At 42.1% G+C, this 72,089-nt stretch overlaps 2 protein-coding genes across 4 annotated transcripts; one reads left to right on the plus strand and one right to left on the minus strand.

Annotated features, from left to right (window-relative positions):
- The first annotated feature begins 2,152 nt into the window (after positions 1-2,152).
- On the plus strand, positions 2,153-29,932 carry LOC135495087 (monocarboxylate transporter 13-like). 3 transcript variants are annotated; one of them, XR_010448509.1, is made up of 5 exons: positions 2,153-2,434; positions 6,339-6,482; positions 28,581-28,768; positions 29,117-29,232; positions 29,497-29,932. XR_010448509.1 is itself a non-coding variant. In XM_064783503.1 (3 exons), the coding sequence occupies exons 1-3, from the start codon at positions 2,227-2,229 to the stop codon at positions 20,806-20,808; spliced, it is 1,842 nt and encodes a 613-aa protein (XP_064639573.1). In that variant the 5' UTR covers positions 2,153-2,226; the 3' UTR covers positions 20,809-23,067. The 3 variants fall into 3 exon arrangements, 1 of the variants encoding a protein (XP_064639573.1); XR_010448510.1 differs by having other exon boundaries at positions 28,581-28,723; XM_064783503.1 differs by lacking the exons at positions 28,581-28,768; positions 29,117-29,232; positions 29,497-29,932 and adding an exon at positions 19,319-23,067.
- Positions 29,933-62,495: 32,563 nt separating this feature from the next.
- On the minus strand, positions 62,496-65,601 carry LOC135494349 (uncharacterized). The gene is made up of 2 exons (XM_064782266.1): positions 65,217-65,601; positions 62,496-64,312 (listed from the first exon to the last, which is right to left on the minus strand). The coding sequence occupies exons 1-2, from the start codon at positions 65,599-65,601 to the stop codon at positions 62,496-62,498; spliced, it is 2,202 nt and encodes a 733-aa protein (XP_064638336.1).
- Between the last annotated feature and the right edge of the window lie 6,488 nt (positions 65,602-72,089).

Below are 72,089 nucleotides of genomic sequence, written 5' to 3' on the forward strand. Positions count from 1 at the left end.
AATTCACCCGGTTTTGTGCACATGATTCCTGGGAGGTGTAACTCGATTGTACAACCTCTAGACCTGACGATAATACGATCTTCAAAAGTAACATGCGCAGGCTGTGGAAGGCATGGAAAATTGCAAACAATGATGAACATGGCCAGTCTCCTGCCATATTAAGGTTTGCGGTCATGCGCACCATTGGCGAGTCGTGGGGTAAGATAACCGCTCAAGCGATCCACACCGCGTGGAGAGCCTCTAGACTATTACAGAATGAAGAGCCTGTACCGGAGAATGTAGACCATGATGTTATAGATTTTGGTGGGTCAGACGATGAAGGTAGTGAAGATTGTGTGAACCTTGAGGATGTGTGTGACGATATTGAGTGATTTCAGGTGTTTGTACCCCTTGCATTAGACCCGTGCAATTTGATTTGTAGTTTGTACCCCTTGCATTAGACCCGTGCAATTTGATTTGTAGTTGGCCCAAGAGGCATTACAATTGTTTTTGTTGAAATCGTGAGCTTTTTCAATTGAAAGGCCTGTGTACACTAGCAAAATATTAGCAACATTTTTACAACATTTGCGGTTGCAACAAATGTTGCAAAAATGTTGCATAGTGTGTACAGAGCAAAACGCGTCTTACAACATGTTGTAAAATTGTTGTAAAAATGTTGCAAATTAAATGCAATGCAATTCTTTGTTGCATGTTGTAAAAATGTTGCGAACTCTTCAGCCAATCAGAAATAGGATTTGGGTCATGTGATCTACCTGAGGTCATGTGACTTTAACAAGCGGCTGGTATGGCAACTCTCAAGTGAGTGTCTTGCTTCGTAATGGGTGGTGAAACCTTTTCAAGAAGTTCTTCGAATGCAGTTTTATCCATTCGCAGGAAGTTTTTGTATGATGGCTTGTCATGCAGTCAGCCGTAACTCCTTTAACAGGTAGTGATATGCCCCATGATCCACCCTCATTTTGATCCAGGGCCTGGTCTCTTTGGTTTATTTCGCCGCCTCTTCCGCATCTCAACAATGACAGCTAAAATTGCTGCAGAAGCACTCAAAACACATCTTCTCTCCTTGGAATCATCCATTTTCCCTCCAAAATACCTATTTTCCCTTTGTTCCCGCTAAAAAGTTTGCAACAATTTACCAACGTGTTGTAAAAATGTTGCAAATTTGTTGCAATTTTGTTGCTAGTGTACACAGGGCCTTGAAGGGCTTGTTGCAAAATTGTTGTAAAAATGTTGGTAAAATGTTGCTAATATTTTACTAGTGTACACCCTGCTACTGACATCACCACGGGATAACCATTACAATCTACGCCTAGGACGATTTCCATGAGCATGTAACCCCAATCAGGCCTTTCATAACTTGGCCTGGAATGTGTATGTTCAATAATTTGCTTGTTAGACAAGTTGGTTGTGGTGGCCGGATAAGTCATACTATACAGTATGTCCAGGCCTCATTCCCCGCATAGTGAATGACAATGTCGGAGTTGTGCGGTAGACGCCAATGGAAAATGAACTTCACAGCCCATGAGGTGGACCGTTTACACTGCACTTTTTTGGGGTATCGGGATAACGGTAGACCTAGACAGCTGACTTGGACAAAAGCCATGGTATACCATGGAGGTCAGCAAGAAGGACAGATGAACGTGCAGCATACGAGTGGCGTTAATGTAGTGATGAAATATTCCGAATGCTATCACTCTTTCCCTTGTTCAAACGCCTGATAACGGCCACAATATCTTGAACATCAAAATGATGTCGTTTCACACATTCACCTCTACCACATTATTGTAAATATCATTTCTACACTGTAAGATCTTCATCCTGGCCGCAAAAGGAAGACGTGTGCCGTTCCATGGCCATTACGCGAAGGATTTACACATCCACACATCCTCACGAAAACTCTATTGCTCTTCTAACATCATCAGGGCGTTCATGCGTTCTAATTTGGTGGCTGGGGTTTTAATGCACGTCAGCTTTAATCTATACCACAGGCGATTCCTTTACACTCATAGTCAGTCAGCCGTCAGCAGATCTGTACATGCTATAATGTTTCCAAGCCCTCGTTATTTCAACAATGCATGTCTCGGGCCGTGTCACATAGGTCTTGACATTGACGCCAGTGATAATTGAAAATGGTAGATAATTCGACAAAGAAGACCCGTAAATATTATAAATAGTGACCGAGTTACAGTAAACATGAAACCAGCCAAATGAAGACATCTTTTATCAACAATGCATGGCGATTGTGGAAGAAAGCTGGACCAGCCAAAGTACTGGGGCTGGATTGTAGTCTTGGCAGATTTTTTCTGTTTATTCCTGATAGCTGGAACCGTACGTTCAACGGGGATCTTCTATGACGAGTGGATGGAATATTTTGACGATGCAAGCTCGGTCACTTCAACCATTGGGGCTATGACAGGGGCAGTGGCCTGCCTCGCTGGTAAGTAGACAAAGTGCGATTATTATACTAGGTGTTAATGGAAAAAGGCATTGATCCTTCGGTGTATTTGTTATTGTCCTGTTCCATCTTTTATGGAAATTTAAACGATTTCCAAATATGGAAATTAGATGCAAAACCCTCCAATTGCCATGTTGACCATTTTGAGTGAATCATTTTTCACTTAGATTTTAGAAGGTTTAGACTGAAAAGGTTTGTCTCACCACTAGCGTTGCATATGGAGTGTTTTTCACATAAAGGCACTTTTCATCGTGTATCATGATTACAATCCAAACGCACTGACATTGGCTGATATGAATAAAGTCTAGTAAATGCTTTTACTTCAATTTTGTACAGAAAGGCCTAGTGTAATTGTACATGGAGTTTTAGATAAAAGCATTTGCTAGTCTTTATTCATATCACCCATTGACTCACCTAGGCCCGAGAGCTTAGATTGACTATGCGTGTAGAGCGCATATAGATTACGCCACAAGGTAATGTTACGTTTGGTAATGTCACGCGCGCAGGGGGCCTTTGTAGGGGACAGACTAGTTTGGGGCGGTGTAGACTGGAACACCGAATAAGCAAGTCCTATAAAATGCAACGTGGCTGCATCGAGACCGAGCCCTCTCGAGTTGGTCCGAGTACTGACGAATAAGTTGCTGATTCAACGAGTGCTGTAAGCTGGTCCGAGTACGAGGAAGCTGCTCCGTAATGGTTGCTGAGGTTGTGCGTTCCATGATGAATGAACCATTCGTGATCAGTGTCACATGATGTCTGGCATGTAACATAGGTAACTCCTTGTTCCGAACTTGCGAAACCCAACTATTAAAAGGTGTTTCAATCGCGAGATACTCAATAATGTCGACACGCCCCAATACCCTTTCCGCAGCTTCATTAGTTTTGTGTATATCTTTTATGTACAAAAATTCACATTTACACCACCAAACCGAACTTGCCTGAGATCGTATTGAGACTAAAACTTGGAAATGGTATTTGAAGTCAGTGACCACCAGCTATGAAGTTACCTTAGCTCATTTTAATTGTTCCATAATGGCATGAGGAGCGTATGCAATCTCTTCAAATAAAGCTAATTTTAAGGCCAACTTGGATTTCCAGATGGCCGCCACCAAAAGAATCGCTTGATGTGAGGCCCTTACGTTAGCAAACAGTAAATATAATCGATATCATTTGATATAAATAATATAAACATATTTTAAGCACTTTGTATTTTCTGATTCGGCTCGGTTGGCTATCAAAATGAACGCTTATTTACTGCATTCTTAGTTTTCAACCTGGCCACCTTATGGGAGTCGGCGCAATTAGTTCCTTTTTCCTAAAAATGAATTCTATAACACGTACAGTGTTCCGAACATTTAACCTAAATCCGTGTTTATATATCTGTCTGGTCGTTTAAAATGACGACTTATACATGTTATACCTAGTTGCTGTGTGAAAGCTAAGTCTTGATAGACAAAACATGCAGTGTGACCTATTCATATTTCTTTCTGAATGAATTAATACGCTGCTGGTGCAGAATGTTGTTTTAGTATCCTGGATCATATTAGTGTATCGAATCATGTAGGAATAACCTTTTAGATTTCAGTGAACATCCTTATTTTGTTAGTACTAAAGGTTAAAAACAGGCTTCACCCAAAGTATTTCTAATGATGACGTCATTTCAGGCAGCCTATCATATGTAAGCACGGCTTTACTTGCAGCAATTGTTCAGTTCTGATAAATACCTGGACCCGGTTGTTCAAAGCACGTTTTGTCAGAACTGCTGGCGTTAACTGAACTTGGCGCCAAGTCAAATGGCGTTAACTGAAAGAGATATAACGCTAAATTCTTTAGCGCAAGCATTTGATTGGCGACAAAACATTCTTTGAACAGCTTAGGCCCTGGGGCCTTATTCACAAAAGTCTCGCTAAGTATTTGCGAAGCGAAGCGTTTGCGAAACCCATGCGCAATCGCTAACTTAGCGAAGCGAGCGTTTCACAAAGGCCTTCGCAATATTTCGCTATGTCTTCGCTGTCCCTCTCTGCTAGCGAATTCGCTAAAGTTCCGCAGGCGCGATTACTGATTACGTGATCCATTAACAATGTCCGAATGACTCATACCGATGCGTGTATGCATTGACCGGGAAGCCTTAACACACCTTTCTGGGGAAAGGGTTAGAACCCCGCCTGGAAAAACTGAAAGGCTCATTACTAGTACATTATATTGTTCTCGTGCAAAGTATGTTTTAGGAGGTCTTAGTCTGGGGGAATCCCATGGAACTATTATATACCGGTACTTCAAAGTTTCAACAAAAGAATTGCTTTCAGTCATGGTAGGGACTTAATGAATACGAGTCCAGCCTCCTGACGGCCACATTCGATGATTAAGTCGACCATTTGAATAATGTGTCAGCTTACCATATTTGTGGAGGCAAAGCCATCTCATTTTCCATCGTCCGAATGCGTTCTCGATCTTCTGCCGAATTCTTCTGTGGTGGGCATTGAATTCGTCCTCCGCCGCATCTCGTGGGTGACGTAGGGAGTGATCAACCAAGGAAGCAATGGGTAGGCACTATCACCCAATAAAAAGCCATTTGGGAGCCCATCGTTCTGAAATTTACGATTTAATCTACAGTTGTTCCAGATAAAGGCATCATGAGTACTACCTGGCCATTTTGCCACCAAATTGGTAAACTTCAAGGTATGGTCACATATGCCTTGCACGTTGATTGCGTGGGAATGTTTTCGGCTGACGTAGGCTTCTTCTTGGACCGAGGGAGCCTTTATTCCAACCAAGCTTCCATCTACACAGCCAAGTACATTTGGTATGCGGCGGCGCTCTTGATTATAGAAACCCTCTTTTACTTCTTGTTGGAGATGGTGATCTCGTGGAAATGTTATAACTTGCGACGCCTTCCTTTCCAGTGCTGTGGAAACTCTATAAACAATTCGTGACACAGATGCTTGACTAATGCCATTGAGGTCCCCACTTACAAACTGCAGATCTCCCGTTGCATAATAACGGAGGGCGCACATCACCTGTAAACTTGCCGGTAAAGCATGAGATCGTTGTGTTGGATGTTCTACATCTTCTTTGATCAAATCCACAACTTCCAGAATAACGTGACGTGGCATACGAAACCTCTTCATCAAGTCTACGTCATCGTAAATGTCCAGCGGATTTACCCGGTCTCTAAATATCCTATTTCGGCGAAAATGTCGTTGATTTTCCTCTTCTATTGCAAAAAGGAGCGCCATGTTTTCTTCGTGTGAATGCTTTGCGAGAGCCCAAAAGCTCTCGCTAAAATTATGGAGTTAACGGGGGTTGAGCGACCACACTGCGATTGCGAAGCGTGAGCGATGTCTTCATGAAATCACCCGCAATGCGTGCGAGGAGTTTGTGAAGACACTGTGAATTCGCTAAATTACCGACGACCTGGCGAAGCGATTGCGTAGCGAGGCTTTTGTGATTAGAAAATTTTGCTAGGCGAGGTGTTTGCGATTGCGAAGCGTTTGCGAGGCTTTTGTGAATAAGGCCCCTGATATCTATATCAATCGTTATTGGATTTATGTAAGGGCCTTCTCCCGTTTTCAGGGGCTTCAATTGGCCAGTGGTGGCTCGTTTTGTAACTACTGGAGCAATTTGCTAGATGCTTGCTAGTATATCTCCTTAACTAATAATATAAGGGCTTCATCATTGGTAAATACCTAACTGTGAGGGCACAATGGCCCTGGCCATTTAATTTTTTACCATTTAAAAGTAGGGACGCTCGACTCATGACACGATATGCACCAGTCCTATAGATAATGTCTATACCTATACATGCTGCGGAAGTATGACTTGATACATTTAGAAAGTCTTAAGATATTGCTTTGTGAGTTCGAACGTTTTAATTAATTTTTTTCAGGTCCGATAGCCAATACTTTGGCCACACGCTTTGGGACGAGGCCTGTTGTCATCTCCGGTGGTGTCATATCTTCCGTAGGTTTCTTCTCAACCGCTTTTGTTCCTAATATCAACGTGTTGTTTGTGACGTATGGATTCATGATCGGTAGGTACTAAAATAACTCGATCTGTATTAAGAAGCACCTTGATTTCGATGTAGTGTGACCAAGATTATCGAAGGCGAATTTCTTTGTCAAGCGGGGTGTTCAGTTATTCAAACAACCTGAATTTCTTTATTGAATCCTAGTTTAATGGCTGATGAACTAAGTTCATTTGTAAAACATTGTCGTATGTTTTAACCCAACCTATACCTTTTCCACGTAAAGAAAGCCTGTTTTAATAAAACCTTCCTTAATAAACTAAATATCATATTCATTAATAAAGTGAAGTCTCGTAAACAAACCAGGTTTAGTGCCCTAACATGCCTGAAATACATGTAGTTGCTGTAGAGAAAAAAATTCTTAGCAATAACTTGACTAATGAAGTGAATCCTATATTTTTGGGTAAAAAAATTAGCTTTTGAAATAAAGCTGTTTTTATGCTGTCGTTAAACCTAGTTTTCTTGTAAAAAAGTTATTGTCGTCTTTTGAAAACTGGAATGACTGACTGCATAAACCTGTTTTTTTCCCGAAAAACATTAAAGGTAGTGTCATAAAGACCCTAGGATTCAGATTAAAAATATTCATTTTGCCCGCTGTGTTTTGACACATCAAAATTCGGAGTACAAAATGGAATAGACAGGTGCCTAAACGCCCTTTGTCTGTGAATAGAGGGGCACTGTACACTGTAAGCCTACATAAACAGAAATTTGAAATAATTTCAAGAAAACGACCGAGGAATAATAAGCTATTATTATTATTTTATTATCATCAAAACCATTTTTATAGCCCATAATGTTATAATAAACTTATAAGCACTTTATAATACAAATTATATTGAAACATGTGTTAGGGATTTCAGTATAGTATTGTTTACAAATGCAGTATGTTGGCTTAACAATAGGTGGCGAATATCTGATTCAAAAACTTCACTTCTGGAGCCTTGCTTCTGGAGTGAGGTTTATGCAGATTAACCGGCATGTTGGACTGAATTTATTTATTACTATCTCTTACATGTATAATATAACAGATCAAGGCCCCTTCATACCTGATTGGTTAAGGGCCTCAGCCTGTCATTTTGAACCCTTCCTGTGACCATCAGAAAAGTAAGACAACTTGGTGACGCCCCCCTATTGGCTATCTCGAATAAACAATGCTGAATGGCATCGAACGACAAAAGGCATTACTGTATAGTATGACTTATCCGGCCACCACCACGACCAACTTGCCTGACACGAAAATTATTGAATATACACAATCCAGGTTTTGTTATGAATACCTGGTTAGGATTATATGCTCAAGGAAATCGTCCTCGGCGTACATAGTAGTACGTCCACTACATGGAAAACCCCGGCGTTTTTAAACCCCGGGGATACTCCGAAACAGAAAAAGCCCGGAGAAGACACAGCGAGGAATTTCCATTACATGGAGGCAGTTACTGAACACGGCGACAGATGGCGTGGTCTATATGAAATTCCTGTAGAACTCTCCGATTTTTTGTTAGTAGAGACCTTTCGCTACGCCGTTCCGAGAACCGCTACACCGAGAACGTTTCTCGTTCCCGATCCCGTTCCCGGAAACACTGAAACGCGTTCCGCATGGCCGTCACCGAGAAACAGTTTGGTTTCTATGGAGATCGTCAAAATGGCGGCAAACTTGAGACGCCTTGCAAATTTCGCAATTGAAGATGATGAATTTATGGCATTTTATATCGAAAATGAAGTCTTAGGAGGCAAGGAAAGTACGTTTGCGCCAGCCTGTGCATCCAATGCATGCTGCTATAAATGACTGATTTACGACTGCTTAACATGCTTAATAAGGCGATTCGGGGCAGTATGAACTTGTTTTCCCCTTCTAAAACACAGTCTCTCCACTTAACATACTACTTCAGGTGCCTTACCGCAATAGAATCCCACAAATTCGTCATTTTTCTTCTTGAACCACTGTGAACAGACGCCGAGAAAAACAGGCCTCATTCACGGAATCCAGAACGGGAACGGGCAAAGCTACTCATCAATCGATGACGTCATACGCAAAACGCGATCGTTCTCGATCGATTTCTCGGCGGAACGGCGTAGCGAAAGGTCCCTATTGTTGGAGTCGCGATTGACCGACACAAAATGGCAGCGCATGCGCAGTGGTAACCACGCCGCCTGTCGCCGTGTGTAGAAACTAACTAACCCCGGCGTTTTTGTGATTACACTACATAAAACGCCGTGCTTAAATTAGCCCCCATTTAGCCCTGAATCCATCGCCGTGACAAGAAAACACAGGCGTTTTCTAGCACCGGCGTTTTCGAGGGGTGTAACAGGTGTAAGCGCAAAAACTCCGGACCAACACCGGCGTTTTATGTAGTGGACACGACTCTAGTATGGTATCCCGTAGTGATGTCAGTTTATTGAAATGACAGAATCAATATCAACAATAGCCATGGCTGGTTGGGATTGACTTTATTTACCCACGCCTGCGACTAACAGACTTAAAGGGAAAAAGCTAATTATTTATTAAAAAAACACTTTTCATGCCTCTTGTGCCAAACTACAAATCAAAATGCCCGGATATTGTGCAAGGGGCACAAAAACCTGTGTGCATGACAAGCACAACAGATATGATTGAAAGGAAGAATGTATTGTAATTCGTGTATTGAGAAAAGTTGGTGCGAATGTATAATACACAAGGGCAAAGCATTGCACACAAAATGGATTGGGCGAGGCAAGCAACCATGTTGAAATAAACCACTTTAATTTGTACTTTGTTGGTAAGTGACCGGTTGGATGTTGAAAGAATATATACTTTACTTACAGCTTATTGGTAATTTATGGTTTGAAAGTTGTTTTACAGTGGAAAAATTTGTTGTAGAAGTTGGAAAATGAGGTTTTGAAAATGGGGAGACCGAATTGGAACTGACTGAGCATGCCCAGAACAGGTTTAAAATCCTATAGCCAGGTGGCAGGACAGGACAGTACAAAATAGAGAAGTTCAGACCTTCTGAATGGGTTACCAACAACCTGAAGTCACTAAATATCATCATTCACAGCCTCAAAGATCAGACCGTCTTTACTACCGTCATCGTCTGACCCACCAAAATCGATCACATCATGGTCTACATTCTCCGGTACAAGCTCTTTATTCTGTAGTAGCCTAGAGGCTCTCCACGCGGTGTGGATCGCTTCAGCGGTTATCTGACCCAAGGACTTGCCAATGATGCACATGACCGCAAACCTTGCAATGGCAGGAGATTGGCCATGTTCATCATTTCTTGCAATTTGCCATGCCTTCCACAGCCTGCGCATGTGACATTTGAAAGATCGTTTGTATTATCGTCCGGTCATGTACACAAAACGGGGTGAATCTTCGATTGTCTGTTGGAGGTGGGCTTTACTGTGGGATAGGAACATCTCCGGAATTAAAAGTTCAACATGCCTGAGTTGTCCTTACCAGTACGATTTGGAAATGGTGTCAATTTCAGCTAGGTTTACTTGGATAAAACTTGAAAATAAACTCACAAATGAAAGGCCTTTCAAAACTAGGCCCGGATTGTGTATATTCAATAATTTGCGTGTTTGGCAAGTTAGTCGTGGTGGCCGGATAAAGTCATACTATACAGGAAGGTAAAATGGGGTAATTGTAGCCCCTTTTTAGCTCAGCTGACAAAGTCAGCGAAGCTAGCAATATTACTAAGGGAATGGTGTCCGTCCTTCCTTCCATCCGTGTCGCTTTTGGGCATTTTGTAACCGTAAGACCTAGGCACTTTGTTGACGCTGCTAAATTAAGAGTAGCCCAAGGGGAACTCAGAAACCAAAAATCAGCGCGATCCGACCTACATTCGGCGAATGAGGTCATCGGGAAGTTTAAACTTCTTTCCTTTATACCTCAGTCCACAGAGGAAATCTTGTTTTCAAATCTGGCCGAATATTTTTTAGTAATTTTTCATTTTGACTTGTAATGGAATTAGTTTTCACCGCCAGTTGGCGCTACAGGCACATTTGACTGATTTTTTGACGATTCAAAGCCCAGGTTATGACGTATAGTTGCGCAGTTGTATTCTGCGCATGGAATTGGCCAAAGAACCAGGCTTTATTTCAGCTTACCCACTGTGACCAGTCTAAAGATGGAAGATTGATTTTGCAACACGGTAAGTAGCCGATGTTCTGCTAAAAAGTATTCAAGTAGGCGATATTATCACTAGTTCCTTTCAGTGGGTAGTCATAAGGTCTTAAGAGAATACTTTCAGAAATTAGTTCTTGAAAATTTGGCCACAATTCTGTGAAAGTGCACGCTCTGTTCGCGATGTATTTTGAAGTGGAGAATTCCCACCGTATGTGCAGCGAATCGGCATGATTCTGTTTGCATATTAGTTTTTAGTACTACGATTCTTACATGAGTAAAAAGTAGACATTCCAAGCAACACAATAATGTTACTCCCATAAAAATTGATTCAAAATTGACGGAGCTACGGCACTCTGTTCGGCAATTGGCAGCGCTGATAAAATACATTGCATGCTAATGCATGCCAAATGGCACACTTTAAAAAGCGCTTATTGGACAACGTAGGGAATCACCAGAAATTACGTCAGCGCTGGTCTAAATCTTCTATATAATAATACTGGAAGGGGGACGAATAAAGTCACACTTAGAGGCGTTGGATCGCCTTGAAATTTTGCATGAATGGTGGTGACACCTTACCCTGATGTACCGTCTTGGTTTTGTTCAAAATTTACTTCAGCGGGGCAGTAATGAGGGATTTTTAATCGGACACTGTCAATTCTCCTTACCACTCACAGAAGCCAAGCCATTGCTGTTAAGTTATGTAGGGGCTTAATCAATTACCTGGACTCCCTGTGGGGTGAATAACATTACCTTTTGAACAGCTGGCTCTAGGGGGATGATTGGAACAGTCGGTATACCTGCTGACCTGCTGAACCCAGGTTAATGTTATTTTCAATCCACGATTGAAGGTCACCTGATTTTCGAGATTTCGCGGGAAATGAAATTGTAAACAAACGCATGTGTGCAGTTCAAATGTAAACAAAAATGTATTTTTGGTACTCTTGGTTGCTGGACTTGGGTTTTCCCGCAGTTAGGAGCTGGGGTCAAATTGGTGGTCTATTGTTTTGGTGCTGTTTTAGTCAGAGGTAGCCCTTGATTATGAAGGAATTTTCAAATGGTATGTTTATGGTTTATGACTTATTGGCCCATCCCCATTGAAACCATTGTAATGATTTTGGGCGGAGCCTCATTTCTTGATTCGAGGTTTTAGAGTATATGGGGGCTTGGCTTGCATATTCCAAAATGGTGTTATATCGGTGAGTCTAATTTTATAAGAGAACAAAAGCGCATATGTGACATTCTGAAGGAACTACAAAATAAGGTAGATACAATAGAGATCTTTGTGCAGGTATAAATGGAGGGTCGTATGCTAGTTGGCAACTTTCATAGTTGTTTATTTTGGCAGTCTCTGTTCCGCTGGGGGAGGGCTTTGTGTCGGATGGAAGAGCCTAGAGCACTTGGTTCACTCCTGACAAAGGAGACAAAGAGAATCTGTGTCCAGTTGAGTCCAAGCAGGCTTCCAGAAAGGACGTAGCTCGAAACTCGCAATACCACACTGTCCTTTGCTCAGAACCTCCTGTGCTAAGTCAATGTATTAAAGGTAAATATACATATTGAGTGAGCCTTCACTTCAATCCAGTGTGTTGTAACACATAGGATAAAGTTTAGTCGGAGAAAATACTCACGAGCTAATAATTGTTAGCCTGCGTAGAACCTTTCTTTGTTGCTATACTAACTGAATTGCGGTGACACTTCAGTCACACATGCTTGCAATCGTTGAGCTGGACGTCACTCTTTCTGAGTCCTTGTCTTCCTGCAGGTTGATGGAATCGCTGAGGGGGACCTAACCTGGCTGCTGATGGAATTGTCAAAATAAAAGAACACGGCACTTTTACGTAAACGGTGTATTGATGTTTCGATGCCGAAATCACTGTCATTATGCTAGTGATACACGGTACAAAATAATGGATAAGAACTTGATAGATGTTGGTGTTGATTGAGTCGGGCACTGTCCAAAGAGGTTGACAAAAGATTGAGTCGGCGGCAGCAAATACACCTACGGACTGGAATCCAAACCACACTTCCCTTTGCTAGCTAATTCAGAACTAACTTAAAGTACACGTTGGCAATGTTTTATCACCTAGGGACTGTCATGACAGGTGGTCAATCCGAATAATAATAAGTAACATAATATGAGGGAGCGATATTTGGAATAAATAGGTCCGCGTGGACTTATATTTCGAATAGACCTTGGTGTCCGACTGGTTTATCGGAGCGGTTTGTCAGGAGGCTCACACGTCACTTGGGCCCAACACATGGATTCATTAATAAGCGAATGCACAATATGATTATACGTTAGGCAAATGCAAAGTAGGCTAAAGCGCTTGTCATGCAAAATCCTCTTTCAATTAACTTGGCCAACATTTTATTCAGAAAACTATACCGATATATACGGTAGCCAAAACAGGTCGCGCGTCCTAAACTGTTCCCATTAGAGTTGTTACCTACTCAGGACAGTCCCAGTCCTGACACTGTGTGGGGGAATATGACACAATTTTCTACTATTATTATTATTATTATTATTATAATGTAAGGCCTAGTTAGATAACACAGAACTGGGCAAGGTTCTGAATTCTGGAATACAATTGAGTCGCATGAGTGAGTTTAGGCCTAAACGGTAAGACCCTGATCTATTAGGCCTACATCAATAGCACATTATTTCCAATGCCAAGAAAGTTAATTGAAAAAAAAACATAACTGGTTGCTGTTATCTCGAGGACAGTCTGGGTTGTGGTACCGCCATTGTATTGGCCCAGCACGGCCGTTAGACAACAATGTGCCTTAACAATTTATTTGATCACATGACTCCTGTGGAATCTCCGATCTGATTGGTTGATCTGCAAATATGACGCCTTCGTGGTAATTTGCATGATTTATGAAGTAATTTCCCTTGACCAACTTTGAACGCGTCGATTATGATAATAAAAGGGAGGGACCCAAATCGGAAGTGAATAATAATTAGGTCATGTGCCAGGAATGGTTACTGCGTAATCAGTTTTTGGGTACTTCGTCAACTGGCGGAGAAATTTGCTGATGCGCCAAATCCCGTGCGAGTTTCTTCGATATTTCGCCGGAAAATCAGTTTAAAACAGGTAAGATCGGTTCATATGCCAAGAATTCGTACATGGTTACGAAGAACCCATATCGAGATACTCTTATGAACCAAGAATAGAAACTAGCAAGGCTTTATAAACGTAAACAGAATGATGAAAAGGGAAAATTATATGGTAATTTCTCATCTTGGTGGTGTATGCTACAATGTGGAAACAACTACACGGCTCGTCGATGGTGTAGCAGGAGATTTGCTTGACCAACTTTGAAAATCGCGAGCCCGGGTCTCCTGGTCGTATTCCTTATTATATACCAAGCCACTTTGGTTACTCAACCCGCCGTTGGCGCGGTGGTCGGCAGGCTATTCATAGTAACAAGACCGAGGGATTTCTCCACAAGTAAAAATTACCTAGCTAACGGCCGTGCCAGACAGTCTTGAATCACTGTCAGTTGGACTGTCAGCAGGCACAGTACAGATCAGAATGGCAAGAAGGCAGCGCCCAGATGCAGTAACCGATGAGGAAATCCAAGCATTACGCGAAGCCCAACATGAATTGGGCAATAACAACGCCAGGATCGGGGCCTTCCTGGCAGGACGGGAGGAGTTGACGCCGCATGCGCACGCCATCTACAATGGACACCTCAATGGCATCATCAATCGCCTCCGCGTTGTTCGTCGAGCAATAAGAAGACGGGAAATTGTAGATGGCCATCTGCCTGCTGTCCAAACAGGAGGGATGATCGATTTGTATTCAATTTTGATGGATTAAACAATCCAGAAGAGTTAGCTGTAAGTATGCAATGTTCGAGGACCAACCTTGTCTGACGCTTTGAAATGTTTTAGGTAATTCAATACTTTTATACTTTCCAAGAGTTGCTCTTGCAAAATCATCAATCAACCAATCAGTATTCGTGATGTTCTCGGGATATTTGCCCGCATGTGTTCGGCTACTACTGGCGTGAAAGCAGTTATATTATTGATTAGTCTGGTCAGAAAAAACTTCTGTCATACCTCTTCAACTTTATTCATCCAGGCTCAGATGAACCAAGCAGAGGCCAACGAAGCTGCCGACCCAGTGGCAAGAATGAACGATGGTGGTGAACAAGACGGTGGTCAACAAGAGCCAGTCGGACAAGAGGGAGCTGCGAATGAACTTCCAAGGTGATAGTCTTACATAAGCTGATGATACATCAATAACCTATTGCAGATGCTGGCCATGTCTAAACTGAGATACTTATCCGACTACTAGATGAAGGAAAATAGTATGTGTTCCAAACCACTCACCACTGCCCTGTCCTGCCATCTAAATACTTCCCTTGATTTAAAACAGTTTAACCTTTTTGGAACAACTGATGATAACTATTGGAACACCTGATGATAAATTTGAATTTCAGGGGTGGACTCCGACAATTGCAGGCGCAGAATCAGTTGATGATGAGAGACATGTTACACAGGATGGCGGCAAGAGAGGCCGAGGAAGATGAACTTAGGGGATACATGATCCGATTTATGAGACAGAACCTGCATCTTGATGATGAATGATCCAACAGCAAAGGCCATGTATAGATAAGAATAAACTTTATTCGTATCTTTACAGTATTTTTCTTTGTTCTCTTCATTTTTCTCATACCGTCTCCGCTGGTCTAAACCAGCAATGCACTATATACAAAGAGAAATACTCTAATCTTTTTTGTAAGAGACCACGTGACTCCACCAATGTTGGGTGCTTTGAATAAGCCTGAACTGAAGTAGTTAATGGACTGAAAAATGACAGGCCACATGATAATGAAGCACCAAACACTGGCAGAGTCAGGTGGTCTCTCCGAAAAAGGAATTGAGTATAGCCTGGTCCCTGCCCATTAAAATAATTTCAGATTCGTTTAACTTTTACTTAAAACGGAGGTAGTCAGAAATTGGTGCCTCATCTATAAAGTAGGACATCTATAAAGCTCTAACCCTAAATGACTTAACCAACGAGGACATTCATTCTTCTGAAGCTGTTTCTGCGCATGTTCCTTAAACCACCTGCCAAACCAAAAATTGCGTGAATTGTTCTTCGGCGATGTCGTGACCGAACACCTGCTGCCCGAAAAATCTTTATGTCATGAAGACAGTGTTCGATTCTCACCCGTCCAGCCCTGAACTCTCTTCCACGGCCATGGGTCACCACGAGTGGGACCTCATCTGGATACCCTTGATCTGCCAGAATGTTCGTCCCGTGTGGTACCAATGGTTCTTCCATTATCCTACAAAAAATCAGGATTGAGGAATGATCTGTCCAATTTTCACTATAAAACCAAAACCAAATGTTTCGTGTGTTTTAGTTGCCTAGTTCCTACATTCACCATCAGGGGATAGCATCGTTAACTTATGAGATAATGAATTGTTACTTTTAAAATGATCTGGTTGTTGGTAACCAATAAAAGAAATTGCATATCAGGGACTACCTGTAGCAGAGAGCATCAGTGGTTGATCCCTGGAAACCAGGACGGCATCTGATTACGTAATTCTCCGAATCAACCAGCAACTGCGCGTTCATCACGTGGGAGTGGCGGTGACCTGAGTAGAACAGTTGTTGCAGGTTTCCTCGATACGGCCTCCTGATCAGTTGTGGCGAACCATCGATAATCCCAACTCCATTGCCTGGTAATCTCCTCATCATTGCCCACTCCTGAGCATTCGGCCATCTGATATGACGTCGATATGTAGAAAAACCCATGTACGGTATCAATTTGGTCAGCAACTTGGAAATGTACACTTCGTTTACTCCAAAGGTGTGAGAGAGCATAGCATAAGAAGGATACTGACGAGCCCAGATGAGTAACAAAAGTAATTTGTTCATAGGTGTTAGCACATCGGGGCGTGTCCCGGGTACCAAGGTCTCTCTAACATTGTCAAACATATGATGAAAATCCTCAACAGTTACTCCCGTTAGAGTAAAGAAAAGACGTGGGTGCAAGACTAACCCCGTGAAGACATCCTTGCCGAGTCGAGGCCCTTGAAAATAACCAAAAAGCGCGTTGTAAATGTCCCCTATCTTGTCTTCAAAAAGAAAGGCTGCAAGCAGACCACAACGTAATCTCTGTAACTCCCGATGATTCATTTCATACACCAGAGCAAGGAGAGCAGGGTTATCCATGATTCTTTGACACACTGTAGGCCAGGAAACCATAGACCTGTGTTTATCTAAGAATAAACAGGCTTCATGATTGTGACTACATGGTAGGCATTACATCACATAGCTTTAAAGTCTTCTATGATCTGGATATTGGTTCGAAACTGACATAAACACTGGGCCCGCCTATTGAAATCAATTAAGTCATATTCCCCCAGACAATGTCAGGACTGTGACTGTCCTGGGTAGGTAACAACTCTATTGTGTGCCATGGACTCTCTGACTCAGATTGCCCTCTGCAGTAACAACGGCTATAGGCGCACTCGTTATGAATATTCTAAAGCTTTTTCACTGCCAATCTATATGTTCGAGCATTTTATTGCAGTCACCCGATAGAAACTGCATGTAAAGACGTTTTGTAGTTTGCCAAAGATATGCACTTTTTGGCTCACCGAAGGGGAGTCTCTACAATACCGCAGTGACCGGTGTCCGTCGTCGTCTGCATCCTGTTTCAAAAAAGTTGCACGTTTCTTAACTGCTAGGGCTATGAGCTTGAAACTTAATACACAAGACCCCATGAAAGGCGACATCAGACACTGAATTTCGGTCCGATCTGATTCTTGACTTGGACACTAGCGGACCAAAGTGAAAACCTAAAAAGTGTGATATCTCTCTTATATGTTTTCGATAACAATTTTATGGTAGGTACTCCTAGCAAGGATATATCACATATCTTAAGGGCTTTTGATTTGACCTACTCTTCAAGGTCTAAGAGGTTAAATGGCGTAAATTGGCCGTTTGAGTGTAACTATTGGCAGGTTTCTTAACCGCTAAAGCTATGAACTTGAAATTTGGTACACATGACTCCTAACGTCAGATAACTTCTGACACCGAAGTTGGTCCGATCTGATTTTCTACTTGGCCACCAGGGGGTCATAACTGAAAAGGATAAAAGTGCAATATCTCGCTAATCAGTAATTTGTTCTCTTCATGGAAGGTATCCCGAGCAAGGACACTTCACATAACCTACGGGTTTTTTATTTGACCTACTTTTTAAGGACACAGAGGTAGCGTAAATTGACCGTTTGCATGTAACAATGGCAGATTTCTTGACCACTGCAGTTAACAACTTGAAACTTGGTACACATGACCCTCTAGGTCAGATAACCTCCGACACCAAATTTTGGTCCAATATGATTCTCGACTTGGCCACCAGGGGGGCCTCAACTGAAAAAGGTAACAAGTGCAATATCTCGCTTATTAGTGACTTTTTTTCAATGATATTTTTATGGTAGGTACTCCAAGCAAGGATATATCACAGGTCCTTCCGATTTTGACTTGACCTACTTTTCAAGGTCACATATGTCAAATGGTGTAAATTGGTCGTTAGGCTAAGCATTACACTTTTCTTAGCTTCAGTGTCCATTGATCTCACATTTGGTTCACATGTACGGTACCCTATAGTCAGGTGATCTCAGAGGTCAACGTTTGGTTCCATCCGATTCACTGCTTTGGCAGCAAGGGGGCCAAATCTGAAAACTTTAGAAGTGCGTTTATTGCTTTACTACTTGCCCGATTGCCACCAATCTGATATCGTGGGTACATCTAACCACAATATACATTATTGGTAGTATTGTCCTAGATGTTAAGACCGAGCGGTGACATAGTGCACAGTCGATAGATCCAAGTTGACTCTCTGGCGAGTCTGGTGTTCTTGGAGTTATCTGCGTCTGGAAGGGTATGGGTGAAATCTAGAACGAAAATGCAGACATCCTGCAGTCCAGTATGGTCTGGTTGGGCAAAGTGGTGTCCTATGATCTCAGCGTGATTGCGCTTAATGATATTGTAGAAGTGTTTCGGAAAACGACCAATTATGGTTTGTTTTGTTTCCCCTACATACCGTATGTGGCATTTGTTACATTGGGTGCGATAACTGACATTATTACTCTAACAACAGATGTTGCTGTTTGTATTCTCAGACCTGCCTGTGGTGTGGTTGGTGATCCTTCCTGAGACGTCGGAAATAGCGACACCTGTTTGGAGAGAGACGATGCAGTGAATGCATCTCTGAGTTCGCGCATGGAGTAGTGCCAGGGTTTACATTGACTCTGACTAGCAGATCTCTCAGGTTTTGGGGGTGACGAAAGCCTTGGGTTATGGGGGATTCGAACAAGTGGAGGGTTCTTCTGTGCCTGGCGAGAATGTCTTTTTTGGCTGATGGACCTGCAAGTAACTGAGGGAGAAATTAAGAATAAACGACAGGAGGTCTTGAATTGGGAGATTCTTCAGACTCCGCAAAATGGCGTCAGCACCTCGTGCAACGTTACATTCGCCGACAACCACCTACCGCACTCGAAACTATGGCGACCGGTGCCACCTGCCATTTTTGGGGCATCGGCCCATCCCTTTTTCTTGTCCATAAAGCCCGCCAAACAAATGCGATGGGAACCCATCGGTTTTATCGTCCTAATTTTTACTGATTCTTTCGGTTTTAGAGCAGGAGATATCCAGCCGTTCACAATATACATATTTATCATTTCGGTATCAATGCTCTTTTTTTCTCTTAGGTTTCGGTTTAGCCCTGGTCTACATCCCGATGTTGACAGTCCCGCTATATTACTTCAAGGAGAGACCGAGTCTTGTCATTGGTATAGCATCAACTGGAATCGGCGTTGGTGGAATGGTGCTACCAACTATCCTTAAATACCTAATAGAGGCTTACAGTTGGCGAGGCGTTGCTATCATAATGAGTGCCACGATGTTGAATATTTGTGTTTGTGGCGCGGTGGTCAGACCGTTGCAGGAGGCTGAAGAGAACAGGCCAGACGCACCAATCACGGCGCATGGGAATGTTGCTTCTGGTGTAGCTTGTTCAGACAACACGAACATGTCTGGCGGGGTCATCAACATGACTGTTCCTGAAATGCCATTCACAGGTTTTTATGATAATACTGAACGGGTGATCCTTTCAGCTGATTACAATGGTGTACATGTAGCTGCAGCAAAAGGATCGTATGACGAAAGTATTAGCAAGTACAGTCCTTTTAGTTCATCATGTGGTAAAGCAGATGACGTACAAGTCGGGGACCAGCCTGATTCCGAACCCCCACATACTGCGATTGGTAAAAATGAAAACGCAAACTTAAAACGCTCATTCAAACATATATTTACAACTGTTCCATTCATATTAATGAACATTAACATAACTCTTTTCAGCGCTGGTTTTTTTGTTTTACTTGGCCATCTTACATCTGCAGTCATCGATGTCGGTGGTGTCAGCGACATAAAAGGGGCGTACGCCCTCACCGTCTTGAATGGCGGAAGTCTTGCGGGGGCCCTCATTACTGGATTTACGCTTTACAGGTTTCCTAAGATTGATGTCCTTTTTGTCATAATTGTTCAAACGACAGTTTGTGGGGCTTTACTGATACTCATACCATTTGTATCATCGACGTACAACTTGTTATTGGCGGTGTGTTTTGTGGCCGGCTTTACTCTCAATCCGTATGACTATCTCCTGCAGTTAGTTTATAAGGACATGGTAGGTTTAGCAGACGTGACTCTTGCCGTTAGTATATCTTGGGCCTCTTTTGGAATTGGTGCCATAGCCGGCCCTGCCATTGCCGGATTCGTGTACGATATGACCGGAGACTACGCCAATTCATTATACATTGCTGGAGCTCTTTACGTCGTTGGCAATATTCCGATCATACAACCTTGCATTTCGAATATGCGTAGGGGAAAATGTTTTCTAGCAAAACAAGCTCGAGCTACTATCAGTGGTGATGCCGTCGGTAAACAAGACTTTGATGTCTTTGATTTCAAAAGCAGACGAAACTTTGATGCTCTAAACACCAACAGCAAACAAGACACTGATGAATTATACTTGGAAATTGGATGCGAACATCACATCACTGTAGGTAGAGATAACCCCTCGTTTCTAGATAATAACGGCGACAGCGTCCCTCCGCACTCTCCTCATTTTGCTGTCGAAGAAATCACTGTTTCGATAGACACTTTTAGCGAGGCTGCTGTAGAAACCAACTTGCGGCCTTAATATGCTTATCACCCCAAGTTAAATACCGTTTTCTGTAGTGTGAAATCAAAGCCACACCTGAAGCGACTATCTGTGATTCTTCTCAACTTATTTTACTGTAAAACTGCCAAATTTATGCGGGCGTTTTGTTATCGTGGATTTTGCGAATAACCGAAATTCACGAGAAAGACATCTAAAAATATGTTTTTAGAATGGAAATTCCGAATGAAATTTTGTAATTGGCCATTTTAGAAATGTCGAATTTCGAATTTTTTGAAGACATTTTTGCCATCCGCAGATTAAAGAGGAGTGACAATTTGGCTCTTTTCTGTAAACTAATGTCATGTCAGAAAAACAGAACACGCATTGAAACAGTACTGTTATCAACGTTAAAAATAGGAAAGATGATGTACGTCAATTTACGACTTTTTTTCGCTCAGCTGACAAAGTTAGCAAAGCTGGTAATATTACTAAGGGAATGGTGTCTGTCCTCCCTTCCGTGTCACTTTTGGGCATTTTGTAACCGCAAGGCCTAGGCACTTCGTTGACGCTGTTAAATTAGGCGTAACCCAAGATGAACTCAGAAACCAAAAATCAGCGCGATCCGACCTACATTATTAAGCGAATTAGAGGTCATCGGGAAGTTTAAACTTCATTCCTTTATACCTCGATCCACAGAGGAAATATTGTTTTCACATCTGGCCGAATATTTTTTGATAATTTTTCATTTTTACTTGTAATGGAATTAGTTTAGTTTTCACCGCCAGTTGGCGCTACAGGCACATTTAACTGAATTTTTGACGATTCAAAAGCCCGGGCTACGACGTATAGTTGCGCAGTTGTATTCTGTAGCCAATGTTCTGCTAAAAAGTAGTCAAGTAGGCGATATTATCACTAGTTCCTTTCAGTGGGTAGTCATAAGGTCTTAAGGGAATACTTTCAGAAATTAGTTCTTGAAAGTTTGGCGACAATTCTGTGAAAGTGCACGCTCTGTTCGCGATGTATTTTGAAGTGGAGAATTCCCACAGTATGTGCAGTGAATCGGCATGATTCTATTTGCGTATTAGTTTTTAGTACTACGATTCTTACATGAGTAAAAAGTAGACATTCCAAGCAACACAATAATGTTACTCCCATAAAAATTGATTCAAAATTGACGGAGCTGGGGCATTCTGTTCGGCAATTGGCAGCGCTGATAAAATACATTACATGCTAATGTATGCCAAATGGCACACTTTAAAAAGCGCTCATTGGACAACGTAGGGAATCATCAGAAATGACGTCATCGATGGTACTAAATAAAAAATAGATGGGTTCCCGATCGACTCACTGGGGATACGCAGTAGAGCACAATGTCATGAAAAACGACCCTTTGTAAATTCCAATCACCTGCAGGACAGGTCAATTTCTCTCAATAAAGTTAATTTTGTTGACTACTGTAATCTCTACCTTATCAAAAAAAGACAGTGGTGTTAGTCCCAAACTGGTCATTTCTATTTATTTTGACATCTGTAGGCTTCTGGTAGAACATTGATATTTCATAATTCTGAATGTTTTTTTTTAAATATATTAAAAAATGTGTTAACTGGAACGAAAGGCTGGAACGTAGCATGCACACACCCATTTACACTTTGATATTTTGGTTCACTATTATGTCAGTATGTTATCCTTATTTTGACACAAACGTCTACGCGGGTACGTCAAATCACCGATATTAGCATCAAAATAGAACTATAATAAATACCACACTATAATACTCAGGCTTTTCAGCCCGCCCATTGATTGATAGGCACGCATCGTCCTCTGTCAGTGTCACTTAAAGGGGACTGCGCTTCAGCTTGTTTTCTGTAGAGGCCGTGGGCAGAAAGATAGCAGCCAGGATGAAAGGCCAGCAAAAGCAGATTTGGTGAGCCGCAATGATGGATTGCACCCAACTTTGGAAGGAAGTAAGGTGTTGACGCAGCTTGTGAAGATTACTCTCAAGCTACCGGGGGCTCGTACATCTAAAGTTGAATATGTGGTTGTTCGTTATCCATATTCGTTCTGCCAGTCGTGCAGGGCAGCTGGACACGGTTCTGGAAATTGTCAGCAGTTTTGGTACAAGTGAAGACTAGACTTGGGTGCTTTTATGTGTTTGTGGTGATTATGATGGTTGTTATTTGAATTGTAGACCTAAAATCTTTTTGCAATGGTGAAGAGTCTTTATACATATTGTAAGATTTGAGGGTTTTAATTTTGAATTGATCAGTGGTGAATCGTAATAAATCCATAATCTGAAAATATTGTCGATTTTGTGTTGGTTAGTATGTTTATTATAGCTGGGTTGTATTGTTTTGTTGGAAATGCGTAGGGCAGGTTGTGACATTATTTTGCTTTTGGGAAGGTAGAAAAAGCATCATGTCTTCACTGCATTACTAAAGTATTGAACTAGAACTGTGAAATTTGCTTTCAGCAAATTCGTGTCCATCACCAGGGGTGACGAGTTGCTCCACAGCCATTCACACGTGGGTATGGCGATTTTATGAATCTGCCCAACATTGCAAAAGGAAGTATTGTGATCTCCCTGTCTATTCGCTATACCGTTTCGCGAATGATCTATTTCCGGACATATTCGCTCGCTCCTTTCTCAAAATAACACGCTCATTAATCATTCAAACAGTCAGATGGGCATGATAGATCATCGACAAACGTAATGTGGTCACTGAATGGACATCCCAGAGCACTATTGTCCACATATTTTAGAATCGAAGCAGAAAAAATCACCGTTCGTATTGCACATGTCGCTATTTTCATGATTTTTACGATAACTCCAGCCGTTTGGAATTCGTTTGAACACAAACGGCAGGAATTTTTCTTTTTCACGGAAACTATTCGAAAGAAAACGAAAAGCGTTTGGAACGCGTTTGCTGACAAATGGCGCAATGCCGTTTTTGACGAAATGAAAACGAAACGCTTTTCTAAACGTTCTTCAAACGAATTTTAAACACTCTTCAAACGAAGTTCGTTTAGGGCGAAACGAAATTGCGTTCGCTTTCAAACGCTATATGAAACGGGATATAAACGGTAGGGCCAGCGTTTGACAATCGTTTTACAAACGTTTCAAGATCGTTTGGGTGCGTTTTTATTGTTCACATTTCAAACGAATTTCAAACGATCTTAGATACGTTTCAAACGCGTTTGAAACGAAATCAATTTGGAGACGGCCCCTTACTGCAGTGCGATTGTTCTTTTGACTCATCAGTAATCTATTTTTCTGAACGTGTTTGATGCTTTTCCGATTTAGTTTCAGCAAAACGCGTTATTCGTTATTTTTAGTACACACACGACCTGACGCGAAGTACCTTTCCCGCCACGTGAGTGCACGCCGGGATCCGAGTACACGTCACTCCACTATTACAACACATGTCACCCCGCTATTACGACGCAACGTCATTTCCAATATCGTCGCAAGCGCCATCAGCGTGACGTCGGAAAAATCGATATCTACACCAGGTCGTCACATCACGGTAGATCCATGGCTCAAAGAAACGCCTTACTACTGCATCGTTCTACATGGAAAGGATCGACGAATGGAGAGCTAACTAGGGTCAAATCGGAGTCAACATCGGAAAAGTGTGATAATTCAGTCAGAGTTTGAAATTATGACGCCGGTTGGCGGGAGGTCTGATGTAGGATACATCGCTTACTGGACTTTGCGCAATATTTCGCCAAAAACTATTCTACGCAACGGTACCTAGGTGACTTTTCCTATTCATAATACACAGCCTGTCCATCCTAGATCGTGGTTACATGGGGAGTAATCGTTGTAAAATTAGGCCAAACGCAAATACAGTTTACGCGCGTACCACTATGTTTACGATGCGAACAAGCCGTGTAAGTCATTATCCAGCATTTTTTTCATTGAACATTTGCGGGTACAGCGTCACAGGGAGCAGCATTGAACGGTAAACAGGTTCACATCATATTCAGACAACGGCTTGTAACGGCCATACAGGAAACGATTCGTATCAAAAACCGACGATCACAACTATTCGCTTGCTGAGAGTGCGATTTATTTTTTCACACCAGGTGACGCCATTTTGTTTCCCATATTTGGCATAATTTATGCCGCAGCGTCATTGCATGTAGGATTTTACGTAGATCGACATACCTGTGCTTGATGCAGCGGGTGGACAAGGTTACTTTCCTTATCTTCATTAAGCACCTTGTTCCCAGGTATTTTACGGGGCTTTTGCACCTCGTCGAATGAACTTTCGCGAGCGGGTCTCCGATCACAAACCATTTGATTTTATACACTGCATCTTACGAAAATAGTTATCACTATAGGTCGTTAACCATGGTAATGGTAATTGTATGGAGTGTGCGTGCGTGTGCAAAAATTAGCAAGCGATGCCTTCCAGTGGCTAAAAACAAGAAACTGACAAAACTACCGAGTCAAGTAAAAATCGCGCCTTAGAACAAAAGAACAACTCCAGGTAGGTCATCCAGTGTGAATTCTGGCTAAAGTACCTGGAGACAAGGTACCTAGTGTTGATTATCTCTGTCAACCTCGTTCGCCTGTTGCCTCTCAGCGCTGCACTCACTGAGACATGCGAGACGAAATGGGGTTTCCCACACTCCAAAAATTAAATAGTAAATCATTTACCATTTGAAGTTGTTAACGATACGTTTACCAATAAGTAGTTAACATAACTATTTTCATAGTTAGAGTAACTACTTGAAATCCAAACAGCATGAATACTTTTTTACCATTTCCAGTAGTAAAATCAGCCAACCAATCAGAATCACTGATTTTGTGAATTAGCCACTTGAAGTAGTAAGCTTCAACCAATCAGAATGCGCCCTCAGACAGCAGACGTCCAGCGTCGATCGCCGCCATTTTTAACCCGCTTCAAAAGCCAAACTTCGTTTTCGCTGATCTTTAAAATGGACGTCGAGGAAACCTTGGCCTCATGGGGGATGGGAGAACTGGTTAAAGTGTTCATGGGTAAGATATAGCTTCTGTAGATATTCTTTTTTTCATGTTTCCGACAGCAGAAAAGAATTTTTTTTGACAATTTTGTATAGGCCTAAGGCAAAAAAGAAAACGTGCACCATTCGAAACCTGTTTTTAGTTCTCTTTTTTCTTCAGTTCTCACGACGCATGCACAAAACATTTTTATCACCAGTTCGATAGGCCTGTAAGCTACTCTATTACATGTATTAATGAAGAATGCACTAAACTGGAAAAAGAAGAAGTTTGTAGGCGATGTGATAAGTAAAAGACAACTTAAAAAGGCCCGCGAAAGTGTGCGCCCGTCAGCGCTCTTGTGATCACGGCCGTTAGCTAGGTAATTTTTACTTGTGGAGAAATCCCTCGGTCTTGTTACTATGAATAGCCTGCCGACCACCGCGCCAACGGCGGGTTGAGTAACCAAAGTGGCTTGGTATATAATAAGGAATACGACCAGGAGACCCGGGCTCGCGATTTTCAAAGTTGGTCAAGCAAATCTCCTGCTACACCATCGACGAGCCGTGTAGTTGGTTCCACATTGTAGCATACACCACCAAGATGAGAAATTACCATATAATTTTCCCTTTTCATCATTCTGTTTACGTTTATAAAGCCTTGCTAGTTTCTATTCTTGGTTCATAAGAGTATCTCGATATGGGTTCTTCGTTACCATGTACGAATTCTTGGCATATGAACCGATCTTACCTGTTTTAAACTGATTTTCCGGCGAAATATCGAAGAAACTCGCACGGGATTTGGCGCATCAGCAAATTTCTCCGCCAGTTGACGAAGTATCCAAAAACTGATTACGCAGTAACCATTCCTGGCACATGACCTAATTATTATTCACTTCCGATTTGGGTCCCTCCCTTTTATTATCATAATCGACGCGTTCAAAGTTGGTCAAGGGAAATTACTTCATAAATCATGCAAATTACCACGAAGGCGTCATATTTGCAGATCAACCAATCAGATCGGAGATTCCACAGGAGTCATGTGATCAAATAAATTGTTAAGGCACATTGTTGTCTAACGGCCGTGTGATAATGCGAGTGCGCGCCATGAAGCAAAGTGTCGCACTCTCGATTTAAGAACAAGTTTCAAACAGTTTTATTCGATTTTAGTGCTAAATTTTATATGAACATTATTGAAAATTTGTTCCGAAGTATCAGTAGAGCATTCGCGCATTACATGCATTTAATGAGATACTCGTTAGTTTGAATATTCCCGCCGAAAAAGTTGACGCAAGTGTAAAGTATTTCCGAGAGGGTGCACTCGGACCAACTCAAAATCGATGGCGGAAGTCGCCGGAACTGTTGACGTTTTATACTGATCTAAAATGCGATCGATTTCGACCTCATTCTACCAAATGTTCCTTTTCCAAATACTTGCGAGCAGAAATTGTTGTCTCATTATAGCAGAGTGTCAAATTCACGCATATTGCGTGAAATGTCTTGCTGAAAAATGCTTCGGACACGGACGCTTCATTCAGAACAGATGATGATTCATTCATTCATGATTTGCATGCACTGACCCACCACCTACAGTGTATAGGCTACAATACATGTACATATGTACATGTAGGGCCTACCATGCGAGGCCCTACATGCAATGTACATTATAGCCCTGTTAGTGGTGAAGCCTGGCCACCATAGGCCTAAAGGCTTTGAAATGTCCACACTGAATTCAGTCGAAATCCACTGCCGAGACCAGAAGGCCTACTGGTCTGACTGGTCACTCGTCGTGAGACTGTTCATTCAATCTGGACGTTTTGATCTGGCAGTCTGGATTGGTCAGTGTCTGAATTGTCTGCAGTCTTATTGATAGTTGTAAGTTTTGCAGTGTAGTTTGCCTGAGACATATGATCATCCAGGACCACCAGGTCCAGTCAGTGTTCAGTAGTGTAGCTTATTTAATTTTATGTATTTGGAAAGAGAAGTTCGTTCTGTGGATGCTTTCTTGGATCCTTCCTGTCCTCTACTAAATGTCTTTATGATTATCTACCAACTCTGTATTTTTAACTGGTTAATATCGAATGAAATGGCCGGGTCGAAATTGAGTACTCTTGTAGATTACAGTGAATAACAGTACCTGGTACATTATCGAATTGATATATCGGATCTCAGTAGGGTCTCCCCATGATCCTTTCCTTTTGCAACACAATGCTTGCCTGCTTAACAAGAGTGGTAGGCCTAGATAGATGGAAATTCTATAATGCATAGGGTTAATTCTATAATTTTGACGAAAGTAGGGGGGGTCATAATTGGTAGTATTGATAGTATTGAAAAGTCTCACAACAGGGTGTACCAAGATTAATTGCTGGTTTTTCAACCATATGCTAGCGATAGTGCGCAGCAGTGGTTGTTGAATGATTGTGGTTGATGAATCTTTTTGTTCCAAAATTTGTTTTATTGATTCTAAATTGGCTGCTAGTGCTACAATTAAATTTGCACAGGATGTTGAAAATACTCCAAAAACTGCAAACCATTCCATTACATGTCTGTCTGTGACACTGTGACAGACAAGCCGCTGAGAAGGGGGTGGTGCTTTTGGACTACAACGTTTTTTGTGTCCATTTTGTGGGAGTTGATGGTGACCTAGGTTTTTTTCTTTTTTTTGTAGAATTGAATCCTGATCAAACCAAGAATTACTCATGGAAGCATGTCAGTATTGACTGGCTGGCCTGTTGTCATTAATTACTAGTACTTAGTATACGTAATACCACCAGATTAAGCTTAAAGTATGGCAACCTTCATTTTTGCATGATTTTCATTTCATTTAGGACTACATCTATTTTCAGATGAAGGCATTGATGATGAGGCATTTTGTATGTTGGACGATGAAATAATAAAGGAGCTGATTCCAAAAATTGGTACCAGAAAGAAGTTTGCAAGGAAGTACCGCAATCTACTACTATGTAATAGTCATGATAGTAGTCTTGGGGTAAGGATACCAGTGTTGAAGATGATGTTAATGATGAAAGTGTTGGTAAGACTTAAGTACATTATTATTGTTCAAGTATCCCTTTTTTTAAGTGGCCATCTGACATGCAATTTGTATGACTGTATTTACTGCATGTACCCCAATTTTGTCTCAGATGCCTTGAATTGATACCAGAAGCAAAAAAGATTCTAGTGATCCAATGAGGAACCAGCGAAACTAATCCATGACGTGGCGCTGATACACAACTCAGTCTTGACGGCGTCATTGAAAGCGAGGCTAACGTTAATTTCCATTTATTTTGGAAAATACTACAATTTAGACCAATGAATGAATGGAACCAGTACTGCTAACTGAGTATCATTTCCAAAATACATTATAATGGTTATTTTTCAGTGGAACAGAGTGTAGTTGCAATGCAACTTCTACCGATCATGCTGCCCCCCAGGCCAACAAAAGGTCATAGACCATCCGTGACTGAGGCAATGTCATCGTTCATACAGTTCAAGCAGGTATAAAGTTATTGCCTTCATGTAGTTTTTGCGATTTGAGCATGGCGACCTTGAATATTGCATACAGATTTTTGATTGTATTATAACAAATTCATAATTTTGTGTCAACTTGTTTGAAATGAACAAGGGAAGTGGTCCTCTGATGAATCAATTTGAAATTAACAGGGCCATAGTTTTTTAGTAGATGACTAGTCCAGAGGGGTCTTTGCTTACATGTATATTACATTAGCTTAATTGTCTGATAGAAATTGATTTGTCTTGCAGGTGACAACAAATATCCCCTCATTCCTTCAGGACCTCCCAAGTGGAGCTGTGCAGCCCTTCGTGTTGGCTCTTGGGGATAGAACCTCTCCAACTCAGGCATTTCTTATCATTGAGGTGAACGCTTTAGAATATCCGACACTGCTGAAAGCCGTTGAGGCCTGTTTTAGGCTTTGTATGTTCCTGACTTAGAATATCCTACTGGACTGCATTATTGTGTGGCAATTCATTGAGGACTTTGGTGATCTGCTAGAGTATAAAGAGGAAGATCCTATGATATTTGCAAAGATCTGGCCATTTATAGTGTGAGTATATCTTGGGATTACTGTATAGGAGGCAATGTATCAAGGGGTTATTGTCCTGAAAACGTTTTACTGCTTTCAAATTGAATGAATGTGAAATGAATTGTTAACTTAACTGTCATTGATAGATTTCTACTTTAAATGCCAGTCACAAATTTGAATGTAATGAATTGAAAACTATAGTTAATGATAAATTTCTGTTGTAAATACATGTAGATGTAATCAGACTAAATGCGTTTAGTGTTTGTTTTTCATTAAAAGGTAATTCTTTTAGTGACAACATGGTTGTGTACCCTAGCTTAAAGAGGATAACGCCGTACAATAAGTCTTGATCTCTTTGAGAATTAGTTGTAGGACGCTATCTCCTTTAAGAAATACAACCCAATGATGGGATCTATGACCCTGGCAATATGTAGCAAATGCACTTTCAAAAGGCTCTTTGGACATCAGTTCTATCACTCATTGTTCTCACACTGTCCAAAATACTGGTTATTTTGGACCCCTCATAATGAGGAAATCCGGGCCTCCTTGCTGCCGATCTCAAGTAGACGAACAGGTGTCGGCTTGAGAGAAACAGTAGCAGTTACAGCCCGGATTTCCTCATTATGACCCTAACTAGCCCATCCGCCAAAAAGGGAGCGACAAGTACATAATAGTTAATCTGGATGGATAAAGTAGTAAGGATCACTATCAAAATGGTTCAAATTGAAACTATAAAATGGTTAAAAATCAACTACTTATGGTAGTTACTTTATTAACTATTTTGAAATAGTTAAAATAACCACTTATTAGTCGGTGCAATACTAAGCCCCAAAGTAGTTACCATTTAACTATTAATAGTTAGTTTTCACCATTTAATTTTTGGAGTGCATAACCTCATTCGTATGAATAAATTATGACGCGTGTGCCAAATATGGGAAACAAAATGGCGTCGGCTGGTGTGAAAAAATAAATCGCGCTGAGAGTATACATTACGCGCATACATTACATTCAGACATTTGAGCTTCCAATAATTTTGTTAATTTACGTGAGTACATTTTCAACCCCGAAAAGTGTGATGAAGTTATGCTTTTATTTAGTAAAAATCGGTAGGTATGTCCAACAAGACATGTGTCTCAGCTGCCTGGGTGGGTGTGGGTCATCACTCAAAAGTCGTTCTCTGCAATGCATGCAAGCACTGCGTGTGTGTTTGATTTGGGTACACAATGTACGTTACCCTCTCTACTTCAAATGAATGAACCTCATAAGGGTTTGATTAATTAATTGTTTGTCGTACCTTCTTCGATCGAGGTCCGAACAAATTTTCAGGCTAGAGTACCGGGGTAAAACATAATGGTCGCTCCCCCATTTCGCTCGTTTCGTTTCGTTGCGCAAAGTCCAGTAAGCCGGATACATCTGTCATGTTGCGAAATCTCAAAATCTCCACTCTGTCGTGGGCTCCCCGTGATCGAGACACCGAGAGCATGAGTTTACTCCGGATCACGATAGACATCCACACATGCATTGATAACATATGAATGACTTTTCTGGCTTGGTTATTCATCAGATACTGTCATCAAATGACATTATTGCACCAAATTAAAATAAGAAAAACTGCTATTAAATGATTCATGAATTGTTTTCATTTTTTATTGATTCACACTGTAGGTATAATGTTAGACTACGGTTCTTTGCCTTGGGGAATATACGCATCAAATTAAACGTATCATGTGTCAAAATTAATTTCATTTCTATCCGAGTTGTAACTGATATAAATATACCGAGACATTTTATTATTCCAATGCTTTACTCAAATAATATAACTCATTCTCACCTATACCGGATTGTATTGTTACAGTATGTAAACGCAGCTCTGAACTGCGGATTGGTTATACATTCAACACCGGAACGGATTCGATATGCTCACGACAAGGCCAGGTGGCCACTATTAAAGTGAACAGCCGATTCCCGTCGCAGGGTGGCTCCAAAAGCCTCGGGGAAATAATATTTTACCTGACAAGTAACTTCCGACATTTTATGCCTGGACGTGAAATATTTACTTAAAATTCGAAATAATTTATATTCAGATGTAAGGGGGGGGGGGGGCTCCAATTCGCCCATTTAGAGACATTTTAAGCAATTACAATCGCTGCCTGCTCTGGGAAATTTGCTTAATGTTATGATTAAAAGCATATTCCAGTACATGGCATTGAAAGAAGTGACCTTATATTAAAGCCTTTGACATTCTCAGTTGAAACTATAGGAAATAGAACATCATTTTACACCTACATCACAGAAAAAAATATTATCAAATACATGTAGATAGCAATGTTTTTCAGCTTATTGTTAACTTTACAGATCAAACCATGGATACCCCAAATGCATCCATGTCGACGATCGAGGAGGGAGGGGGTCAACTGGATACGAGTAACTTCTGGGAGTATTGTCTTACGACGACCCTTTATGAATACATTCTACATGTATTAATCATAACCGGGACCTGCCTCAACAGTTTATTCATTTCTGTTCTTCTAAAACGGAAGATTGGTAAATCTTCGACGAGAATCTTGCTTATTGTTGCAGCAGTCGCAGACACCGCGGTCCTGTGGACTGGCCTACGACGCTGGCTGCTCTAGTATATACCTTTGACGTGGATTGAAGGCTTCTAACATAACTTGCATGTCCTGTCCACTATTTCTTCACAAGTTTCTTCAACCAATTTTTAAGCTTTAATTCTGTTAACCATTGAGAGGTGTATCTCTGTAATCTTTCCTTTAAAAGCTAGGATTATCTGCACAGGAAAATGAACGATCGTCATATTAACAACAGTTTTTCGTATGTTTTTCCTAAATTCACAAATACTCATTTGCTTCAGAATCGACCTCGAAACCCCGAGATATGCATTTTTTCTGTGTTATCCAACAAATATTAATTACATACAACCATTTCTGGGCAAACAGCTGTACCTGGATGGATCTACTTTCATCATCGTTTATGCCATTCCTTGTAATAATTCTGTGCAACTGTTCTATTCTACACCAGGTCATCCGAAGTCATACAAAGAGAAAAAGTCTCCAGCATCCTGAGAAAGGTTCAAATAGTCAGATAGCACATGCAGATGATGAGCATGACCTACATGTTGCTACTGTTAGCATAGTGTTTATCGTATTAACGTTACCAGAACGCGTGTTTTTTTTATTCGTGTACAATTTTAATACTGATTGGACCATTATGCAGCAAGTAGTCCGAGTGGTTCTTGCTCATTGTTTTGCGATTTCATTTCTACATGTATACGCGATTTCATTTCAATACACCAATAATACAGTAAACTTACTGTTATACTTCGTAAGTGGAACACAATTTCAAACTGAGGTATACCGGATGTTCCGAGCATGATTCTGCGTCTGACATTATAGGTTACCTGTTAAACACATTCAACTATGAAGCAACGCATCAAAATACTTGCTCATTTTTTGCCACCTTTATCTCCAAAACAACATTGAGAAGAACCTCTTTGACGGAGATTGAAAATGACACGCGCCCCGAGTATTGCCATTGATGGGCTGAGATCATCATCAACTGTTCAGTGGTATCGTGTTAAAGTGGGATTACCATTTTGGATCATTGATTGATTCCCACAGTGAATTACGTAATTTGCATAGCTGCAAGTTGTGACGGTAACTCATAATCGGTTTCTCTGTTATCGATACGGCTGGTGATGACGGAAGTGACGAAATAACCTTGGAGGAAGTCCTATAACACTTGTACTATCCTCTTTATTTGTTAACGAAAGGGGATAATTATAGTATTGCAATAACTGCCAACTTTGCCAAGAATCGAAATGACGGTAAGTCTCTATTCCCTGCCTGGTACAACCATTGGGAGCGTCCAATAAGCCTAACAAAGTTAATCATCTTGGGAAACATAACCAGTGATTTTCAATTAAACTCCCCCTCTCGATACATTTTATGTACGGGTGTGTCATGAAGTATTGGCTACTGTCGTCCTTCGCATTTGATTTCATTGCTTTTCCTCAGGGTTTTGTAATGACGAAGGAGTGAGAACAAACCCTAATTCTCAAGATGATCTTCTATTGATACGCACCCTGAAACTTAGTGGTCGCTATGTACTTATGAACCTTGATTTGCCTGTCAAATGGGTCTTCGCTCTCGCGTCCGTTCATTCGTCATCTGCTGACACACATGGCCGTGCTGCTGGCTGGGATCGATGTTTCAAGGCAATGATTCATTGAGCCAAGGCAAGTAAAGCTCTGTACACGCTGACAACATTTTCGGTAACATTTTAGGAAACATCTCGGCAACACACCTGGGCAACAAAAATTTGGCCCTGTATACACATGACAACATTCGACAACATGTTGGGCAACTTGTTATCGAATGTTTCTGAGAAAATGAGGATTTTGGACGGATATTCATAAACAATGGAAGATTCCAAGAGAAGAAGATGTATTGTCGGGGGCTCTGCCATAATTTTACGTATCCTGATTGAAAGACGGTAAAGAAGACGTAAAGATGAGAAAAGAGTGTGGACAAAACCATGGATATATATGAGAGACCAGCATGGGGCCTACCACTGTCTCCTGTCTACTGTCATCCCATAAACAGGCACAACTTTCCCATACTGCGATAAGTTGTTCAACTTCACTCAATAACCATTCCTTGCTGGAGGCTGCTATTTTGACTACATCACATGGCTTCAGGTAGATCATGTGATTTGTGGCCTATTTCTGATTGGATAAAACTCGACAACACTCGGCAACAAAATTGATTTGTATTATTTCGACAACATTTGAGCAACATTTGGCCAACATGTTACCGAATGTTTCCGAACTGTACACACTGCCAACATTTTCGATAACATCGCACCTGGACAACATGTTGGCCAACATGTTTCCCAAAATGTTGTCAGTGTGTACAGAGCTTAGCCGTCAGATATTAAAAAGACATACGTGTAAAGCTCTGTAAACACTGACAACATTTTGGGAAACATGTTGGCCAACATGTTGTCCAGGTGCGATGTTATCGAAAATGTTGGCAGTGTGTACAGTTCGGAAACATTCGGTAACATGTTGGCCAAATGTTGCTCAAATGTTGTTTATGAATTTCCGTCCAAAATCCTCATTTTCTCAGAAACATTCGATAACAAGTTGCCCAACATGTTGTCGAATGTTGTCATGTGTACACAGGGCCAAATTTCTGTTGCCCAGGTGTGTTGCCGAGATGTTTCCGAAAATGTTACCGAAAATGTTGTCAGTGTGTACAGAGCTTTAAGCCTTATCAGCTGCAGGCAAGTCGGCTCATACAGCACAGGTCTATATACACAAGCTAAAAGATGTGTCGAAATTTCTCAACACTGGTCAAAAACAGAAATTTTCTGCTGAAATAACATGTATTCATAATCAAGAATATTGAAATTGGGATTGTCGTCGTATGGTTGCTGTTAACGGGTAAGGAAATGTCTTTGAATTCGAAAATGATAATGTCCCTTTGTAAAAGCATCTTTGAATCTTTCTATTGACGGAGGAGCGGTCGATCAAGGAAGGGGGCAGTGGATGTGCAATTTCAGAACCGTATCCGCGCTGAATGGGCATTTTTTACTTGTCACTGCCGTTGGGCACCTATTATGTCTATAGACCTAGCGACTGCTTCTTCGACGAAATCCAATGAACTCATGTTTTTCACTTTCATCTAGCAACCTATGCATGCAAATCGAGGAAATATTTCTTAGTTGAATATAATCGGTTGCTTCGATAAGAAATGAAGAGACTTTAGGACTGACGAACACTGAACGCCTAAAATCGGCATGCTCACTTGGTGGTGTCTTTTATTGCTCGCCCTGAGCAAAAGACATCAGATGCACGGAACCTCCACTCAATTTTTCGCCTAATTCGGTGGACGAGGAAATTTGGATTGATAGTGTCCTTAAAGTGCGCAAGGCAAAACAGCGGTGATTCTTCCGATCGAGACGTGATTCGATTGTGAGCTCGCGCTTAATCACAACTGGTCTCCCTCGTGTAATGTTATGAGGTATTTGGCTCTTTGCTTGGTTGTTCAGAACAAATTTTGTCACTAACGCTGGCGTTAACTTAACTTGGCCCTATCTCCTTCAGTTAATCACTTTAGAAGTGAAAAAACTTGTTTTGAACGACTGCGCCCTGAAATGCATGCACGATGTTATACCATCTCAAAGTAATAGTATTTTCTCCTAGTATATACAGCTTCTCTTTGCTGTTTCATATTGTTTGATAGCACAAGGCCTCGTCACATTCCGATGGCCGACACCTACCGTCAATGATGACCTCTTCACCTTTTCGAAACAAAAACAAAATTATTTCTTGATTAGGCCCATTCGCAGACTGATACCAGGCAATAGATGTCACTGGATGTTTATTTGCCATTTTTCATTATCCATCGTCTTTTTTGATTCGCCAGACGGTTGGGGAAGATCTGATGATCATGATGAGTCGCCAGCACCACGACCGCAAACACCCGTGACTCCGGATAACCCGGGGCCAATACTTCCACGCCTTTGCAGCGACATTTCGGAGGGCGAGTCATTGTGCGCCCCCGCCAATTCCCGAGGTCGTGTTTGACAGTAGCTACGTTTACAGTTAGGCTAGTGATGCTTGTCTTCATGACGTTCAATGTACGGCTGTGTTTATCAGTTGTTGTGGGACTTGGTGCAGGGTATATTTGCTTCGTCTACTTTAGAATTCATAGGCCATGACAATGAATCAAGTTCTGAAATGCTAGTATTCATGAGTGAGCATATATCAAAGACTCATTACTTTGAAGTAATGAGTTTTCGCACCGAAATTCGGTGTCATAGGTTATCTAATTAAGGGAATAATGTGTATTAAATTTCAAGTTAATATCTTCAGCAGATAAGAAACGCGCATAGTTACCCTCAAATGGCCAATTTACGCCATTTGACCTCCGCGACCTTGAAAATTAGGTCAAATCAAAACTCCGTCTAATACTGTCTTCTCCCACTTAACCGAGCGCGGCTGAATCGTAAAATGACTAAGTCCAAATGAATAGGCCGATTTTACTGGTGGCAGGCGAACATTAGAAAGAACAGCCACAGCTGATAATTGACTCCCTTTTCGTGGGCAATGCCAATGCCTTCCACGTAAGTGGATAAAAGACATGAACATTGACATGGGTTAGTCCTGTACTGAATGAATGAATACAATACAACTAGCGTCCTCATTTTATGCCTATAGTGTTCGTTGACCAGAAATTTCTAATCTAGGGTCTATAATAAATCCAGCTTCATGGGTCTGCAGAATGTCCCAATAAAGAAGTCTTGCTGTTAACGAATAAATTAAAGAAAAGATTTACTTATCAATTTACCAATCAATTTTATTATCCAAACGGGATTTACACGTCATCATCAAAAACATCATCATCCTCTTCTCCTTCCGAAAACTCAATCTCCTCAACAAACTGCTCAAGCTCATCATTTACCATCTCTACCCCCTCCCCGACTTCGTCATCGTCCTCAGGAACTAGGCCACTGGCTCTCCAACCGTTCATAATCGTCTGTTGTGTGACCCTTTCCCAGCCGAGGCTGATCATCCTGACCACATCCCGCCTGGTGATCCGCTCACAATGTCCTTGATCATCAGTGTGGCCGATTTTCCACACTTTCCAAATGGTCCTCAGGTGACACTTGAAGCTCCTGTTTACGGTCAAGTCCAAGGGCTGCAGTAGCGAAGTACATCGTCCTGGAATGAAAGTGTCTGTCCCATTCTCTGCGGTGATTGCATCACGAAATTGCTGATTTCGATGCGCCGGATATCTGTCTAAAAGTAACAGGAACGTGGCCCCTGCTACAAATGGCACAACCAGGGCCTGCAACCACTCGATTAGCGATTGGTGTCGGGCCCAACCCTGTGGACTACCAGTTACCTGGAAAAATAAACAACAAGTATGAACATTTACATTACTTTTCTGAACAGTCAGACACGCACAATGCTTTGGTTGCATCCATGACAAACCTACAACAATCTTAGTCAAAGAAGTTCTGATTTTCCTAAAAAATACTACCATTAACTAGAATAACCGTCAATGACAACACTGATGACGTCAGGTACATGTCCTGTACTACAAGCACGGACTTGTATTCTATGCCAATACTCACTCGCACATTGTCTGGAGCATTCGCCTGAAGCTGCCGAATGACGTCACCATCTGGTGCCAAGCCTCTGAAGTTGACCTCGGCTCATCCTTTTCGTCCGTCTGTCGTAACTACTAGAGTCACCGTGCATCCAGGTTTCGGGTTTCCTTGGGATGATCTAATGTCAACATTCTGAGACCCAGTCGCTTCCATTGTTGATCTTGGCACCATATCAAACAACACGAACGTCTCATTCATGTTCATGATGACATCAAAATCAGCGTCTCTGATGAGGTCGGCAAAATCTCCCCGGTAGTCGGCAACCAAAGCCTGGGCGTTATCAGGTAACCCCCTTGAATCTTTGGTCTTCCTTCGATAGCTGATTTGTTTCCTTAAATGGAATTTGCATATTGTTAAAATTCACCGCATACAATCCATTAAGGCCGATCCATGCAACAGCGGAATGAAACTCACCTTTCCATAAAGTTGCTAAGCCAATGTGCAGATGCATGGAAAAGGTATCGCAGGGGTCTCTGTTCTTGTCTTTCGGCCTTCGCTTCGTTCGGAAGCTCTGCGCACCATTGCCGAAATTCTCTTTCAGCTTGCCCTTTAATATCCTCACCGGAAACAGGGAAACCAAGTCTTCGGCGCTCAAGGAGCCAGGTGTTCAAATTGTTTTCCATTTCGGGCCAGTATGCTGAAATAAAAAAGCTAACACGTTTAACATCTTTGGAAATATTGATTGCTGATAACCACAGGTATGAACGAAATGTTAGTCCTAGGAATAAAGGTCCCAGTAACAATAATACTGATATTGTTAAAGGCAATGGTCAGGGTCAGTCGCTTTGATGTATAGTGCGACTTATTCTTCCGTCCATGACACAGAAGCGGACTTATTCCGGTCAGTAAGGCCAACAAGGAAGGAAATTCATTTAGCGAGGAATATAATGCTTGTAGAAACACTACCTTGTGCATCAGTGCCGTGTTGCCGTTGTCTCCTCCGTCTTCTATGGTATTGAGTTGATCTATCTCGGAGGGCAAACAAGTCATCCTGTGTGCTTAATCAACGTCTAAATGTCTGCGGTGCTATGCGGTGGTGTCTAGCAAAGGATGTCGCAGTTTCAGCATGACGTAATCCTATAGCATGCTCCAATTGGTATGTCTCGATAAGGTCAATCTTCTGATTGAGACTGTAGCTTTTCTGGTGCCTACATGCACCAGGTACAGCCTGGTTAGCATCATATACATCATCATCATCATCATCATCATCATCATCATCATCATCATCATCATCATCATCATCATCATCAGTAGTGGTATCAGGGTCAGGGCTGTCAACATCATCTCCATGCTCCATTCCATACGTTAACATCATCAGGGTGCCTGCTAGGCCTACCCACAAAATCCATCGCATTGCGTGCATCTTACCAAAAGAACGTGGTCAAAGCAAGATGGCAGACAACAATTATGACATTTGACACGAAAGTGCCCTTTATTGGATTTCCCCCACAAGAAAACGATTCCATAATCGATTAGATAAAATAAATTCATTTGAAAGACTCTGGATTGGTCAACCATTTACATGAACTTACGTTACTTCAATAATCATCACCCTGACTGCAGGGATTACTGGCCCTGACCGCGACCATGCGTTATTGAATTGACAACATTTACAAGGTTGTCTTCCTATAACCATTGATCAATATAATTGGCTGTCATATTGAATGTTTGCAGCCCACGGGTAAAAACTACAGACTGCCATGTTTCTGGACTTAGTCATTTTCGAGCCATTTTCCTGGCGCTTGGTTAAGTGGGAGAAGACAGTATGTGATGTATCCCTACTAGGAGTAACTACCATAAACATTTTCGCGAAAACGCGTCGCTTATAAGCGAGATATCGCTCTTTTTAGGTTTTGACTTTTGCCCCCTGGTGGCCCGGTCGATAATCAGATCAGACCGAAATTCGGTGTCAGAGGTTTTCTTATTTAATGAATAATGTGCAGCAAATTTCAAGTTCATAGCTTCAGCAGTTAAGAAACGTGCCATAGTTACCTCCAAACGGCCAATTTAGGCCGTTTGACCTCTGTGACCTTGAAAATTAAGTTAAATCAAAACCCCGTATGATATTTGATATACCGTTGCCAGGAGTACCTGCCATAACAATTTAAGCGAAAACGAGTTGCTTAGCGAGATATCGAACTTTTTGGTTTTAACTTTTGGGCTGGTGGCCAAGTCGAGAATCAGATCGGACCGAAAGTCAGCGTCAGTGGTCACCTGACCTGGGGGTTTGTGTACAAAGTTTCAACTTCATAGCCCTTGCGGTTAAGAAACGTGCCACTGTTTTTGAAACAGGATACAGACAACGACGACGACGGACGACGGACACTGCGGTGTACTATAGACTTCCCTACGGTGAGCCAGAAATGAAAAGGCCAGGGGCCATTGTGCTCACTGTATCGACATTTAGTGGATAGGAATTCATTCTGGTTGAGAAACCTGTCACATGTATAGTATATACTGTAGGTCAAATCAAAATCGGTATGATAGGTGATGTATCCTTGTTTGAAGTATATTAATGCCATTCTGTTTGATAACATGATACGTTTAATTAGATGCGAAATTCCCTAAGGCCATTTTAACATTGTGCATCAATCAAAACGAAACACTTGATAAATTGTAGTAGTTTTGTTGTTGTTTTTTTTTAATTTGTAAAGTGTCAGTATCTGAATAATCAAGCAAGAAAAGTCATTCATCTACTGTGATCAATGCTTGTGCGGATGTCTTTCCTGATCCGGAGTAAACTCATCCTCTCTGAGTCTCGATCACAGGAAGACCAAGACAGTGTAGATATTTTGAGAATTCGCAACATGACAGAAGTATCCTACATCTTCAGACCTCCTGCCAGCCGGCGTCATAGTTGCAAACTTAGCTTCGTCCTAATTGTCCTAATCGTCGAAATAGTTCCCAGTTATTCCTTTTTTCGGCAAATACTTTCTTGCCATAAATGCATCATTTCGATTCTTGGTCACGTTGGCGGTTTTCGTAACACTATAATTATCCCCTTTCGTTAACAAATAAAGAAGATAGTACAAGCGTTAGGACATCCGCTGATGTACACGTCGGCGTTAGTTTTGCTTCTTTGCACTTTCCCCAAGCAATAATTAAACCACCCTCGTGCGATTTCCAAGTACAAGAAATGTTCTGCTTGTACTCGGAAAGTGCACGAGGGTGTTTTTGCGTTGATCATAAACAACAAAGCCGTCTTTTAATGCATTTCTGCCTCGTGTGAAAATGCATCCAATCTCCGTCATTACCTGCCGGATAACAAGAGAAACCGATTTTCAGTAACCAACACGATTTGCAGCACTGCAAATTACGTATTTTACAATGTGCATCAATCAATGATGGTGCTGGATAGTAACATATCACTGCTCAAAGAATGGCGGCCATATTGTCTGCCATCTTGATTACCAATGGCAATACCCGGGGCGGGTGTAATCTCCGTCACAGGGGTTCTTCTTAGTCGTTGTTTTGGAGATTCTGGTGGTATAATGAGCAAGTATTCGGATGCTTTGCTTTGCTTCACAATTGAATCAGTGTAACCTAATGTTAGACGCAGAATCATGCTCGGAACATCCGGTATACCTCAGTTCGAAATTGCGTTCCACTCACGCAGTACAACAGAAAGTTTATTGTGTTATTTGTGTAATGAAATGAAATCGTGAAACAATGAGCAAGAACAATTCGGACTCTTTGCTGCATAGTTAAATCAGTATTCAAAATGAATACATGTACGAACAAAAAGTACACGCGTTCTGGTAACGTCAATACAATGAACACTATGCTAACAGTAGCCAAAATGTAGGTCATGCTCATCATCTGTGCTGTCTGACTATCTGAACCTTTCCCATGATGCTGGAGACTTTTTCTCTTTTTATGACTTCGGATGACCTGGTGTAGAATAGAACAGTTGCACAGAATTATTACAAGGAATGGCATAAACGATGATGAAAGTAGGTCTATCCAGGACCATCGTTTTGACCAGAAATTCCGGTAGTTTGCGGTTGTCGGATAACAAAGAATGCCGAAGGCAGCTCTCGGATTTTCGAGGTCGATCCTGTAGAACATGAGTATGTGTGAATTTAGGATAAACAGAATAAGAAAAACTGTTGTTAATATGACGATTGTCCATTTTCCTGTGCAGATGATCCTAGCCTTTATAGGAAAGGTTACAGAGATACACCTCTCAATGGTTAACAGCATGATGGTCCAGCTTGAAAAGTGGTTGAAAAAACTTGTGAAGAAATAGTGGACAGGACATGCAAGCTCTGTTAGAAGCCTTACATCTACGTCAAAGGTATAGAGCAGCCAGTGTCGCAGTAGGCCAGTCAACAGGACCGCAGTGTCTGCGACAGCTATAACAATAAGCAAGATTCTCGTCGACGATTTACCAAATTTCCGTTTCAGGAGAACAGTAATGGTTAAACTGTTGAGACAGGTCCCAGTTATGATTAGTACAGGCGGAATGTATTTATAAAGGCTCGTCGTAAGACGATACTCCCAAAAGATGCTCATATCTGGTGGACCCCCTCCCAGCCCCTTCTCGATCGTTGACATGTAGGCATTGGGGGAATTCATTGTTGGATCTGTAAAGTTACCCACGTTGAGAATATCTACTTGCATGTAAACAATATTTATTCCAGCACTGCCTGTGTAAGCGATATTTTATTCCCTATTTTCCACTGAAAAGGCATTGATATAAGGTCACTGGTTCCAATAGCCATGTACCGGAAATGCTTTTGATCATAAAATTGGGCATAATTCCTGGAGGGCACCAATTATTATTGTCTTAGTCATTGCGCCCACTCAAAAACAGAAATATTGCAGGGAGGCGCGTGGTCTTACTCAGGATGAATAGTCTCTATTATCTATCATAGACATCTAAAACGGTCACTTACGGCCTACATTTGAATAAAAAACATTTGGAATATTACACAATGTCTCAGAGATTTCACTGCCAGCGCGCGTCCCGGAGTAAAAAAATTGAGATGTCCTACATAATTTGAATGTCTGGGGAACAAAGCAACTCGATTCTGCCCGTTTTATATCTGCGATATCGACGGCCATTCTGTCAGAATACAAGGGACGGACTTGAACACTTTTTATAGGGGGATATATAATCGACTCCAACTCCGGCTTCACTCCAGTTCTCCTGCAAATCAAACTAACAGAAGCTTTTGCTTTACGATTTTGCATGCACTAGGCGCTTCAAGCAAAATAGTGTTCAGTGGCACCCTTAGCGACACCTCGCGGAATCCAGAATGTCTTCTCTATCCTGAACATCCTCTCGGGCGGTCGATTTTTGTTTCACTCCTCGATTTCTCGTTTTCTAGGTTTGTATGTTGTCATAATTTTATGGAGAGAGGGCCAAAATATTGTAGACGAGCGAGTATACAAGGCGAGTGAGCCTATAGTAAAATATAATGGCGAGTGGGCCAAAATATTGTAGATGACAATAATGTTCGGGACAATAATGTTCGGCTGTTAGGTGAATATTGGCAATTTTGTTCGTGAATATATGGTGGGCCTGGTTGAACTTCACGCATGGATGGACGGTGATTGTAGTCAGTGGAGCTGAAAGGGTGGATGTCGTCCTGGGGGCCGACAAATGGTACCCAGGTTCGAGATAGACTGGACAATAAGCACCCTGGGTGCCATTACACTAGACAAACAGCACCCAGCTTCTTTTTGCCTGGCTTACGGATCTGAGGGACGAGGACGTTTCTTGCAACCTCGTTTTATCTCGCGCCCTGGTACATATCGACTGATTGTCAAGAAAAATACGCAGCAAATCCATTCATTGTTGGTTGTCGCCTATTGTATGACCAGGTATATAATATTCTATAAATGATGAGGGTCATATGCCGTCTCTCCCTTTCATGATTGTGAAAAAATGTAGGCAACCAAATGGGGGACTGGTATTTTGTAACAAGAGTTTCGCGGGTACAGATGTGTATATACCAGGATTATGATTTTCTTATCCGGTTCTTTCAAATTGTTACCTCCTCCAGCTCCTTCCCGGGGATTCTTCTCCCCAGTGGAATATTGTCTATTCCACATGGGCTGGCTGCTGGTGGCTCTTTCATTTTCATTTGAAGAAAAAAAACAAAAAAAGAAATATGTTATTTTGGTTTCATGATGAGTGGAGTCATCAGATCCTGATTTGGGAAGTGAATTGTGTTTTCTTGGAATGAACTTAACCTGATAGAAACATCCGAGACGGGTAAATGGTATAAGTCATGAAGAGCTTGGAAGGAGCCACCAGTAGCCAACCCATGCAGTATTGTTTGAAAATTTGGTGGTTCAGGGCCAACCTTGTCATTATAGTATTGATGATTGCTAGGAAGAGATCCAGATTATTTTCCGGCCAGCTTTGGTTCAGCTAATTCGACGGGAAGGGAAGAATGGTTTACACCACTGCACAAGCTAATCCAATTATGGATTAGAATGTTTTGGATCAGTCATAATCAGTTCAGTGGCATCTGGCCAGTGCTTGGCGGTTTAGCGAGAGTTGACTTAAATATAGGTTGGGTAATAAGAGTGAAATGTAATCAAATAGCTTGTTTTGCAAGGTGGTCACTACATGTATTGTATGTTCAAAACCTGGATACACATTTTGTTATTTATATTCAATCTCTTTTGACAAACTGTTCCTGGTCGTTCTTGTCTCACGTTTGTACGGTTGGTAACCGTTTACTCTGGTTGATCCATTAAACTTATTATTTCATTATAAACCCGGTGTTACATTTTTCGATTTAGGTGAAGTGATTGAGTATTGGGAAGTATTTGGGATGAAGAGTTACTCAATCACTGGTTGCGTTCGCTTGATCTCTATTGGGGTGCATTGTGATATAGGTGAGAAGTTCAAAAGGAATCTGCCCATTTTCCCCAATACTCTGTTCCTTAAAGTAATGGATTACAAGAGGTGTCGCTTAGGGTACGGTAATATCCAAATCGGGCTCGGTTCTTGGTTCGTAATAATCGTCATCAATTCCGTGGAATAACTGGTGAATCTGTCCTGCAGTTGTTTGCTGGAGACGTTCTAGTGTTACGCCAAATACATGTAACTCGAATACGTGGTACACAGTATTATACACTACAATCCGACGAATCCGGTATCGGTGAGAATGAATTATTTGAAATAAAACATCTCGTTGAATTTATCACTGTTACAATTCGCATATATATGCAATTCTGTTTGAGAACATGATACGCTTAATTCAATGCGCAGAATCCCCAAGGCAAAGAACCGTAATTCAACATTAGACCTACACATGTACAGAGTGAATCAATAAACATTTTACACTTAATAAATGGCTATCGTTTTTTTTAATTTGGTGCAGTTTTGCTTCACTGGTGTCAGAAGTGTTTAAGTTAAGACACCTTGTAAATATCTCAAGCCAGACAAGTCATTCATCTGTGATCATTATCACGCGAACAATGTTTCGATGAATGGCGTGGAAGTGACTTGAGCCGGTGTAGAAATGACATGGGAAAGAATGTCCGGGGATTAAAGGATTCTATTATGCGCGTTTAATCCCTGAAGTGATGTCAGTCGTGGCCTCTATAGACAATAGGCCATCAGAATAAAGTAGGGCCGGGCACTTTTTCCAGGGGGGCATTTTCTATCCCTAACCCTAACCCTAACTGGATTTAGGCTTGCATTACTTCGAACCTCCGTCAACCTGGAAAAATTGGGTTTGTCCATGATTTCGTTCAATTCAGTCCGATAGAATTCATGCAACAATTACATTACTCTTTATATCTGTAATACCTGCAATACTCCCAGAGAGTTGAGCTTGAATCACGAATGTACAGGCCGATAGCTCGGGGTAATAATGTGAAGGGCTTTAATTTGAGCGACTGAAACCAGTTGGATTTAGCGCTATGTAAGTATCAGGAAAACAAGAGTAGCGTGGTATTGCGTCGCTGAGGAATTCTTCGTATCGCTGGACAGTCGGTGACATAACTTCGCATATCCTATAATAGGACTTGGGTATGAGATATGTTGCTTCTTCATGCAAAAATGACCTCCCGAAGGACCGTGACATCTCCGAACAAGATAATTGAAAAACCACTGAACTGCAATATACAATGCACTAGAACGGGGTGTACCCATAGGCCTGCCCGAGTTTCACAAGCAATGTCTAAACTGCCTAACAACCCAGTGACCAGCATGTAGAAGTTGGACTGGTCTGGTTAGATTATTAGATGTCTCTTATACACATAGACTATGATAATACGAGGATAGTCTCTATTCATGCCTATTACGAGTGACTTGGAATGCATGTTGCCATCTGGACACGACCTAATGTCCATGTCTACAAAAGCATCGTCGACATTGTCTTCAGTTCAAAGTTTGATACATCATCGAATTCTGACCATAATGGTCGAATTTCACCGACTCGAACATTCCCGCGCCGTCGTTGCATCACTCGGCTCCAGCGGTCATTTGGAAATAAAAATTACCCAATCCAACTCTTGCGATGAGAGAAGCCAACTATTGACTTTTAAGCCTTTTAGTAGTTAATTTGTCAAATGTTTGACTGCGTTGCATTGTGACGGAGCGGGGATTTAGGCTATTGCACGGGCCTGGTCACAAATTAGAAAAAGACGGCTGAATGTATAATTATTTACATGTATTAAAAATTAACAAGAACAAGAAAAATATATTTACAAAATTAACATTTCACCGCTCAAATCCAACAACTAAAAGTCTGTTTACACATTACCAAAGTCCAAAGCTCCCTCCACTCCGGGCTCCACTCCCTGGGTGCGGTCAATTCCCAACAACGGCTCCTCCACCTACCACCGGTCTCCCAACACGTAACACATGTAACACACGTCTCTCCGAACTCCTCTCCGGTTACCACACGACAACACACGACACAAAAGTGTCCGTCCCGACACGCAGTCGGTCCAAGGCTACTCCAGTAGCCACCAAGCACGTAGCTGGTTTACAAATTAACGGTCTGGCGACACCTTGGCCGCAAAGCCAACTCACGGTTCGCCGACACGATGGCAGCAATGCCAAGGCGCTCCAACCCGCGGCTGGACGCAAATAAACAGGTGAGAACACCACGACTCTCCGACACACAGCCGGTTCACATTCCACCAGGAATGACGACCACGTTGGTCAAACGGAATTGAGTTCGGCACGTACGATGTACAACTTCTCCTTACAGAGGCCAGCCAGGAACTGCCCACACCCAGTCCAGCTCCAACTAATGAACCCAAGAGTTATATAAGTCTATGTCCATGAGTAATCACACAACGTCCTGAAGTTACCAAAGTCCTATTCAACACACTCAAGCCAAAGGTCTAAATTAACATGTAATAATATGACTGAAATACCAGTTACACATTCAGCCTAACCAGGGAAATTATGAATAAATAAAACTAATAAGGCCAACAACTCAGGCCTAACACAAAGGCCTGTGATGCCATTCATCAAATGCATCAATTACTGCGTGCGGTTGTAAATCTGAAATTTGGATATTTGGTACAGTCGGGCGAGTAACTGGTGAAATCTAAACAACAATCTGACAATTGCCAAATTAGCATCAATAAAAAATATTTTTTTCATCAAATAATTTCTCAATATCTGTAGACATTCCACAGCAACTATCTTTTTAATTCCTCTCTAAATATGGACGTGACAGTTAAAAACATGCAAGCGTCTAATTGATAGGACTGGATCCTCCAACCTATGAATATTCAATGGTGGTTTTGTCTCCGATTCATGTACCTCCGATTCCACCCAACCGCGCAAACAAGTTATTTGCATTACCAAATGCGCTCCGAGGACGAACGTCGTTTAAGTTTTGCCGCGGCGAGAACCGTAGCAAAAAAAGCTTCATATTTATAAAGGAAAGGCCTGCTTTTTACTGCAGTGTGATTGTTCTTCCGGTTCAACAGAAAACTATTTTTCTGAACGTGTTTGATGCTTTTCCAATTTTGTTTCAACAAAATGTGTTATTCGTTATTTTAAGGAGGCACACGTCCTAGCGCAAAAAGGGACCTTTCCCGCCACGCGAGTGCACGCCGATATCCGAGTTCACGTCATCCCGCTATTACGACGCAACGTCATTTCCAATATCGTCTTAGTAGCGGGGTAATCAATCACCATCAGCGTGACGTCAGAAAAATCGATATCTACACCAAGTCGTCATATCTCGGTAGACCCATGGCTACAGGACGCGCTTTACTAGTGCATCGTTCTACATGGAAAGGATGGATGGAGAGCTAACTAGGATCACGAAAGACATCCACACATGCATTGATAACAGATGAATGACTTTTCTGGCTTGGTTATTCATCAGATACTGTCATCAAATGACATTATTGCACCAAATTAAAATAACAAAAACTGCCATTAAATGATTCATGAATTGTTTTCATTTTTATTGATTCACACTGTAGGTATAATGTTAAATCACGCATCAAATTAAACGTATCATGTTTTTAAAATTAACTTCATTTAGCCTTTTCCCGACTTGTAACGAAATTGTACACCGAGACATTTTATTATTTCACTGCTTCACTAAAATAATATTGTTACAGTATGTTACAGTATACGCAGCTGTGAACTGCTGATTGGTTATACATTCAACACCGGAACGGATTCGATATGCTCACGACAAGGCCAGGTGGCCACTATCAAAGTGAACGGCTGATTCCCGTCGTGGGATGTCTCCAAAGGCCTCCGGGAAATAATATTTTACCTTACAAATAACTTCCAACATCTTACGCCTGGACGTGAAATATTTACTTAAAATTCGAAGTTAATTTCTATTCAAATGATAAGGGGAACAAATCCTTGGACCAACTATATAGGCCTAGGTCCGTATAGCGAGGTAAATATCCATTGATATCCGCATACAACGGAGGGAGGTGCCAGTGTTGTCGTGATCGGCACTATATTCTTTACCAAATTATAGAGAAAATGGGAAGGCCTACATGTAGGTGGGCGTCTGTAAATGACGAAATGAGAAATGAGAAATGAAATGAAAATGAAATGGAAATGAGTGTGTATAAAATATGGAATTTTACGGTAAGCGCCACATGGGCAGATCATAGGGGTCATCTCAGAAATATTACTGCGTTGTGCCTGGTTGATATTTCCTTTTGGTACAAAACTTGAGCGACGGGAAAAGGGCATATTAACCCCTGATCTCCTCAGGATTGATCCTTATAGTAAGGGTCTCTGCGACGAGGGAAGGGCATATTAACCCCTGATCTCCTCAAGATGGATCGTTATAGTAAGGGTGTCTGCGACGAGGGAAGGGCATATTAACCCCTGATCTCCTCAAGATGGATCATTATAGTAAGGGTCTCTGCGACGAGGGAAGGGCATATTAACCCCTGATCTCCTCAGGATTGATCATTATAGTAAGGAGGTCTCTCAAAACATCGATGAACTCAAGGGGTAGAACTATGTTGTTTGTTTCAGTGTCGGGTAGCCGTTCCCTTCATGATTGATCTGGGGTCATTTTAGTAGAAATGTTGGTCGACAATCATTGCCAGGATTGCAAATTGATGGGTCATCTCAGATACTTAGTAGGAGGAGAGTCCAACAGCTGCAGTCAGGATTGGCCGAGGGGGGGGGGGGGGTCAAGCCTTTCGACTTGTTAGGATTGATTTAAGGCACAAAACATATTACAAATCCACATGGGCTATAGCAGCTTAGGACAGGCTCAGGGGTTGGTTCTAAACCTGGCACTGGCACTGGCATTAGTCATGAAAATGGCTAAGTCCAACACTCTTGCTAGTATGTAAGGGGCCTGACTGATGCGTTATATCACGGACCTAAGGGTCATGGTTATATGGAAAAGTTCTTAGGCAAAAAAGTATCATATAGGCATAGAGAATTGAACTTTTAAAGGTTTATGAGTTTAAGGAGTAAGTTGAAAGGAGTAGAGAAGAAAACAATTTTGATGAGAACAAAAGTTTAATTAGTTTTGTGATTCGCATTCTTTATGCCAAAATAAAACCTTTTTGTCCTAAGAAGAACTTTTTCATAAAACGCACCAGTAAGGCTCCATAGGCCTACATACTAGCATGAGTGTTGGTCTTATAGCCATTTTCATGACCAATGCCAGTGCCAGTGCCAGCGTGCCAGTGCCAGGTTTAGAACCAACCCCAGGCTCAGCACCTGACCGAGGGATGGGATAGGCCTATATCTCGCCTAAGAAGAGCAGTCCCTGCCATGGTCATCGTGCTAAAGGCTAGTAGGCCTATGTAGTAATAGGCTGCACGGGGATGTGGCAGCAGCAGAGCAGACATGTAGCCATTGTAGGCTAGGCCTACCGTACTGTGCGCGGGTGGGTTTTAGCAGGTTGTGGGTCACCTGTACTTATAATAGGCCTATGTAAAGTGACTTGCATAGCATGACAATGCTAGCACCAGCTAAAATCCGCGGACACAGGATGACACAATAGGCCGGCCTATGTACATGAAGCATATGCATGCATTGCTATGTACATAATGTATGTTGCAGACAACTACTGGTACACTCTCATCACTCATTTGTCATTGCCCTATGACTCCTCTCAATCTCATGCTCTTTGCTGATAGTTTACAACCTTTCAGTCATGTCAGTAGGCCAGAAAATTTATGTTGGATGTCATTATCCAATTTCTGAGCGAGTAATGAAGCACTTACCGACTCTGCATCAATAAAACTCGCCATCTTGACAGCCTTTGTCTTACATTGGTCTTAGCCATGTGCTTAATGCTGCAGACCAGAAATCGCTGACCCACTCAAGTTCTTGTTTTATCTCGACCCATTATCTGCAGACCAGAATCTGCCTCAGGGGTCCATTTCCATTTTATTTTCATTTCATTTCTCATTTCTCATTTCGTCTTTTACAGACGCCCCATGTAGGTCGAGGTCGAGCTTTCACGACCCAAGGACCATAAATGTGGAACTCTCTACCACGCTCCCTGAGCGCTGCACCAGATATCATCACCTTCTTTTCAATATAGGCCCCAGCCCAACAGGGCCTGTGATCATTGTTCCTCAGTTTTACAGGCGCTATACAACTGTCAATAACATTCCCTTTTTATTTTGTAATGTAGAATTTTTTACTTTTTACGAAGGTTGGTGTAGTAAATGTGAATGTTTCCGTCTGCGAGCCTTCCCTTACAATGGGTTCAGACCGAGAAAGGTTGTGTATCCCTCTCGCTCCAATGAATTTAGTTCCCAATCAAATATACTTTAATACCCAAAGGGACATTATTGGGGACTTGTTGATTCTTCGGCGTAATGGCGACGTCGAATGATTAGCCTAACTGTTGGAAGGCATTTTATAGCGTTAGTCATGTTAGTGGGACATATACAACCTTGGCATAGTGGCGAACTCACATTTTTCAGCATAATTGTTGAAATGCATATTTTCCAGGTTTGGTGCGTCTTATACAACTTGACCTGGTTATCATACGGTCCCTGAGGTCAAGGTCATCACTTGTCCTCACTGCTCGGGAAAATATGGGGTATATTGTGGCCTTATAAGGGAGGAAAATTGGACAATCTTAAATCAGGAGTAGATTCCATGAACAACAGCGAGTAAGTGTTCGGAGGCCAAACGTAATGTGAAATACGCTCTAAACAACTTTCCACAGTGGGTAATAAAAAAAGGACCGTAGCGCGATAAAATTCGTACTACCTCTCAACCCGGTCGGGACGCGTTTACATGTACCAGTATATTTCGAGTATTTACTGCCCGTGTACATGTGACAAAAACATGAAATGTCGTGGAAAAGATCGTTTAAATCTAACTTTATAGATGCGGAAGATATACATGATATTGTCTGTTTTTTTGGAGTGAAAGTCACTCTTTTTTTAATAAACTAGAGCTGGCTACTGCCAGCGAACTCTCTGCCGAATTAATATCTGGGGGTACCTGTTATGTTGACAGGAAGTTTTTGGGGCATGGTTTTGAGGGAGGTACGTGCACTTATGTACATTTGGGATAGGTGATGACCACAAAATGAGTCTAAGATGAAGATGTTTATCGAAAATGTCTATCGAAAATAGTCCGGCTGGCACTCAGTGCTGCAACGATTTAGCAGGTCACAAAAATCTAGTTTTCTGGGCGGGCGAAAGTACAATATCCGAACAAAACACAACACATAAAGGCTATTTTATTAAAAGCACAGTCTAGGCATAAAGAATATTTTGTACAGACTATTTTCATGCGAAATGTTCCGAGTATCGCGGACATTGACTAAATGGACCTACGAACTGGCGCTACACAAGATAACTGGGTTGTTTCACCCATGCTTTTTTGCCCTATTTTGGTAACATTGGTACACCTTTGGTCGTTACATCAATTCATCTTCATTTTACCAACTTTACGGCATATTCCTTGGGCATATTCAACCAAACCTGCATGGCTAAACAATAAATCTACTGAGGGCGAAACAACCACGCTGCAACGGCATTAGAGCGAAACTAAATCGCTGAGGGCGAAACGACCACGCTACAACGGCATGAGGCCGAAACGATCGTGAAACTAAAAATAGCATTTTTTAATTACTACGCGGTACGAAGATTTATATTCAGATTTTTATTTTTCGAAAGTCCGTAAATTCTGGGTAACACAGATGGACGCCGATTCAGAGTTATTAATATTCAGCATGCAATACAGTTAATAAATACGCCAGTGGAACTTGTGAAGTGAACACTCTGGGGAACTACATGATGGAGGTGCGCTGTTCGGTCCGGCACAATGTTTACGACTTCACAGACTAACAGACGTCATTCCATACTACATATAAACTCTCTGCTATAGGCAGAGAGTTAAAAATGAAGAAATGTATCACAAAATTTAGAAGGAGAATCACGGGCAGAAAATTAAAAAAGGCCTATGTGGGATACGAACCAGGGCCGTCGGGATTTGAGACCAATATCGTATCCACTAGGCCACGGCGCTCTTTCGGAGGACATAGTCTTTAACGGGATCTTAGCTGACGTAGAAGGAGAATCACGGGCAGAAAATTAAAAAGGCCTACGTGGGATACGAACCGGGGCCGTCGGGACTTGAGACCGATACCGTATCCACTAGGCCACGGCGCTCTTTCGGAGGACATAGTCCTAAACGGGATCTTAGCGGACTTGGATTTCTTAACTAGAAATATTGTAGAAAAGCATTTTCACATTCACTCACCGTATTAAAAAAAGCTATTGATTGTTTGAATCAAATACTCGTGCATCCGTCACGGTCATGTCTAACTCTCAGCTGTGACTCGGCGCAGTTGAGGGCATGAATGATGAATGAATGAAAATAAAATTTTTATAGCGCCTTATTCTACTGTAGCAATGTTCTACGGCGCTCCCCACATAGTTCCTCACTCCCCAAAATGACGACGGAAAAGATGCGTCTTTAGGTCCTTTTTAAATGAGACCAATGAGGTCTCCTGCCGCAGTGCGGCGTCAAGTGCGTTCCACATGCCAGGAGCAAGAATTTGGAATGATCTGCCACCGAAAGTCTTGAGTCTATAATCGGGCTGAGTCAGTAGGTCCTGTGCCCCTGATCTAAGAGGGCGAACCGGTACGTGGAGAGTGACGAGGCTGCCAAGGTACCTGGGGGCAGTGACATGTATGGCTCCGAAGACCAGGACCAGCAACTTGTAGGTAATCCTTTGCTCTACCGGCAGCCAGTGCAACTCCTTCAGAACAGGTGTGATATGGTGAGAGCGCCTTGTTCTGGTGACAAGTCTGGCTGCACGGTTTTGGACAAGTTGGAGTCTGGCCACCGCTGACTGACTGCAACCAGCAAGGGTGCTGTTGCAGTAGTCAAGGCGAGATAGCACCATCGCCCGAGTCAAGTACCCAGCAGCCTCATCAGTCAACTCCTTTCCTATGGCATGCGTCAAAGAACTCCCGTATACCTTTAGTATTCTGGTCAGGGGATACGACTCCCGTTCATCTAGACAGTGCATATTACGTACCGCACTGCTTATTTCCGGACAATATTTCGACTTCCTCAAGTTTTTTTCCGTCGGACAGTTAATTGATGAAGAAACTTGATCGAAAATCTATTTTTTCATTAACTCGTCACTAACACCCTTCATGTTTTAAATCATATAATTTAATATGATATTTGCATTTAAATGTCCTTCGGTAGAATATTGATTGGCAAATTTGACTTTTTTTGAAAGAGGTAGTTGATCCTCGTGCATGCGTTCACTTTCGTGCTTCCTGCATAGATCAGCGTACACCGATATGTGTCGACCTGCGTACACTTTCGTTACTTCAGATTCTAAAGGCGATACCTCATAAACTAGGTGATTGATCGCCAATTAATGCTACAGTGCAGCATGCGCACATACTTAAGATGCACAGTGTAAATCATGGAGGCCGTAAGTCAATGAAAACATATATCATATTTTGAACATTTGTGAGATGTCAACAAATCAACGAATTTTCGATGTTAAAGCAGTGTATTCTGTCCATTCGTGAAAATGGTCTCACGGAGTGTGTTCACTGATATGCACTCTCTAATATAGGCGAGGGGAAAAAATTAAAAGATGCAGAACGAACAAGAGCACTGGATATGGAGCATAGATGAGCAGCAGTTTATACATCTTACGATTAATGGCCATTGCGACCTCGCACGATAACTGTTCGAAGTCAAGTGAGTTCCTCAATACACGCATGGTTTTAATACTAGCAAAGCGGGAAATTGTTGCATACTCCTATTATCATCACAGGGTGTCATGTTCATCTCCTGATTTTGTATCTTATGAATTCACTGTGCCAATATTGTAAAAGTGCAATTTCTAAAGGCCACCCTGAAACTACGCTACGCACTGGGTAAATCGTGTACGTCGTCCACCTTGTTTCAATACTTGATGTATTTGAAGAGGCACTCTTGGCTTGGTGTATCAAGAAACAGCTCATGGCGCTGAACCTCGACCTTGCCCGTTGACTATAAAGTGCCTTGCCCAAGACCTTGCCAGGAGGAGCAGGCATTTTAAAGCTATAGTTTTGTAGTCACGTGTTATTGTGAATGGTTCGAGCTTGGGCAACGAGCCGACATGTGTAGGCCTGTCTGAGTTCTCCTTCTTCTTCTCCGTATATGAAGGTACGAGGCAGAAGGTTGACCAAGGTACGAGGCATGTTGACATTGCCTCAACATCTCTATATCGGACCATTTATTACAATTTTATATGCGAGCATCAGCACAGGGTCCGGGTCTTTGAACAATTGGTCGGTTTTATTTGTCTCGTCGATATAGCCCCTTTAATATTGCATTATACATGTATTTTCATTGCAATTCAATATTTCGGCACATGCAATTCGAGGTATAGCCCCTTTCATCCTGTCTGCGCCACGGGCATAATGCTAGTTAGAAATAATCGCAGGTGAACGAAGAAATCGGAGCACCTTATTGCAATATTTGCGAGTTGAAAATAAATACATTGTGGCTATTCTGTCATTGATAATAGAAACATCAGCGTTCGCAGTCGGAGCGGCACTTTTTGCGATGCACTAGGTGGATATGTAATGTAGGTGTTCTACAACGTGCAAGCTTTGGAATTGGTCGTGATCTTCGTTGAGGTTTGTGCACATTTGATTAAACACACGATACCGCTACGATATTCAATATTTGAGGTGTCGCTGTGTTTTGCCATTCAAAATAGGCAGGTTCGGCAACCCTGAGGAACGACAAACTACGAAGGACAAAGGTCAGTGGTGTCTTTGGTTAATCGATTTACGCAACACTCGCAATCATATTTACGGCAACCGCATATTGTTACGCCTTTTTTTCAATTTCTGCAGGAAAAATCGATATTTTCGCGGATTTTATTTTCGAAAAATGGAATTATTCGCATAATCAAAACACCTGCAGTTTACTGTAATAGGACAATACTAATATTATTCTTGTCTCCTCCGTTAACTTAGGCTTCATCGACTTTGATATCCGCTATGTGGAATGCCCGTAAGACGTGGGGCTGAGAGTGAGTTTTGTCTTTTTATTTAGCGTCTACGAAGAAACTGCATGTTGGCTGTAGCCAAATAAAGTGGAGGTCCCTGCCATACATCCGTGCTTAACAGTCGAATCTTGTTGGATACACCAGAGGCGATACATTCCAATACAATTGACAAAGGACTGTCATCACGTAGTTGAATATTGGATGCTTCGCGGATACTTTGGAACGTCAAATATTATTTCTGATCTTCCGAGTAATCTCGGCCCGCAATTTTGAATAAAAAGTGGATGACTCGAGAGCACGTTTTTGATTGTGTACATCCAGATATTTCGCTTGATCATTCTCAACCAGTGGTTGAATAAAAAGTTGACGCTTCGAGGGCTATTTCCGGATTATCCAACTTCAGGTAATATTGCTCGACGATTTTTGAACCGCAGTTGAATAATAGGTAGATTCGAGGGCGAACTTTTTGGATAATCCAAATCCAGATATTTCGCTAGACGATTCTCCCGCAGTTGAATAAAAAGTGGAATATTCGAGAGCTATTTTTGGATTATCCGACTTCAGATATTTCGCTAGTGGATTCACAGCGTACGCGTATGGCAAGCCGCGTGTCCAATAATTAAGAAAACTCAGTTTTATGGAAGAAAACCATGTTTGATATTGCATATGTTCAGCAGACCTAAAAAAATCTTAATTTCTTTCTTTGACAATGAACATTGATGAAGAGTGACCTCCCCAATTTTCATTTCGCGAAAGAAGTCTCAGCGCGTAGTTTGATAATCCGTGGATATCTTGAAGGCTGACTTCAGATTTATCGCTGAAGGAGTCTCAGCCCGAAGGTGAATAATCCGTGGATATTTCGGGAGCACTTTGCAATGTCTTAGACCTAGGAGTCTGAGCCAGTACTCGAAAACTGGCACAAACTGAGCAAATTTTGGTTCAAACAAGTGTCAACAAGCCAAGTCCTACAATGAGCAGAGCCTCATTTTGCGGGGTTTTGTCGAAAGCAAACATTGTCCTTGTTTTACAGTTTATCATCACCAGTGTTACTAGCCTCACTAATGACCTAAAGTTTGACGGCAGAGACATTCTTTCCAATGTTAAATCTGCCCTGTTATCCAAATCACCTACGTCCAGAGCGGTTATAAGACAGACCTGCGTGTTCTCATACTGCGTTGCGTGGTACTTGACAAAGATAGAAAAGTTGTTTTTTGAAGAATCGGAAACTTGGTCGAAGTTGGGAAGACCACTATTCATTAATGTTCATTGTGAAAGAAAAAAATCAAGAATTTGTTTTGGGCTGCTGAGCACAGTCAATATTTATATAACCAATTAACTTCTTAACGGGGACTCATACCACTAAGATATATATTTATCCTGGTAGGTCAGCGAGACGAATTCTCGCCAAGGAAAACACGATTTTTTTCAAATTGAAATGGAATTTGACAATACAACCTCCTCAATCACAATCGTATGGATCAATGGGCAAAACTATGACCAAAGATCTTATGCCTGGCTGCAAGCGGGTACCGATTTTCTGTTGAAGTGGTGGTTCCTTGCACCCGTGATACTTGGTGTGTTGGGAAATATGATGTCCTTGTTCGTGACCACACTGAGAGACAACAGGAGGATAAGTACATGTGTTTACATGTCTGGTCTGGCTGTCGTGGATTCGTGTGTGCTCATAGCAGTTGCTATATACAGGGTGTGTGTAGCTGACAATCTTGTGCTGGGATTTTATTCCAACTTCCTATTTCTAGGGTAAGTGAAACACTCCTACTACGTGTTCTGATAATGCAGGTCAGTTTAGAAAACGCTTTGAAGATGTAAAACACTAAAAAAGCTTATACATGTTATTTGGGACAAAAAATCCTAGCGATCATGATAACGACGACGACAATGATTATGAAATATTTTTTTACAAAAAGTACGTGCTTTTAAATCTTGCTCAAACATTTAGACAATTATGTATAAAAGTCTCGTCGTGTATCATGTTATGCTTTGACATGTTTGAAGACTTCCACATTCCGTAACTGTCACTTCGATGTCATGATCTTTTTCAGTTTTATAAAGTTTTCCGGCAATGCGTTTGGAATGACGTCGGGCTTTTTCCTCGCTGAGATGACCTTTGACCGAGCAATAGCAGTCAGCTTCCCCATGAAGGCCGTCTCCATCTGCACCGCGTCAAATGCAACCAAGGTGGTCACGGTCACTTTCGTCACCATGATGGTCTGTAACTCGCAGACGTTTTTCACATACAGGGCCCCGGATACCCCTAATGGAAATCTTATCCGTCATATTCCAAACGCCGCTTGGCTGGGACCATTCCTCAACTTCGGGCTCCTCATTTTCGGGTCCATTCTTCCGTTTGCCGTCGTTATTGTATGCAACTGTGTCATCATTGTTGCAGTTCGCCGTACAGCCATGGAAAGACTGAAACTCGAGATGAACCCGGCGAGCAACAAGAAAACGCCTGAGGAAAGTAACTTAACCTCCATTTTGATGCCGACGTCATTCGCGTATCTCGTATGTTCATGCCCGCTGAGAATCTACGAGACGATGGCCGTTTATAACCTGAGCGACCCATGTTGGTTGGCGCGATACTCATTTGAATGGTGGCTATGCGCGGAACTTTGGAATCTGAACTTCGCCGTGAATTTTTACATCTATTTTCTTGGTGGAGGACGAAAGTTTCGTAAGTCCGTTATCTTCGGATGCTGCGGTTTAAAGCCAAAAGTACAAAGTTCGAGTTCAGCCTATCGTTCTTTCAACGCTTAGATATTTCCCGCGATTCAACCCTCGGTGATCGACGAGTAATTAATTCGTTCTTTGTGACAGTGGACGATTTACTTAGTCCGTTAATTGAGACTATACTCGATTAACATTTCTTGTGTTAACAATGATTTATTACTCATTATCGGGCAGGTTCGTTAAAACATTGCTGAAGTAGATTGGCGTTGTGTACAGATGCATTATAGTCCGGCACGCCGGTGCTGTCAGTTTGAATAATGTTTTCCGAGTCGAGATGGCAAACAATTTCGTCTAACACTACAGTCTAAAGCACAATTGTCATCCCTAATTTCGCGTCATTGTCATTGACACGCTTCCAAGCGCATGGGTCGCGCGTAACTCGCGCGTCACTCGCGCGTTGGCGTCAATACGAGAATCATGTGCGTCATTGACGCACAACTCGCGCGTACGTTGCGCGTCAATAAAGCAGGATGGATGTCATTTGTGATTGGACTATACTTGGTCGAGCTAACACTTGTGTACTAAACACAGTCCTTATTCGACTCTGTGTTGATAATGGCCGGGGTTATTTCAATCATGTAGGAACATCAGCAATTGGTAATGGTTGTTTGAAGTATACGATCTTAAAACGAAAGCTGCTCAGTCGATTGTGTCCAAAACGACGTGGGATTTTTGTTAGTCATCTAGATACACCGAGACTATTTCTCAGAATGTGATAAAAACAATTTGAACGTGCAGGTAATGTTCTGATCCCTGTTGAGAGCGAAAAAAAGTGTTTGTAATTTGTAGTTCAGCTTCCGTTCATTTCATTTGGATATGTGCTTTATAGAGGATATTACCCGTTATTAATAATTACCAGATGGTATTCATTTTCAATTTTAAAGGGGGAATAATCAATAGGCATGAGGAGGGGGGTTAAATTGGCCATCTTCAGGTGACTAATATGCACAGTATTAAAGACCCTAGGTCATAGATTCACCACCAGGCACTAAGTATATTCCTCGTACAGCGTGAATACTGTCGACGTACTGTGAGATGGGTGAGACCCCTTTTGGCGACTTCGTGTAACTTTATTTTGCATAGCTAGTGGCTGCCTATAGTGTCCCTTTAATACTACCACTGTCAAGAGCACATTTCTACAATTATTTTGACAAGCATAAGTACCCGTGGCGAGCACGTTGGTGCTGGGTGGGGCTGTTGGTGTTGGGATATTTGTTGAGGGGGTGTTTGGTATTGTGGGGCGTGGATGCTGTGGTAGGGTGTTAAGAAGGTATGGGGGTATATCATAATGAGGAAGATAACATGTTTTTAGGAAAATATAGATTTGTATTTGTAAACAATACGTTTGAACTGTCGAGGGCAGTAATACAGATACATTGTATATGAGTGTTTGGATGAAATGGCTAGTTGAACAGTTTCTATATACAAAGAGAGAAGTAGGAAGTTATAAATGGAAGGCCTGGTTTGATCCTAAATTGAACAGAGTCAGCAGTCTGGATAAGTAGGGTTTCTGTGTGTAAATAGCTGGCAGAGGGGACTTAGGTTGTTCAATATATACAGGGTCAGCAGTAATAGTCTTGACTGGTAAGGTACATTGCAGGTTGTTCAATATATTGTTGGACAGCTGTGATAACCTTGATTTCTGTATGTATGGAGAGTCAGCAGTTGTATTGTTGGTTGAAAATATATACAGAGTCAGCAGTGTGGAGCTTGGTTGTGGATTGTTTATGTATATTCAGCAGTAGTAATTTGGTTTTGTCTCATATACATATGCAGTAGTTAAGGTCCTCAGTGCTGTGGAGCCTAGCTATAATAACCTGAGTGCTATAATAACCTGAGTTGTAAATTATACAAAGACAGCACTGGTAGGGCTTGTGGTATTCGACTCGATGACTCGACGACGCGATGGCTCGATGACGCGATCGTTGCTATGGATTTTGCTAAAATACGGAATCCCATGATCCTGGTCTCCGGGCTACCGCTGCAACAGCAGAGGTTTTAGCTCGGCCTTCCCATACCCAGCTACGGTATGTAGAAGGATGTGCCCCCCCCCCCCCCAGCCATGGCCACTGAAGATTGGTCCCCGCGATTGATTTTGATATTTAAAGGACTCGCGGAAGTTTCATAGCATGCAAAATGACCGGAGATTTAATTGACAAACAAGCTTCTAGTGGCCAATGTCAGATGTCATGTGGTAGTCTGTCAACAATCGGAATTTCGCATATGTGCAGTTTTTTAGACTCAGTCACTCAGTCCCTCTTCCGCCCCTTGAAATCTGCCCCCCCCCCCCCCCCCCCCCCCCCCAATACATCAGCCCCTATACATGCTTTCCGAAATTGGTGGCTTGCATTGGAACTAACTTTTTCCCCCTTGTCCGTCATTAAAGGCATCCAAGTGTGTTGGTCAACCATGACTATCTCCTTTGTCCCTCCACCACAGGCCTAGTTTCCCCTTATGACATCACTATTTCGGACACTCAGCGCCCCATTTCTGGAAAGGTGTATAAGACATTTAATATTGCCGTGCTGAACGGATATCCAGAGCCAACCTTGTCTCCAGGAACTCGCGTGTCATTTTAACATTGGAATTTCTGCTCGTAAAGAACCTGGGTAGGAGGTTGATCTGAACCAGCTATATTTAGGTGTATTCAGCTGTATTGACGGTAAGCTTGCATAGCAACATGGCGCATGGTTTTATCAAAAAATGCGAACTTGTAGGAAACGAAAAATGGTCGGATTAGATGCGGTGAAAACAGCTGGAAAGGGGTTGGTAATGATCGGTTCTTTTTTATTTTCCTCCACTTATGATTCTATGTATAAATTACAGTCCAGGCAGTGATATTCTTTAAAAAGATTCCAACTTGATCGCGTCATCGAGTCATCGCGTCGTCGAGTCATCGAGTCGAATACCACAAGCCCACTGGTAGTATTAGTAGTGTAGTAAACGATATGTCTACAGTGCTTGTGTTTGGTATCAGGTCTTATACAGAGTCAGATGTGGTAACTTGGGTTACTGTGTGTTTACAGAGGCCCAGTAGTAACCTTGGTTTTAAATATATACAGAGTCAGCAGTAAAACCGTAACCTGAGTGCTATAATAACCTGAGTCGTAAAATATAGAAAGACAGCACTGGTAGTATTAGTAGTAAAGTAAACAATATGTTTGCAGTCTACAGTGCTTGTGTTTGGTATCTGGTCTTATACAGAGTCAGATGTAGTAACCTTGGAGTCAGATGTGGCAAGATGGGTTGATGTGTGTATACAGTGCCCCCAGTTGTACGTAGTAACCTAGGTTGTTTATTGTATACAAAGTTGGCTTAAAGAACCTTTGGCAGTGGGAACCTGGGCTGTTTATGGTATACATTATGAGATGGATAGCTTGAGTTGCAGGATAGGAAAATGCGGATGCTATGGAATAAGGTGCCAAGCTATAAAAATCGATGTTGAAAAAGTGGGTAGTATGGTACTGTTCTTGCACATGAGATTTTGATAAGTGCTTAAAAGTCATTATAGTTATTGATTGGTTTTATTCAGAGGCCAAGAGGGTTGTCGTTGAAGTTGGGTTGTCTTGTATGGTTGACTCTGAATTGCAGACTTGCTTGCAACAAACTCGCAAAGTGAAGCAATGTGGGTTGTATTACAATATTTCCTTGTAGACAACATTGTCTGTGTAGATAGGGGGTGTGGAAGTTTTGGGGGTGAAGAGTCTGAGGGTGTCGGGGGAGCGAACGCGACTGACAGCGACATAGAATTGGCCATGGGTGAACATGGGTGTTTGGAGGTAGATGCCCACTTGTTGGAGGGTCTGGCCCTGAGATTTGTTGGCAGTTATGGCGAATGCCAGGCGAATTGGAAACTGCGGCGTTGCATTTGGAAGGGGAATGTGTTGTTGCTGGGTGCCATTGGTATTCTTGGGATGAATAGTCTCTTTCCAGCGTGGGGTCCTGTTGCAATGACAGCTTCAATGATGTGTTGATGAAGGCCTGTTATGGTGTAGCGTGTGCCATTACAATGTCCGTTGAGTGGATCGAAATTGCGCAGGAGCATGATGCAGCAGTTCATTTTCAAGATGAGACTGTGCGGTGGGAGGCCAGCAGGATTCAAGCGGTTGATGAATTCCAATGGGTATTGATGTTCGTTTTCAAGGATGGTGTCGCAGCTCTTGTATTCCACTGATGTACCTGGAAATCTGTTTATGACGAAGGTGTTGATTTCTTGCACAGCCTTATTTGTTGGAGCAATAATTTCCCTTGAAGACAACCATTCTGCTTGGGTGAAGTTCTGTGGTAATTTGGTGAAGACGAAGTTGCATAGATCTGTGAGAGATGTGATGTTCTGTGTGAAGTGTTCGGGGACCTTGATGGTGTGTGGGCCAATGTCTGGATAGGGTGTTTTAGTACCATTGCCAATGTTTGTGAGATATTGTGGGAAGTTTGTGGTGTCTTGTGTGTTTGTTCGCATATTGCAGGTGAGTTGGAGTGTTTGAATGCTGGACCACAGGTATGATTTCTTGAGTGTAGCCTCTACTATCTGCGGTCGGCTGCCGTGGGGTACTACAGGCAATATCTGTCTCCAGTCTCCAGCAAAGAGTACAATGAGGCCGCCAAAGAGGTGTTCACTGTCTCGGATATCTTGTAAGGAGCGGTCCAGGCATTCGAAGATGTGTCCCATTGAAACTTCATCGATGATGAGTATTTTGGCCAGACGGAGGAGGTCAGCTGTGGCATCTTTGTTTGAGATGTTGCAGGTGGAGTGTTCAGTGAGATTGATAGGGATTTTACAGCGGGAATGGAGGGTGCGACCGTTGTTGAGGAGCGTTGCTGCAATGCCTGATAAGGCTGTTTCAAGAGCTACGTTTCCTTCTGCACGTATGGTGGTGAGTAGGACATTGATGAGGTATGTTTTGCCTGTGCCGCCACTTGCATTCAAACAAAATATCTTCCTGGCGTTATCGTTCACTGCACTCATGATCAACTCAAAGACCTGTCTTTGTTCTGGGTTGAGGGTGTTGATGAGCTGGGGGGCAGATTCTTGTAGGAGTGTAGTGTCAAAGGTTTCTTCTGCTATTATTCTTCTGGTGCTTGTTGTGTTGATGATGGTGGCGTCTGGGATTGGTAGGTGGGAGTCGGTAGCTAGGTCTAAATTATCTCTTTGTAGGATGTTTTGTATGTGTTGGAGGGCCTCATTTTCATTGTAGTTGGATAGTGTTGTGGCTTTGTCTCGATACATGTAGTCTCGGCACAATTCTTCTTTCCAGGTGGTCCAAAATTGATTGGGGTCTGCCGGGCGACAATACATCAGCAGTGTGGAGAAGAAGTTTCTGAGTTGGTCCCCAAATCGAATGGTGCAGGCCTCTGTCATTGCACGATGTATTTCCTTGTCTTCGGTGATCAGTCCAAGTTGAAGGCAGGCTTCTTGGAATGTTCCGCATTCCACAGCATTGACTGTACGCATTTCTTCATATGTTTGTGCACCCGCCTTGTGGTGAAGCAGTGTTCGAAGGTGGTATAGTTCTGATTGATGTGGGCTGAGGGAGATTGTTGGTATGCGGCCAACATTGTCTGTCTGGAAGTGTTGGGTATTGGTGAGTTTGGTGCCTCGTTTGCGACGCTGCCATTGCTTTTTGCTGCCATTCCATGTCAGCCCTGCAATGGTAGAAGGCAGTAACTCCACTTTTCATAGTTTTGAGAAAAACAACAATTTGTGATCAACCTTATGCCTCAAACATGAGGAATCTTATCAAAATACTTACAATTTGATATTTGTCTTTTCATCTTCCAAATATCAAAAGTACTGTGATTTAGGTCAAAAGGTCAAAGTTCAAGGTCAAAGTGGAGTTACTGCCTTGTTCCATTGTAAACCACCGCCACTATTTTTGGTTGTACAATCATCAAAGGCAGTAACTCCAATGCGTTTTTGACTGTAACAGGGAAGTGGGAGAACCGTACAGTGGCTGTCAAGGATCAAGGGCACCCAGTCAATGATTTATCAGGGGCGGGGTACTGGGGTGGGGTGTGGGGGTCCACAGGCACTTGGAGAAAAACAATGGTAGAAGGCAGTAACTCCACAGGGGTTTAAAAAAAACAATGGTATAAAAGGCAGTAACTCCATGTCCAATGTGGAGTTACTGCCTTTTACCATTGTATTAGTGTCTGGAGGTCGGAGTTACTTCTCACCCCCATGCTGAAATCTCAGATAACAACCATTTCAGAAGATAAAGCACTAGCAGTAGTTCCAGAAATGCCCAAAAGGTGGATTTGACCAAAATATGGAGTTACTGCCTTCTACCATTGCAGGGCTGATGTGAAGTAGCGTGGGAAGTCCGGGTATAAGATACTGCGTGCATCTATGTCTGTGGTGTTGGTAGTGAAGAATGCGATGAGTTTTGTAGTGGGGGGGGGGGGGGGGGGGGGGCTTTGTCAACTGTTGCAGCAGCCTCCTCGGCTTCAAAGACGACTGTTTGCTGGTCAGGTAGATGTCATGGAAGTTTCTCTACTGGAGGGCACTTGTGGTGGATTGGGAAACTGTATATTTTCCATAGGGCTTCACTGGCTGAGATGTATCGTGCGTTAAGGTAGTTTTCGACTTCATCTAGTACTGCCACTTGTGTCCCATCAGCTGTCAGGGAGAAGATGATGCGGTCTTGGCCTTTTGTGATGTACTTGTATAAGTATTTTACTGCTTGGACTGAGTGAACAACTTCGATGTTGATGTGCGCTGAATATCGAAGTGATAGGAGCGGGTTGTAGGGTACGATAAAGGAGTTGTCACAGAGGAAGTCGTTGCGGCAAACTGTCATTTCATGAGTGTGACCTCCCTGTTGTGGCGAGCGACGGCGATAAGTGGGGTAGTTATCTTCAGTGACAATTGTGTGGAGTGAGAACGGTTTGGGAAAGTTCTTCGTACACTTTCTCTCAACGCCAGTCCCATCCATACATGGACTGTTAAGGTTGATGCTGCCACATATGGCAAGCCGTTCGTCCAATAATTAAGAAAACCTAGTTTTATTGAAGAAAACCTGGTTTTCTTCTTAAAAAACATAGTTTTCTTCAAGAAAACCATGTTTTCTTTCACGAAACTAGGTTTTCTTCGAAGAAGCATAGGTTGATTTAAAAAACCTAGTTTTCTTTTTAAAAACCTGGTTTTTTAACAAGATAACTTGGTTTTTTAAATCAACCTATGCTTCTTCGAAGAAAACCTAGTTTCATGGAAGAAAACATGGTTTTCTTGAAGAAAACTACGTTATATGCAATTCTTTTTCAAAACCAAGTTTTTAATGAAAAAGACCAGGTTATTTTTCATAACCTAGTCTTTTTACCTCGTCCCTGTTTGGCCTGAGCATGGCAGGGGAGAGGTTGGATTTTGCTTACCCGGGTTAGCAACCCGGGCTACGCATTTACGTACCAAAGGCCGCACAACCCGGGTAAACTACGGTGGATCGCCAATCTCGCCCCAAATGTCACGCGCATGCTGAGGGGACGGGGTAAAAAGACTGGGTTGTTTCGAAACCAGGTTTTCTTCTTTTGAAACTACGTTTTCTTGTTAAAAAACATGGTTTTCTTTGTTTTCTTCAACGAAACTAGGTTCTTTTTGAAGAAAACCAGGTTTTTATGATAAAAACATGGTTGTTTTAATTATTAGTCAAATGGCTGGATAAAAACATAGTTTTTTTCTTTTTTCGAAACTTGGTTTTGAAGAGAAATCATGGAACCTACACTTTATGCAAAAAAGGATAAGTTATTTTTTAAAAAACCTAGTTTCATGGAAGAAAACCTGGTTTTCTTGAATAAAACATAGTTTTCTTCAAGAAAACCATGTTTTCTTGTTAAAAAACTTAGTTTCATTGAAAAAAACTAGGTTTTCTTGAAGAAAACTATGTTTTTTAAGAAGAAAACCATGTTTTTTTCAAAAAAAATAGGTTTTCTTAATTATTGGACGAACGGCTTGCCATAGCCACAGGGTCCATGGATGTTGTTGGAGGAGATTATTTGGTGGAGCTGGGTGTTTGTTGCCTTGTCTGGTAGTTCTGCAGAAACAACTTGATCGATTAGCTCTGGTGTTCGCGGTTTGGAGTCATCTGTCATTATCAGCAAGATGTGGGCGTGTGTGAGGCCTCGCTTCTGCCATTCAATGGTAATGGTGTACGCACTGACTTTGCCGAGGACCTGTCGTTTCGTAATATCACTGATGAGGGAATCCAACTTCAGCTTGAACACCCTGGCTGCTAGGTCTGGACGGTCCTGTGGCGATTCTCCTGGGTGTAGTGCCTCCTGTATTTCAGGCCATTTTGGATTGGTGGTGAAGGTGATGAAGTAGTCAGGCTTTCCCAACTTACGGACGATGGCCATCGCATCTTGAAATGCCTCCGAGTAAAATCTTGGGCTCCCATAGATTGTTGGTGGCAAGATGATCTTTCGTCCTGGGTTGACGGTGTCGCCGGAGTGGACAGCGTCGAAGAGACCTGTATATTTTTCCGCCCTGATTGATCGCTGGTTTTGCTTCACCCACTGTAAACGTGATAGCTCTATTTTTGCCCATTGGTCAACAGCGTACTGTTGCATAAGTCGTCGACAGCGCATGATGATGTTGAAGTTGTTGTGGCGAATCTGTAGGTTAAAGCTGTAAAAATCCAAGGCAGTTAGGGTCCTATTATCTGTTTTGGTGAGGGTGAGCTGCCAGCCATCTGTGCCGTGAGGAAAGAGTAGAATGTAGTGAAGTGGATCATATGAGCGATGTAAGGTATTAATGCGTTTCAACGGACCGTTCCGGCAATGAAGGATGATGTCCAAGTGTTCCCCAATTTCTCCTGGGATTAGGGCTGATACTTCGGAAGTTTGTGGCAAGTTGTGGCGGCGGCAGTGTTCAGTGCTTGGTTGATGTTTTTTGTCGGCATGTAGAAGGATCTGTATGTCAGTGTGGCGGGTGATTTCAATGGCAGCTTTGAATGATGCAATGTAGGAGTTGACATTATGTAGACAGTTTTGCAAGTTGTGTACGATGGTTTGTTTCAATATGTCTGTTTGCTGCAAGCGAGTCTGTAATTCAGAGTCAGAGTCATAGAAGAAAATTTGGGCGTATTTGGGGGGAGCAGAGGGGTCAGGTAAGAGGGAGCCAATCCGATGGTAAATTTTACCTTGAATTTTAACTGTGGGACTAAACCCTGGTGCCCTTATTTCCGTGCAACCCGTAGATGCCAGCGTCAATGCATTATTATAAGAACGAATGTTGGAGAGGAAGTGGTCATTTTGCAGGTAATATGGGTGAACCTCAGGTGGGGGAGGGGGCGGGGGAGTTAACTTTACCTTGCCATTTTGGCAGCACAGGGATTTTCGTTCTGACAACCAAATATAGGCAGAACAGAATTCGCAAATGTTCTCCTTAAATGAACCGCAAGAATGGGTCACCAAAGTTGGTGAGACGTCTAGTTCCCTGAATGGCGTGTTGTTTACTGCAGCTTTGTGGGTCCGTTCGTGTTGGATTCTGCTTGGTCCTGCAGTCTGGGTAGATGGTTCCGGATGATTCAAAGGTGGAGGATGAGGAGTGAGATTTCGACAGCTGCTTGCAACCGCGTTCTAGATGAGACTGGTTGTGGTGTGTCATTGTGACCTCTTGCTTCTTTTCTTCTGAGGGTATGTCGACTGGAGCGACCGAGAGCAGATTTCTGTTTTGCCTTTGGCATTGTAGGGGAAGTTACTGTACATTACTGTAAAGAGAGAAGTTTTCAATAATGAACTGTTTGATGGTGCAAGGTGTGTTGATTGCAAGAACACATGTTATACCGTGGAGACGCTGTTATTTGCGAGTGGTTTTTAAAGCCTGTAATGTGTTGACGAATGTCATTCACTGAGAACATTGACTGTGTTTGTAGGAAAGGAAAGTTATTTATCGTTGTGCTCTTCTAGGAGGGCTAAAGCTTCTTCAGCAGACAGTTCCAGATCGTTGTGTTTGTGGTTGTTGTTGTTGTCATCAACTTCAGCAGAATCGTCGGCAACTGGGGCTGGGTTAACAGCAACTGGTCCATCAACAGGGGCAGGGTTGCCAGCAACTGGTACATCAACGGGGGCAGGGCTGTCAGCAGTATGTTGTAGATCCAAACTAATATCGGACAGAGCCGCATCAGAGACTTCGTCGAACACGACGACTGGGAACTGAGGGGGGCCCTGAGTAGACGTTGATGGTTGGGGTTCCTGACTTGTCTTCTTTGGCGTGGATGTCTGGCGTTGGTGGCTATCTTTCCGTTGCAGATGCCAGTTGCTGAGGTTGGCCTTGGCTGTTGTGAGTATCTTCATGATGTAAGATACTCGGCCATCGATATTATGGCGCAGGAACCTCAGCAACTGCACCGCCTCTGGAGTTTGTGGTGGTGCGTTCTCTTGAGTGTCTAGGTACACGCCCACCAGGCTCAGGTCGGAGACCACGTACTGTCTTAGGTTGCCTAACAGTGTTAGAGCGCGACGTAATTGCTCCTTGTCAAAGTTCTTTGTAGAAGTAAGGAGCTGTGTTATCTTTTTGGCTAGGAGCTGCAAGCCTTCATTGGCCATTCGGTTGAAATTTGCAACAGCAGTTGCTGTGCAAGGGTGATTTTCCTGAGCATTTACCTCAGCATAGGCAGCCTCACGCAGCATGTTGTGTAGGAGGGATCTTAGTTGCGAGATGATAGACATCACTACATTGTGGGGAGGCACATCGTATGGCATGACTGAAAAGGATAGAGTGGATTGTGTCATTATGGACTGGTGTTGTTCTTTTTGATAGGCTGTAGGTGGCTCACATCCTTTTGTCAGGAATCAAGAACATGTGTGAGCTTTTAGTGTATGGTAGTGATAATAAACAGACGTGTTAAAGACGTATCTGCGGTAATACTTATAGCAGAAACACTGGTCGGGTGGCAAGGAGTCAGGTTAGCGACGAAGCAAGGAGTCAGGTTAGCGACGAACAACTGTTTTTTTAGATGGTTCTGCAAAATAGAACAGTAGAGATTAGGAATGAAAAAAAGGATGGTTTAGGACAGCTCGCAGTAAGTGGCAAGGAATGGTGAGTGGAAAGCATGAACTGTACCGTGTTAACATACCAGGATAGAAGGCTTTTGTAAGCTTGTAGGGCGTACTCATATGAAAATCAAGTTTGTTGGTCTCGGCGTTGCTGGAAAAATGAATGGGGACTGTTAGAATAAAAATAAAAGCGAATGGGAAGGTAGGGCAATGCGACATGATGAGTACCGAGCACATAAGCATACTTCAGATCATTGTTTGATATACTATTATATGGCTCACCTAGGAAATAATCAATGCATAGCATGAATGGAAAGGGAAGGGAACATACCAGAATAGAAGCCTTATGGAAGTTGGAACTCGTTCATGTACTGAGGCAGTGTTAACCTCGGCGTTGCTGGAAAAAAGAGCAAGTGTTAAATGAAAGATAGAAAGAAATGGGCATGTAAGTAAGTAGGCTAGAGGAGACATGAATACGAAAAAAACAAATTTGATAGGTGGCTAGTGTATTGTCCCTATATGAAGTAGCTAAATACGATTTAAAGAACGATTGTCATGTTTGTTGATGATTGATTACCGGCGCCGCCATATTGGAAATACCCGGATGTACGAACTTTTCGCCAGCATGCTGCTCTGAACCCCACGTGTAACGGAGAAAACATCCTCAATGTATCTAGTAATATCTCCACCATCCTTATATTGATGTACAATATACTTACAGGCAAATACAAACATATGTGGTATTTTAATTTGGTTTCAGAAATACATGTACACGTTATGCTTTTGAAGCTTTATTTCAAGATTAAAAAACATGCACGATGACAATGTCATGTGCACTGGTGTGCACAACGCAATCCACGATCAATCTTTCCGGACTCATTTTGTGTGTTCAAAACAATGCTGGCGAAGACAATCGGTGCTGAGAAAGCCACATGGAATCAATATGGTTTTGACCACAAAAGCTCTCAAATCGGGATAAAAATACGCTGTGGAAAAATTGTTGCTCCTCTCTGAAAGTATGGCGGCATAAACGGGTAACTGACGCGAGTTAAACCCGAGTTAGTAGAACCTGAAGTTTCAAGTCACCGATGACTTCACTCGAACGGGTTCTGATGGCGAGACTTCACTCGAACGGGTTTTAAGTACCCGGGTCACAAAATGGGTTGTCTCCGACAATTTTGCAAATTTCTTTTGCAAATTTCTTTTGCAAATTTCTGAGAAACCAGCACACTTCCGAGGCTGAAACAATAACAATAACACACACCAGATAGTAAAGCAACGCTCTCCAGCGCTGATGTCTCCCGGCAATGCGTAGTTTAGAAGATTCGAGGGGACAAAGGTTTGTTCACCTAAATTATGTACGCGTAGCTACACTATTACTGTACACTATTTATCAACTACAGTTGGTACCGAACATTCAAAATGGAGTCCGTCAATTATAATAAGATGATTCCACAAGCCCCAGCATATAGGCCAGTGACGCGGCGAGTGGTCATGCGACATGCCGTCCCGTTCATGGTTATTGACGCGGAATGCAGGGAATACGGATATGTCAGCCAGATCAGAAAGTGGCACAAACCTTCACGAGAGAAATTGACGTGTGCTTCCTGTCTGCTGTACTCTCCATCAGATGTCGCTGGTGGTACTGTCGACATGAAATACCGGTGGTGACACTTGATGTTGAGTACTGTTCGTGGCGTCATGAATAAAAAAAATTCAAACCTTTTTTCAGAGGTAGATGGAAAAAAACATTTATCCTAAGGGGTACACACTATAGTAATAAAATGCTCATGCATTCACCAGTAAATTAGCGGCTCATAACTTTTTCCCAGACGCTCCGGATGAAAGTTATACCCGGATCGAGGTCTGATAGACCTATGGTAGTCCTTCAAGCCAGAAAATTTTCGTTGTGGGTTGACGGTGATTATATCAGGGTTGGGGGTCATTTTCAAAAAAAATTTACCCGTGAATCGACTTTTCGGCTATGACGGGTTAATATGATCCCTGGGAGACCAGAATATTTTGGCTACTAAAACTTCATCAAGTGTTTCCTTTTTAGAGCAGAAATTCATAATTCATTAACAGATATGTATTTATAATGAAAAACACATCTATACTGGTGACTGAGACCATGTATCAGAAATTCAAGTTCATTTATTTCTATACAACCTAGTCTCGCCGAGAAAACTCCACCTCGGACCTGGAAACAACTTCGATGAGAAAACCTTGTGGCAAGTCAGCCAAACCCGATATGGAGGCTATAGAGATGGGTGTTCTGTACGTAACTTCGGGCTCTGAGAGACGACCAAAGCAATTACCGTAAAAGTATTACTTCATACATAGACAATACATCGAAGGAAATGATACAGTCTGTTGAGAAAAGTCATAAAGATTTGAATGACTACATGGATATGGAATGTAGCAAGATAAG

Source organism: Lineus longissimus, chromosome 10 (assembly GCF_910592395.1).
Source record: "Lineus longissimus chromosome 10, tnLinLong1.2, whole genome shotgun sequence".
In the NCBI taxonomy this organism is placed as follows: Eukaryota; Metazoa; Nemertea; class Pilidiophora; order Heteronemertea; family Lineidae; genus Lineus; species Lineus longissimus.

Excerpts from the sequence above, each read along its gene's own strand:
- LOC135495087 (XM_064783503.1), top strand. The coding sequence starts at position 2,227 with ATGCATGGCGATTGTGGAAGAAAGCTGGACCAGCCAAAGTACTGGGGC. Across the intron at positions 2,435-6,338 it reads GGCAGTGGCCTGCCTCGCTG|GTCCGATAGCCAATACTTTG; the intron begins GTAAGTAGACAA and ends AATTTTTTTCAG. Across the intron at positions 6,483-19,318 it reads GACGTATGGATTCATGATCG|GTTTCGGTTTAGCCCTGGTC; the intron begins GTAGGTACTAAA and ends TTTTTCTCTTAG.
- LOC135494349 (XM_064782266.1), bottom strand. The coding sequence starts at position 65,601 with ATGGATGGGACTGGCGTTGAGAGAAAGTGTACGAAGAACTTTCCCAAA. Across the intron at positions 64,313-65,216 it reads CGCACGATACATCTCAGCCA|GGCTGACATGGAATGGCAGC; the intron begins GTGAAGCCCTAT and ends CTACCATTGCAG.